At 43.7% G+C, this 60,948-nt stretch overlaps 1 protein-coding gene across 1 annotated transcript; it reads left to right on the forward strand.

Annotated features, from left to right (window-relative positions):
* Positions 1 to 5,321: 5,321 nt before the first annotated feature.
* On the forward strand, positions 5,322 to 57,330 carry STX12 (syntaxin 12; the record flags this gene model as incomplete). The annotated part of the gene is made up of 9 exons (XM_080691174.1): positions 5,322 to 5,439; positions 26,237 to 26,306; positions 29,479 to 29,578; positions 36,928 to 37,065; positions 43,233 to 43,276; positions 47,123 to 47,228; positions 52,339 to 52,411; positions 54,329 to 54,411; positions 57,238 to 57,330. The coding sequence occupies 9 exons, from the start codon at positions 5,322 to 5,324 to the stop codon at positions 57,328 to 57,330; spliced, it is 825 nt and encodes a 274-aa protein (XP_080547300.1).
* Between the last annotated feature and the right edge of the window lie 3,618 nt (positions 57,331 to 60,948).

The following is a 60,948-nucleotide window of genomic DNA, read 5'->3' on the forward strand; positions in this document are numbered from 1 at the left end:
CTTTCTACCCCCAGGCTATACTCCCAGACCTATTTTATATTTTATTTGGAAACAGGGTCTCACTAAGTTGCTGAGAGCCTCACTAAGTAGCTGAGGCTGGCTTCCAACCTGTGCGATCCTCCTGTCTCAGCCTCCCAAGCGTGGGGATTACAAATGTGCACCACCACGCCCGGCTGTGGTGCATGCTTTTATTTTTATTTATTTATTTATTTGCTTGTTTATTTATTAATTTATTTAGGTGGTACTGGGGGTGGAACCCAGAGGCTTTCTACCGCTGTACTCCCAGACCTATTTTTTTTATACTTTATTTGGAAACAGGGTCTCACTAAGTTGCTGAGAGCCTCACTAAGTAGCTGAGGCTGGCTTTGAACCTGTGGATCCTCCTGTCTCAGCCTCCCAAGCGCGGGGATTATAAGCGTGTGCCACCACGCCCGGCCAGGTGCATGCTTTTAATCTCAATACTTGAGAGGCTGAGACAGGAGGATCACAGATTCAAATCCAACCTAGGCAATGTAGTGAGACCCTGTTTCAAAAAGAAAAACAAAACTGGGCTGGGGGTGTAGCTCAGAGGTAGAATGCCCCTGGATTCAATCCCTAGTAACACACACACACACACACACACACACACACACACACACACACACACACACACACACTTAGAAACAGGGCATGGTGGCATACACTTGTAATCCCCGTACTTGGGAGGCTGAGACAGGAGGATTGTAGGTTCAAAGCCAGCCTCAGCTACTTAGTGAAGCACTCTACAACTTAGACCCTGTTTCAAAAATAAAAAATAAAAAAATAAGACTAGGGGTATATCTTGAAGGTAGAATGTCCCTGAGTTCTATTCCCAGTAATGCAAAAAAATAAAATAAAATAGGGCTGGAGGTATAGCTCAGAGGTAGAATGCCCCTAAGTTTCATCCACTGTACCATAATAGAAGGAGGAGAAGGAGAAGGAGAAGAAGGAGAAGGAGAAGAAGAAGATCTGGGTTTGGAGGGGCATTAGGGATTGAATCCAGGGACTACCCCCCTAGCCCTATTATATTTATAATATACAATATTATTATAATATTTATAAAATATATTGTAGGGTCTCAATATATTGCTTCCCAAGTGGTGTAATTACAGGGGTGTGCCACCTCACCTGACTTAGAATATTCTACTCATACCTAGAGGTTCTGATTTTTTTTTTTTTTTTTTTTTGCGGTACTGTGGATGGAGCCCAGAGGCATTCGACCTCTGAGCTATACCCCCGGCCCATTTTTTATTCTTTATTTTGAAAGAGGGTCTCACTGAGTCCAGAGGACCTCACTAAGTAGCTGAGGCTGTCTGTGAGCTGCAATCCTCCTGTCTCAGCCTCCCAAATGCTGGGATTAAAGCATGGGCCACCACACCCGGCTTCTGAATTATTTTGATACAGAGAAGAAGCAGCCTTGTGTTCTAACGCAGGTGCAGAGCTTTAGATAAGAGGTTTCCAAATACAACATTCCACATTTATCTTCACATTGTAGTTTCCAAGGAAACAAGGTCCTGAGTCGGCTTGTTAACTGCTCAGACATGCCAATAATCCTTTTACACTTAGCTCCGTGGACTCTGAGGCTATAAGATCTCTGCTTCTGAGCTGAGGAAGGGGCTTAGTGGTAGAGTGCTAGCCTAGCATGCTCTAGGCCTTGGGTTAGATCCCCAGTATCGTGGAAAGAACAAAAACTAAAACACTGCTCTTTTGAATTTTATCTATCCTTATCTTGCCCCCAAAACCTAGAATAAGTGTCCCTCTTCCTGTGTTTAGTGACAGCTTCCACAAATCTTCTGGTGTGCAGCTTATCTTTTGTGGTGGTGGTGGTGGTGGTACTGGAGATGGAACCCAGGGGCAATTTTATCTCCGAGTTACATTCCCAGCCCTATTTTTTTATTTAAATTTTCTTTATTTTCCCTTAGGTATTTGCAGTAGCTTGATGTGTAGAGGTTTCACACCTCTTTTATTTATTTTTTATTTAATTTTTTTATAAGTGGAACATATTGAGAGTGGTGTACATTTATATTGTGCTTCATGCCCCTCCCCCTCCCTTTCTCTCCCCTCCAATAGAGAGTGTCCAGGTTAACCATGTTGTATTTATGCTATTACACATATTTGTATGTAGCTCCTCCATTGAACAACCTCAGCTTTCTTCCTCTCCTATCCTTCCATTCAAGCTTTGCTGAGGTTTCCCCTCCATCATCTGGAGTCCCTCTGGTATTACCACTACTCCCTAGCTTGGGCATATTAGAGAAACATATGTCCCTTCTCTTTCTGTTCTTGACTAATCTCATTTAACATAATGTTCTCTAGTTCCTTCCATCTTCTTGCAAATGCTATTATTTTATTGTTCTTTATAGCTGAATAGAATTCCATTGTGTGTATTTCCCATAATTTTGTAATCCACTCCTCTGTTGATGGAGATCTAGGTTGGTTCCATATTTTGGCTATTACAAACTGTGCTGCTATGAACACGGGTATGCATATGTTAACGTAGTTCTCTGATTTCAACCCCTTTGGAAAGATACCCAGGAGTTAATAAGTGGGACCTCTTCAAACTAAAAAGTTTCTTCTTGTCAAAGAAAACCATCAAGAACCTAAAGAGGAAGCCTACAGAATGGGAGAAGATCTTTACCAGCCACCACTCTGATAGGGGGCTAATATCCAGAATATACAAAGAGCTCAAAAGACTCTACACTAGCAAAACAAACAACCCAATCAAGAAATGGGCAACTGAAATGAATAGACATTTCACAAAAGAAGAGATACAAATGGCCAATAGATACATGAAAAGATGTTCTTCATCACTGGCCATCAGGGAGATGAAAATCAAAACTACGCTGAGATTCCATCTAACCCCAATCAGAGTGGCAAACATAAAGAAATCAAACAACAACAATTGCTGGCGAGGATGTGGGGAAAGAGCAACTCTTGTTCACTGTTGGTGGGAGTGCAAAGTAGTTCAGCCACTATGGAGATCAGTATGGAGATTCCTTAGAAAACTGGGAATAGATCCACCATTTGACCTGGCTATACCACTCCTGGGTATCTTTCATTTTTTTAAATTTTGAAACAGGGTCTCACTAAGTTATAAAGGGCCTCACCAAATAGCCCAGGCTGTCCGTGAACAATGATCCTCCTGTCTCAGCCTCCCAATTGCTGGGATTACAAGTGTGCACCACCATGCCTGGCTAGCAATTTTTCTTTTTTTTTTTGTCTTACTTTTCCTTTTTTTTAATTTATTTTTTATTGGTGCAATGTATTCATACATCATAGTGGTATAAAGAAAATACTTTTGTAGACATACATGCACATCTCGCCCAGTTAGCCCCTACCACGATTCCCACCCCATTCCCTCCCCATCCCTCCTTCCCACGCTTGGCTTACTGGTTGACAGCAATTTTTCTTATAGTAGTAACAAGTTAATAAACCATGGCCAATAGATACATGAAAAGATGTTCAACATCACTAGCCATCAGGGAGATGCAAATAAAAACTACACTGAGATTCCATCTAACCCCAATCAGAGTGGCAAACATAAAGAAATCAAACATAAAGAAATCAAACTATGCCATAGTGATCATTATCAGATCAGATAGGATTTTTTTTTTGTTATGGTGCTGGGAATTAGACTCAGGGCATTCTATCTGCAAGCTACACTACTAGCCTACTTTATTTTTTTATTTTTATTTATTTATTTATTTATTTATTTATTTATTTATTTATTTATTTATTATTTTGCAGTACTGGGGATGAAACCCAGGGGCATTCTGCCTCTGAGCTACACCCCCAGCCCTATTTTTTATTCTTTATTTTGAAACAGAATTTCATTGAGTTGCAAAAGGCTAAGTAGCCTAGGCTGTCCACAAACTGATCCTCCTGTCTCAGCCTCCCAAATGCTGGGTTTACAAGCATGTACCACCACACAAGGCTATTTTTTAAAATTTGAAACAGAGTCTCACTAAGTTGCTAAGGGACTTGCCAAGTTGTTAAGACCTCAAACCTGTGATCCTTCTATCTCACCTTCCCAAGTACTGGGATTACAGGCATGCACCACCGTGCCCGGTGTTAGGTGGGCTTTAATTTGGAGATTACTAACAATATATGAAAAACATGTTCATAATATTTGGCACTTAATAGGAATTTAAGAAAGTTAAAGAATCGCAAAAGGGAAAAAAAAGGGCTGGGTATGTACTTCGGAGGTAAAATGTCCCTGGGTTCAATCTCCAATACCAAATATCTATCTATATATCTATCTACATATATAGATATAGACATATACAGGTAGAGTTGGGTGTAGTGGTGGACGCTTGTAATATATACATACATGCACACTACGTGTTATATATATGCAACTACGATATATATATATATATATATATATATATATATATATATACACACACATATATATATATAATCATTGCTGTAAACGTAGTTTTTGTTTGTTTGTTTGTTTGTTTTGCGGTACTGGGGATGGAATTCTACCTTCAAGCTACACTCCCAGCCCTACTTTTTATTCTTTATTTTGAAACAGGGTCTCACTGAGTTGCAAAGGGCTCAGTAAGTAGCTGAGGCTGTCCGCAAACCTGCAATCCTCTTTCAGCCTCCCAAATGCTGGGATTAGAAGCCCACCAAGCCCGGGTGAACGTTCTTAATAACAAGTGGATTGCAGTGAGGATTCACACACAGTATATGTTCAACAAATATGGCTATTTTATTGTTTAGATTAGAAAAGAAATGGAGGGAAAATGAAAGTGGTTTGGGAATCGTAAAAGTGCTCACAAATACTGCCAAAGCCGTAGAGAGTGGAAGTAAAGGAACTTCGGGTTTGGGTTTGGTTAAGTATCTGAGTCTCCAGTTTGTTTACTTCTCCCATATTTGGGTCTGCATTCTCAGAACAGAACAGAACAAAATAGGATGTAAGGGCTGAGATCATCTGGTACAACTTTATGCAAATCGAAAATTCTCGCCTCCTGTCACTAAGCTTGGGAGAGGAATAACACCGCCACCCAAGCTCAGCCAATTGGAGCTCCAGCTGTATGACGTCACCGACGCCCGCCCCCCCCCCCACCCGGAGTCCCGTCTCTAAGTTACCGTCTGGCTCCAGTTCCAGCGGCGCCTGCGCACTGCGGGGCGGGGCGGACGCGTGCGCACTGCGTGTGGGCGGGGCCAGTGCGCACGCAGCCTCAGCCCTGCCCCGCCCTTTCTCTTCCCGGTTTCGCTCTCAGCCTGTGGTTCCCTTCTGACGGCTGCTTCCGGTAGCAGAGCAGTACAGGGCCAGCCGGTTCCAGCTCCTCGTTATGTCCTACGGTCCCTTAGACATGTATCGGAACCCGGGACCCTCGGGCCCCCAGCTCCGGGACTTCAACAGCATCATCCAGACATGCAGCGGCAACATCCAGCGGATCAGCCAAGCCAGTGAGCCGGGGACCCAGCTGGGGGAAGGGGTCGTCTTGGGGGGACAGGCCGGGGCGAGGCTGCCAGGACGCGGAACCCAGCCGGGGCCAGGGCCGAGGCCACTCCTGAGGCCGCCTCGGGCTTCCACTCGGGAGGAGGCGGGCTGTCTTCCCCGCGTGTGTCAGGCCCGGCCCTCGACGGTCCCGACTCAGGCGAAGCTCCAGTTTCTTCTGTGGAGTTCTGCCCCGGCGGGGGGACCCCGCGGCCGACCTGACAGCCCGTGGGTGGGAAGGAGCGTGGGTCGTCTCGAGGGCAGTGAGCGCCTTACCTTGGTGCAGCGCTCAGCCGAGTCTTTCCTGTCCTTCGCCTCCCCCCCCCCCCACCTCGCCTTCCTCTTCGGCCAGATCAGATCGGGATCGGGGTTGTTTATTGATTGAGGCTTTAGGTTTACGCTCTACTCAGCCACTGGATCCTCGAAGTCAGCAGCTTTCAATTAAGGGAAGTGGAGGGTGCATGTGTTTGGGTGGCTTAATATACAAATTCTTCCTGTAACAAATTTGGAAGTCAGGCACAATGACTGGTTTGTGAGGGGTGTGGCGACTTCTGTTTCAATAAAAAGGATTCACTGGAAACATTTCGATTTACATTATTTTCTCTTTTGTAACAATTTGTTTATATTTTTGCATTCCAAACAGATGAAGAGTGGCCCTTTTGAGTTACTCTTTTGAACAAATTTGACACACAGAGAAGCTCAGGGACTTAGTGACAACTACAGAGCAAGTAAAAGATGGTAGAGTTGCTGGTAGAATTCAGAATGGCATTGTTTTAGTCCTCACCATTAGGATCTCAGTGAGACTGTAGCTCACTGAAATACAGGCTCTTTCTTGTGCTTGAAAAATCAGCTCAGAGCCTTATAAACAGGAAGTCAGCAGCTGCAACTTTACTTGAAAAGAATGGTGAACATCAGCCTTGTTTATTATTGTGTTTTTGTGAGTTTGGCTTATTCTGTTAATAGATAGGACTAGTTGATCCTGAATTACAATTATGTTCTGTATTTTAAAGACTATCACTTTGCATGTATTTATTTTGCAGTACTGGGGAAAAAACCCAGGGGCATTCTACCTTTGAGCTACACCCTTAGCTCTGGTTTTTATACTTTATTTTGAAACAGGATTCACTAAGTTGCCGAGGACCTCACTAAATAGCTGAGGCTGGCCATGGACCTGCGATCCTCCTGTCTTAGCCTCCCAAATACTGGTATTACAAGCATGGGCCACCATGCCTGGCCACTTTGCTTTTAAATTTAAAAGTAAACCTGGGCGTGGTGGCAGAAATAGGTGATTTGGGAATGAAAAGAACATGTGACTTTTTAAGTCCAGAAAATTAATATAACTGCTGGTTAGAAGCTTTAGTACTTTGTGTTCCAATTTCCTTATATGAGGAGTGTGATACAGATTTGATCAGAAAATTATGGTTCAAGGCTCAAATTTTCTTGAGGCTAAATCTTCGTGTCTGTTTTTGAAGTAGTCTGTATTTAAATATTGGGCTGCGTAGTAAATATAGGAACTGCTACAAATTCTTTCAACAGGAAGTCTATGGAGAACATAAAATATAAAGTTGAAAGGCTTAATGCTGCAGAAAAGGTATAAATAACATTATGTAGGTATTCGGGGGGGGCACTTTTAGTTGGGAGGGGTCAGGGAAAGAATTAAGGCATTTGAGTCAGGTCTGGAGAAACAGTGGAAAGGATTTAAACCTTTGAGGATAAAGAGAATATTCCAGGAGAGAATGCCATGAACAGGGGTGGTAGTGGAAAAGCATAGGGTGTATAGAGAAAATGAGCATCGTTTGACTGGAGCGATGAACTCCAGAAAGAGGTAGAAAGTAGGGCTGGAAAGGTAAGTCGGGGCCCAGACAGGAATGACGTTAAATGCTAAAATAAGCCGGGCGTGGATTTAATTCCTTAAGAATACATAAAGTGAACTGGAAGGGAGAGAGACTGGAATCAGAGACACCAGTTAGGGATTATGAAAATGGAAAGGAAGGAGAGGTTTCCTTGGTGACGATAGAATTGGTAAGATTTAGCTGTTGATTGGGAATCACTGGAGCTAACCATTAATAAACCTAGCGGCTCCCATTTGAGAACATATTGTGTGCCAGGCAGTATGAAAAATGCTTTACATGTAGTATTTTATTCCATCTCCTAACAGTCATCAATATTATTTCCATTTTATAGATTAGGAAACATTAAAAAAGTTTAAATAACTGCAAAGCTAACAAATAGCAATACCTGAATTTGAAACCATGTCTGTTTCTTATGACTAGCAGTTTGCCTTTTTATACTTTTTTTTTGTGTGTGTGGTGTTGGGAACGGAACCCAGGGGCATTCTACCTCTGAGCTACACCCCCAGCCCTATTTTTTTATTTTTTATTTTGATACAGGGTCTCACTGAGACCTTTGCGAAGGGCCTCACTAAGTAGTGTCTGAGGCTGTCCTTGAACCGCGATCCTCCTGTCTCACCCTCCCCTTTTTATACTTTTTAATAAATATTATCGTTCTTAGCAGTAATCACTTTAAATGTACAGTGACTTGCTTTTTTACTCTTTAAAGAAAAATCAGGGGAGGGAGGATGAACACCTGAAGTTGTGGTGGTATCTTGTAATGTGCCCATCTGCCCTCCAGATTGTCAACTTCTTTGAGACAAGGGACATGACTTATTATTATTATTATTTTTTTTGCTGGGGATTAAACCTAGAGGTATTCTACCTGTGAACCTCCAACCATATACATATATATGAGTGTGTGTGTGTGTGTGTGTGTGTGTGTGTAATTTTCGTGGGTCTGAGGATAGAACCCAGGGACATTCTACTTCCGAGCTACACTCTCAGCCCTATTTTTTATTCTTTATTTTGAAAGAGGGTCTCACTAAGTTGCAGAGGGCCTCACTAAGTAGCTGAGGCTGTCTGCAAACTGTGATCCTCTGGTCTCAGCTTCCCAAATGCTGGGATTACAAGCGTGTGCCATCATGCCCAGCTTGTATTTTTTTAAATTTGCAAACAGGATCTCATTAAGTTGCTGAGGACCTCATTAAATTGCTGAGGCTGGCCTTGAACCTACAATCCTCCTATCCCAGCCTTCCTTTATTTATTCACTATGCAACAAATTTGTGTGTGTATGAGAGAGAGAGAGAGAGAGAGAGAGAGAGAGAGAGAGAGAGCGCGAGCGAGATTGAGAGAGAGAGAGAAACAAAACTCAGGGCTTCATGCATACTAGATAAACTCTACCACTGAGCTATATCCCAGCCCTTTTGTATGTGTGTTTGTAGTACTGTGATTGAACCAGGGGCATTCTACCTGTGAGCTACACCTCCAGCCCTATTTTTTTTAAATTTGAAACAGGGTCTCACTAAGTTGCAGAGGCTGATCTTGAGCCTGTTTTCCTCCTGTCTCAACCTCCCAAGGACAGGGATTACAAGCCTGCACCACCATGCATCTCCGGCCCTTTTAATTTTTTTTTTTTTTTTTTTTGCGGGTCTGGAGATGGAACCCAGGGGCAGTCAACCTCTGAGCTACAACCCCTGCCCTATTTTTTATTCTTTATTTTGAAACCGGGTCTCACTGAGTTGCAGAGGACCTCACTAAGTAGCTGAGGCTGTCCGTGAACCGCGATCCTCCTATCTCAGCCTCCCGTATGCTGAGATTACAAGCGTGCGCCACCTCGCCCAGCTCCCTTTTTAAATTTGAAACAGGGTCTTAACACGTTGCTTAGGCTTACCTTTAACTTTTGATCCTCCTGCCTCAGCCTTCTGAGTAGCTGGGAGCAATTCTTTGAACACTTGCTATATGCTTGTAGGGACAGGGAAATGAACAAGAGACCAAAAACTGATGCCCTAAAATTGAATGTCAGGTGTGTGTCTTATATGCATATGTATATGCACATGTGGATAATTTCAAGTAATGATAAGTGATTTGAAGAAATATAAAGCAGATAAGTGGCTAGGGAATGAAGAGAGGGTGGGTGTGCTATTTTAGTAAGTTGGTCAAGGAACGCCTCTGGGGGACGGGGTTTAAAGGAGAAGACACCCAGACGAAGGGAGGGAGGAGCTGTGCAAGCAGCAGGGAAAGACATTCTAGGCGGAGGGCAAGAGCAGAGACTGTCCGAAGAAGAGCGAGGACATCAGCGTGGCTACTTCAGGTAGAGCAGGAGAGCCAAGAGGAAAGGGCTGGGAGAGCAGCCAGGAATCAGGTCGTGCGGTCTTGAGGCTTCGCCATTTTTTCAGTTGATTTGAGTGCATGAGATTTTCTGTACCATTTGGGAATCTTCCTGCCTTTTGTGTACCGTACGGTTTCCTACCACATCCCGGGACCCTAGACAGTGTGACCAGAAATCCTTCCCCGGGATTGTTTGGTGAGGGACTGGGAATTTGAAATTGGTAGGATGACACTGGGTCTACCCAGTTAGCAGAATAGCGCCCACCCCCCAACCCCTCGCACGGCCAGCTTGTGCGTGAGTAATGTAAGCAGGCACAGACACTTGCACCATACAGCGTGCAAGGACCGCGACTGTAGAAATTTGAGAGAAGTTACTTTTTTCTCTTTTCTTTTTCAGTGGTACTGGGGGTGGAACCCAGGGGCTTTTCTACCTCCGAACTATACTCCCAGACCTTTTTTTAATACTTTTTTTTGGAAACAGGGTCTCACTAAGTTGCTGAGAGCCTCCCCCTAAGTAGCTGAGGCTGGCTTCGAATCAATGCGATCCTCCTGCCTCAGCCTCCCAAGCGCGGGTATTCCAAGTGTGCGCCACCACGCCCGGCTCCTTTTTTCTTTTGTTTTTAAACTGTTCAACCATAGACATGGATTTGGACGAGCTGAGCACATCGGCCTGAGGTGGGGCCGCCTCCTGCGTGGGTCCGTACTGGTCTAGCTAAGGTTGACTGCCTGGCACAAAGGGTTATCAGTATGTGTGGGGTACAGAGGAAGAATGCTTGACTCTGCTTGTGGTGGAACAAGGCTCTGGACAGGTGTTGCTCAGACAGACTTAAGACAAAGCCTAATAGCCTCAAAGTTACTCTGAGATCAAAGAGTAGCATTTTTGTTCCTTATGTGGCTGATATATTGATGTGCTTTGTTTATTGATCAAATAAGAAATAAATATTTTCTTTCCTCTCTCTCATTTTGGTACTAGGGATTGATCCCAGTAGTCTTCTACATTTGAGTTCTACCCCCAGCCTGCCTTATTTTGAAACAGGTCTCACTAAATTGCTGAGGCTGGCCTTGAACCTGCCATCCTCCTGCCTCAGCCTCTCAAGAACTGGGATTACAGGTGTGGGGCCACCATGGCCGGCTGAGGTCATTGAACTTTTAAACATTCCTCTCCTGCATCAGATCTCAACATTCCAGCTGCTTCTCTTCTCTGTGGCCTTAAACCCACGTTGGCCAGATTTTCTGCTACTTTTCACTCTTTCCTGTAGGCAGGCAGGCAGGCTATTTTTGATCTTTCTTTCTTCTTGCTCTGTGTGTGTGTGTGTGTGTTACTGGGGATAGAACCCAGGGGCATTCTACCTCTGAACTATACTCCCAGCCCTTTATATATTTTTTTTATTTTTTATTTGCAGTACTGGGGATGGAACCCAGGGGCATTTTCCCTCTGAGCTACACCCCCAGCCCTATTGTTTATTTTTTTATTTTTATTTTTTTTGCGGGTCTGGGGATGGAACCCAGGGGCATTTGACCTCTAAGCTACACCCTCTGGCCTTTTTTTTTTTTTTTTTGGTGATACTGGGGTTCCTGAAAATCCTTTTTCCTCCGGGCTACACTCCCAGACCTATTTTTATACTTTTTAAAATTTGGAAACAGGGTTTTTTAAGCCAGCATGGCTGGCTTTGAACCTGAGCGATCCTCCTGTCTCCACCTCCCAAGCGCGGGAATTATAAGCGTGCACCACCACACCCAGCTCCTATTTTTTATTCTTTATTTTGAAACAGGGTCTCACTGAGTTGCCGAGGGCCTCACTAACTAGCTGAGGCTGTCTGCGAACCACGATCCTCCAGTCTCAGCTTCCCAAATGCTGGGATTACAAGCATGTGCCACTACGCCTGGCAAAGAGTCTCAATAGGGTCTCACTGAGTTGCAAAGGGCCTCACTAAGCAGCTGAGGCTGTGTGCAAACTGAGATCTTCCTGTCTCAGCCTCCCAAGTACTGGAATTACAAGTGTGTGCCACCACACCCAGCTTTATTTTTGTTTTGAAATAGGGTCTTGCTGGGTTGCTGACAGTCGCACTGTGTTGCTGAGGCTGTCCTCAAGCCTGCAGTCCTCCAGTCTCAGCCTGCCGAGTACTAGGATTACAGGCATGTGCCACTCTATCTGGCTTTCACCAGGCTCATTCCTTCTTTCTTTAATATCTTCCCTCTCCTTACCCCACCGGCTCTCTAGTTGATACAAGTCCTTTGAGTTGTTCTTAAGTCCTTTCCTCATAACCAAGCCATCCTTTGCTTTTCAAGGATAAAGTGAGATCACAAGGATAATGAGTTTAGGGTTAACAGGTCTATGAACAAGTCCCTTCTCTACTCACACTGTTACTCTTGAACGGCTTGCTCTCCTCTTTTGCCAGTTATTCTGTCCACTTGTTTGTATTTACTGAATCCCCTCTCCAACTATAGTGTAGTAGGTAGGCAGGCTCAGGGTGATACTGTCCTGGGTTTGAATTTTCCATCTGCTTCTTACCAACTGTGTAAACACTTTGATTTACCTGTTACTCAGGTTCCTCGTTTATTAAATGGAGTTAGCCAGGCGTGGTGGCGCACACTTGTAATCCCCGCGCTTGGGAGGCTGAGATAGGAGGATCGCGCAGGTTCGAAGCCAGCCTCAGCTACTTGGTGAGGCTCTCGGCAACTTAGTGAGACCCTGTTTCCAAATAAAGTATAAAATAGGTCTGGGAGTATACCCCAGAGGCAGAAAGCCTCTGGGTTCCACCCCCAGTACCACACACACAAAGAATAAAATAAAATGGAGTTAGTGATATCTACTTTGTGTGGTTGTGAGGACAAAATGAAGTACTGTACATAAAATGCTTAAAATAGTGCCTATGGATGCTGGGAGGCGGAAAGCCGGGCGTGGTGGCACACGCTTGTCATCCCAGCATTTGGAGGCTGAGACAGGGGGATCACGGTTTGCAGACAGCCTCAGCCACTTAGTGAGGCCCTCTGCAACTCAGACCCTGTTTCAAAATAAAGAATAAAAAATAGGGCTGGGTATGTAGCTGGGAGGTAGAATGCCTCAGTTCCATTCCCAGTACCGAAAAAACAAAAACCAAAAAAACCCCAAAAAAACCACCTGGGAGGCTGAGACAGGATCTGGGTTCGTAGACAGCCTCAGCTACTTAGTGAGACCCTGTTTCCAAATAAAGTATAAAATAGGTCTAGGAGTGTAGCCCGGAGGTAGAAAAGCCCCTGGGTTCTACCCCTAGTACCACACACAAAAATAAATAAATAAATGAATAAATAAATAAAATAAATAAATAAAATAAAGAATTAAAAATAGGGCTAGGGTTGTAGCTCAGAAGGAGAATGCCCCTGAGTCTTATCCTCAGTACCAAAAGAAAAAAGAAAAAAAAATAGTGCCTACTTCTTAGTGCTTATATTAACTATGAGGTTTTTTTTTTTTTTAATGTGAATTTGCGAGACATTTTCTCTCACGGATGAGCATTTACCTATGTTCTCTATTCTTTAATTAATTTAAACCTTTTGCTCTTGTCACTCCAGGTAGAACAATCACTATTAGTTTTGTGGGGATAGAGGGACCATGCCTTGCACATTCCTCTGTAGACACTTTGCCTGGCAGGGCAGTGGATGTGTGGTTGGCATTCAGTATGTACTTAATTGATTTTATCATTGCAGAATACATTTTTCTTGGTCTCGAGTTTGGTAGTGATAGCTATTCTTTATTGAGTGCTTTTATATGCCAGACATTGGTCTAAACTTAGCTTCTTATTATCTCATTTCATCCTCAAATAAAAAAAAAATGAAGGTTCTCTTGTTATTCCTATCCCCCCTCCCCCCTTTTTTCCCCTTGTGTGTGGTACTGGGGATTGAACCCAGGGCATTCTACCTCTGGGCTACACTCCAGCTCTGTGTGTGTGTGTGTGTGTGTGTGTGTGTGTGTGTGTGTGTAGTGGTACTGGGGATTGAACCCAGGGCATTCTACCTCTGGGCTACACTCCAGCTCTGTGTGTGTGTGTGTGTGTGTGTGTGTGTGTGTGTGTGTGTGTGTGTAGTGGTACTGGGGATTGAATCCAAAGGCATTTTACCTCTGAGCTACATCCCCAGCCAAATTTTATGTTTCAAAATGAAGAGTCTCACAAGATTGCTGAGGCTGGCCTTGAACCAGCCTGTCCTTCTGTCTCAGCTTCCCAAGTATTGGGACTGCAAGCATGAGCCACCATGCCTGGCTCCTTTTTATTTTGTATTTATTTTTGAAACAGGGTCTCACTAGGTTGCCGGGACTGGTCTCAGATCTGCAGTCCTTGTACTTATCCTCAGTGCCTGGCTTGTTATTTCCATTTCTTAGGTGAGGAAACAAGGCACAGAGGAGTGTCGCCTTTGCTCAGGGCCACTCAGCTAAACGGCGGAACGGGAGTCAGACACGCAGTCTTAGCTGAGAGCCGGTGCTCCTAACCACTGCACAGTCTGTGTGGTGTGAAATGGAGGCTTATATCTTTGCTATCTAGTACTCTTTTTCAATTTAGTTTAGAGTTTTACTATTGTACAATAGAGGTTATTTTTGAATAATCAGATAAGTTTTATGGTAGCTATCTAGCAAAAGAGTGTGAGCCTAATTTTTAGAATAAAACACTGACTTGGCTTCATTGTCATAACCTACACATAGGCTATCATTTTCTTATTTGATATAAGTAATGAGATTATAGGATTTTAGACTTTTGTTTTGTTGTAATTTTTTCATTGAGTTTGATTTTTGTTTATCTTCACAGAGCTGGAAGTCCATTCCTTTTTTTCCCCCCCCCCCCAGTACTGGGGATGGAACCTAGGGGCATTCTACCTCTGAGAGACACCCTCAGCCCTAATTTTTTATTTTTTATTTTTATTTTTTTGTGGTACTGGGGTTCCTGGAAATCCTTCTACCTCTGCGCTACACTCCCAGACCTATTTTTATACTTTTTTTATTTGGAAACAGGATCTTTTAAGCCAGCGCGTACGGCTGGCTTCAAACCTGCGCGATCCTCCTGTCTTCGCCTCCCAAGCGCCGGGATTACAAGCGTGCGCCAACACACCGGGCTCTGTATTTTTGAAACAGGGTCTCCCTGAGTTGCAAGGGGCCTCACTAAGTAGCTGAGGCCGTCTGTGAACTGCGATCCTCCTGTCTCAGCCTCCCGAATGCTGGGATGACAAGAGAGCACCGCACTGGGTGGAGATGCACAATTTCATCCAAAATGTTGCAACATGCTGGGCGTGGCGGCGCACGCTTGTAATCCCCGCGCTTGGGAGGCGGAGACAGGAGGATCGCGCAGGTTCGAGGCCAGCCTCAGCTACTTAGTGAGGCTCTCAGCAACTTAGCCTGTTTCCAAATAATATATAAAAATAGGTCTGAGCCGGGCGTGGTGGCGCACGCTTGTAATCCCAGCATTTGGGAGCTGAGACCTGGAGGATCATGGTTCGCGGACAGCCTCAGCTACTTAGTGAGGCCCTCTGCAACTCAGTGAGACCCGGTTTCAAAATAAAGAATAAAAAATAGGGCAGGGGGTGTAGCTCGGAGGCCAAATGCCCCTGGGTTCCATCCCCGGACCTGCAGAAAAATAAAAAATAAATAAAATAAACTTTCCCTAATTGGAGTAGCCACCAGCTCTCTAGTTTCTTGGGCCTGCCGATCACCTTAAACCTAGTACCACAGTAAATAAATAAGTAATTTAAAAGAATAGGTCTGGAGGTAGAAGACCCCTGGGTGTTCCATCCCAGGCTCGCTCCCTCCCTCCCTCCCTCCCCCCCCTCACACACACACACACACACACACACACACACGTTACAACGTTTCAACCAAATTAAAACATTTTATTAGAAAATGTATAAAAGGAGTTTTCTCACTAACCAGTTTGACCAGAAAAGACTCTTGGAGACAACTCATTTTGATAAAAGTATTTCCAAAAAGTATTACTGTACTTTTTTATATTTTAAGTACACTCAAGTGAAAATATATGTGTAAACATTTTATTCCTTTTGTTCTTTAGGTTTATTGAAGGATATAATTCTTAGATGTAAAAACTAGGGGTCAATGATGCCGGGCGTGGTGGCGCATGCTTGTAACCCCGCGCTTGGGAGGCGGAGACAGGAGGATCGCACAGGTTCGAAATCAGCCGCGCTGGCTTAAGAGACCCTGTTTCTAAATTTAAAAAGTATAACAACAGATCTGGGAGTGTAGCCCGGAGGTAGAAGGGTTTCCAGGAATCCCAGTACCACCAAAAAAAAAAAAAAAAAAAAAAAAGTCAATGAATCACTGTTTTTGAATAAATATCTGATAAAATAGCTACAGAGGGCTATATGCAAAAGTTCTTTGGGTTCCTGTAAACTAAGACGGTACTGTACTTATGATTTGAGTTTTAGGGAATCTAATACCCGAGTCTTGCTGGAAACTTTTAGAATATCTTTTTGTGTGTATGTGTGCTATTGGGCATTCTACCTCTAAGCTACATCCTTAGCCCTATCTATTCTTTATTTTGAAACAGGGTCTCACTAAGTTGTAGAGGGCCTCACTAAGTAGCTGAGGCTGGCTGTGAACTGCAGTCCTTCTCCAGCCTCCCAAGTACTGGGATTACAAGCATGTGCCACCACACTTGGCAGGTGGAGCTTCTGGAAACCAGCTTTGGGTGGTAAAACTTGGCTGCTGCCAGGCGTGTGCTTAGTAATTGCAAGGGTGAGACAAGAGGATTGCAGGTTTGAGGCCCGTCTCTGCAACTTAGACTCTCAGCAACCTAGCGAGACCCTGCTTTTTTTTTTGGGGGGGGGTGATTACTGAGGATTGAACCCAGCGGCATTCTACTCTGAACTACACCCTCATCCCTGTTTTATTTTTATCTTGAAACAGGGTCTCACTAGGCTGATAAAAATCTCACTCCTTAGCCTGGCATCGTGGCGCACACTTTTTATCGCTTGGGAGGCTGAGACTGGAGGATCGCACAAGTTCGAAGCCAGCCTCAGCTACTTAGGCTCTCAGCAACTCAATGAGACCCTGTTTCCAAATAAAATATAAAATAGGTCTGGGAGTATAGCCCAGAGTTAGAAAGCCCCTGGATTCCATTCCTGGTACCACACACTCAAAAAAGAAAAAGCAAAACTCACTCCTTGCTGAGGCTGTCCTTGAACCTGTGATCCTCCTCTCTCAGCCTCCCAAGTACTGAGATTACAAGCATACACCACCATGTCCAGCTACAGACTCTGCTTTAAAAAAAAAAAAAAAAAAAAAAAGCTGGGCGTGGTGGCACACACTTCTATTCTCTGGGCTTGAGAGGCTGAGACAGGAGGATCATACAGGTTCGAAACCAGCCTCAGCTACTTAGTGAGGCTCTCAGCAACTTAGTGAGACCCTGTTTCCAAATAATATATAAAAATAGGTCTGGGAGTGTAGCCTGGAAGTAGAAGGCCCCTGGGTTCCACCCCTAGTACCACTAAATAAATAAATAAATAAATAAATATAAAAAGCGCTAGGGTGTATCTTGGAGGTAGAATGCCTCTGAGTTCAATCTCTAGACACACACACACACACACACACACACACACACACACATCTTGGTTGCATGACATCATTCTGGAACAAGAGCTATTTCATTTTATTGAATATTAGAATTAGGTAGTGTGGGGATACGTAGAGATTATTTAGTCTTCACGTGGTTATAAAGATTTAATGAGAACAAATAAAAGCCCCACACAAATAGGAGATTCTGTTAAATGTTAGTTAAATCTGAATATAATGTATGATTGGTTACAAGAGACCTAGCAAAAGAGACCTGGTATTGTACATCTAGTTCATGGTCAGTCTGCTTAGGTGTTGGGTCTCATGGTGCCTTCATTCACCTCTTCTGTCTTAAAGAGCACGCAGTAGCGTCAAGGGAGGAGGCTAACTCAATTAAGCAGCCATTATTTACATACCTGCTGGGTGCCTGGTACTCTGCTGGACTCAGCTGAGTATGAGGGCTGTTCTAAGTGGGAGGGAGTCCGGGAAGGGAAAGGTCTTAGCAAGGACATCAGCCTGGCTGGAGCAAAGCCATTAGGTTAGGGAGGTATCAGATAAGTAGTGCGGGGCAGAGTCAGACACCCGGAAGTTCAGGCCTGCCCTGCGTGACTACATTCTATTTCCTTTAAGAGTCAGCCCTTGGAGACAACAGAGTGTGACGCAGAGAACAGCCATTGGAACTAGCCCTGGATTTGAATTCTCATTATTACGACACTCTGCTCAAAGCCCATCAGTGACATGCCAAAATTAAAGTTCAAATACTGCTGGGTGCAGTGGCACATGCCTGTAATCCTAGTACTTGGGATTGCAGGTTTGAGGACAGCCTCAGCAACTTACTGAGACCCTCTTTCAAAATAAATAATAAAAAAGGTCTAGGAGGGTAGCTTGTAGCTTGGAGGTAGGCTGCCCCTCGGTTCAGTCCCAGTCCATTGTCTCCAAGCTCCCGTGTGATCTGTCTCCACCACTCCTTGGCCACCTCCTTGCCCCTGCTCTAGCCAGCCTGGCCCCTTGCTGGCCGCCCATCACACCGCGCACTCTTGTATGGGACTTTGTACTACTTACTTTCTTTGCCTGGACCGCTTTTCCCCTAGAGAGCGCAGAGCTGGAGCTTTAATTTTCTTTAGCTCTCTGCTCCACTGCACCTTATCAGAGAGGATTCTGCCCTGGGCAAACCGGTAACCTATCATTTCAACCCTCACCTGAATTTAGTTTTCCTTATACAACTTATCACTACCTGATGTACATTTACTATCAACCTCTGAGAATGCCGCTTTTAGAAGTCAAGTGTCTTCTTTTTTTCTTTCTTCCTTTTTTTTTTTTGTGGCATTGGGGATGGAACCCAGTGGCATTCTACCTCAGGGCTACACCCCCCAGCCCTATTTTTATTTTGAAACAGGGTCTCACTGAGTTGCAGAGGGCCTCACTAAGTAGCTGAGGCTGGCCTCAAACCGCGACCTTCCTGTCTCAGCCTCTCAAATCCTGGGATTACAAGCGTGCGCCACCACGCCCGGCAGCAAGTGTCTTCTAGGGCACAGAACAGTGTCGAGCAGGTACTCTGAGTGAATAAATGCGTGAGTTCTGTCACTTCCGGGAGCCTCAGGGAGCCCTTCTGATGCTGCAGTGTCAGGGTACTCATGCTTCCTTACAGCATTATCAGGGTCAAATACAATGACATTATCACCACCTAGCCCAGTGTCTGCTGGGTAATGAATGCTCAGTAAATGGTAATGCCCGCCCTCTTTCATTAATTGTTTTATGACTGTCAAGTTAATGGTCTACCACTTCCCAATTAAATTAGATAAGAAGGGCATTCCACATTGAGCCATGAAGAAAAAGGGTTATTTATATCTCACATAATGCCGTCTTAGCAGAAGGCAGTATAGACCTTGTGTTTTCCTCTGGGACCATTACTCTATAAGTAACCCCACTTAATAGAATAGATATATTCTGTTGAAGTCTTTTCAAAAGGCTGTTTATTTATTTGCAGTACTGGGGATTGAACCCAGGGGCATTCTACCTCTGAGTTACATCCTCAGCCCTATTTTTTATTCTTTATTTTGAAACAGGGTCTTACCAAGTTGCAGAGGGCCTCACTAAGAATCTGAGGCTGGCTACTGAACCTTCAGTCCTCCTGTCTTGGCCTCCCAAGTACTAGGTTTACAAGTGTGCATCATGCCTGCACACACACACACACACACACACACACACACACACACACACACATTTGTGTGTGTGTGTGTGTGGTACTAGGGATTGAACCCAGGAACATTCTACCTCTGAGCTACACTCCTGGCTCTGTTTTATTTTTTATTTGGAAACAGTCTTGCTAAGTTGCTGAGTACCTCAGTAAGTTGTTGAGGCTATCCTCGAACTTGAGATCCTCTTGTCTCAGCCTCCCAAGTGCTGGGATTACAGATGTTTACCACCACACCTGGAAAAAAAGCAATTTTTCAATCAAGCAAATCTTATTTATTTTATTTTTTTGGTGGTACTGGGGTTCCTGGAAACCCTTCTACCTCCGGGCTACACTCCCAGACCTTTTTTTTTTATATTTTTATTTGGAAACGGTCTCTTAAGCCAGCGCAGCTGGCTTCGAACCTGCGTGATCCTCCTGTCTCCGCCTCCCAAGCGCGGGGATTACAAGCGTGCGCCACTACGCCAGGCATCAAATCTTATATTTTTACTATAAAATTGGAGTTAGAATTTTACTAGAGAAATATGATCTCAAAATAAGATGAAATCATAGAATGAAATGCTACAGACTTACATACTTTGCACTCTTTGGAGATTTTTGCTTTGTAACACCCACACCCACAATACAGTGATTTTTGGCTTGGGAGGGCTGTGTTGTTCCGTTTCTACTTAGGAGGAAGGTCACTCAGCCATGAATTGGAAAATTTTTGTCATTGCTCTGTGTGTGTGTGTGTGTGTGTGTGTGTGTGTGTGCACATGCTTACTGGGGATTGAAACCAGGGGTGTTCTATCTCCAAGATATACCTCCAGTTCTCTTATTTTTAATTATTATCATTTTGGTACTGGGAATTCAACCCAGGGGCATTCTGCCTCTAAGATAGACTGCCCCAGCTCTATTTTATTTTGAAACAGATCTCATTAAGTAGCTGAGGCCGGCCTTGAACCTGAGGTCGTTCTGTCTCAGGTTCCTATGTACTGGAATTACAAGCATGTACCGCCACATCTGGTTTTATTTTATTTTATTAATTAATTAATTTTTTGCAGTACTGGGGATGGAACCCAGGGACATTTTACCTCCAAGCTGCATCTCCAAGCCCTATTTTTATTCCTTATTTTGAAACCAAGTTGCAGAGGGCCTTACTAAGTAGCTGAGGCTATTCGAGAACCTGGATCCTCCTGTCTCAGCCTCCCCCAAATACTGAGATCACAGGTGTGCATCACCATACCTGGCCCAGTCATTGCTTCTTATCAGAGTTATGGGTGATTAGCATGTTGGTATTATTGTAAAGTAATTTTACTTAGTAAACTTGAATTTGCTTTTTATTTTTGGTGGTAGTACTGGAAATTGAGCCCAGGGGCATTTTACCTCTGAACCACTCTCCAAGCCCTATTTTGTTTTAAAACAGAATCTCACTAAATTTCCCAGGCTGCTCTCCAATCTGCAGTCTTCTCCTGTCTCAGCCTCCCAAGTACTGGGATTATGGGTGTCACTGTATCCAACTAGTTTTTTGTTTGTTGTTGTTGTTTTTGGTGGTACTATCCTAGTAGGGGATTGAACCAGGGACATTCTACCTTTGATCTATACCTTCCTCCCCCAGCCCTATTTTACTGTGTGTTTTACTGTGTGTGTGTGTGTCGGGGGGGAACTGGGGATTGAATCCAGGGGCATTCTACCTCTGAGCTATACTCCCAACACAACTTATTTACTTTTGTGTGTGTGTGGTACTGGAGCTGGAACCCTGGGCCTTCTATCTCCAGGCTATACTCCCAGACCTAATAAAATTTCACATTTTATTTGGAAACTGTGTGTCTCACTAAATTGCAGAGTGCCTCACTAAGCTGCTAAGGCTGGCTTCAAACCTTTGTGATCTTCCTGTCTCAGCCTCCCAGGTACTGGTATTGTAAGTGTGGGCCACCACACCAGGCTCCAGTTTTATTTATTTGGAAATGGTCTCGCTAAGTTGCAGACAGGCTCTCTAACTTAAGCCGATGCTGTCCTTGAACCAGGATCCTTTGGTCTCAGCTTCCCGAATGCTGGGATTACAAGCGTGCGCCACCATGCCTGACTTTTTTTTTTTTTTTTTATTCTTTATTTAGAAACAGGATCTTACTAGGTTGTAGAGGGCCTCACTAAGTAGCTGAGGCTGGCTGCGAACCTGTGATCCTCCTGTCTCAGTCTCCCAAGTGCTGGGATTATAAGCATATGCCACCACGCACGGCGAGACCCTGTTTCAACATAAAAAGAGCTGAAGGTGTAGTTTGGAGGTAGAATGCCCCTGGGTTCAATTCTCAGTATTCCCCCCCCCCCAAATAAATTCTAATATGTTTTTAGGCTGGACATAGAAGTATTATAGAAGTGAGTAATTATATAAATGTTCATAAAATCTTCACAGATTATACAATATACATTGGTTTCCTCATTCTCCTCCTCTAAGCTAATCATTTAGCAGTCTGGTAGTTCAGAAGTTAAACTTTGATATTAATCCAGACAAGATAGGAAAGGCCCTCACACTGGAGACTGTCTTTAAGCTGGAAAAGCCATGAACCTATTGTGTTATGTTATCTCTTGAAGTTCTATTGACACTTGAAAGATAAGTATGTTTCCTCTGGGCAAAGAATACTCAGCTAAAGTATTCTGTGCCTCTGCGACTTGTACTAGAAGGCGGTGGATGCTCTTAGAAGCCAGCCAGTGTCAGGGTGACACATACCTGTTATCCCAGCGATTGCTGAGGTGGGCAGGGGGCTGAGTCAGGAAGATGGAAAGTTTGAGGCCAGCCTGGGCAACTTAGTGAGACTTTGCTTCAAAATAACAAAGTAATAGTAATTTTAAAAAAAGTGGTAGGCATGTGGTAGAGCACTTGCCTAGCATGGGTGAGGCCCTGGGCTCCATTTCCAGTAGTGCAAAAAAGAAAAAACACAAGCAAGCAAACGAGAAATCACACAACTGGTTAGGAGGTCAGTCTCCAGCACTGAAAAATAAGAAAAGCATACAGTTAACTTCCAACCTCTACAAATGAATACATTTTTCCCACTCTTCTCACCTACCAGAAAAAGAAAAGGGAAAGCAAGGAACAGAAAAAATAACAAATCATGAACTTGCCCCAGGGGTGGTGGTGCACACCTGAGGATCGCAGGTTTTTGGCTGGCCTCAGCTACTTTGGCCCTCCACAATTTAGTGAGACCCTATTTCAAAATAAAGAATAAAAAATAGGGCTGGAGGTGTAGCTTGGAGGTAGGATGCCTCTGGGTTCAATTTCCAGTTCTGCCAAAAATAAAATAAGGAATTAAAAATAGGGGTGGGAGCTGGGCATGGTGGCACACACTTGTAATCCCAGCATTTGGGAGGCTGAGACAGGAGGATCACGGTTCGAGAATAGCCTCAGCTACTTAGTGAGGCCCTTTGCAACTTAGTGAAACCTGGTTTCAAATTAAAGAATAAAAAATAGGGCTGGGGATGTAGCTCAGAGGTAGAATGCCCCTGGGTTCCATAAAAAAAAAAAAAAGGGTGGGGACAAGCCGGGTGTCCCCACATTACAAGCATGGCGCATGCTTGTAATCCTCCTACTTGGGAGACTGAGAGAGGAGGATCACGCAGGTTCAAAGCCAGCCTCAGCTACTTAGTGAGGCTCTCAGCAATTTAGTGATATCCTGTTTCCAAATATAAAAATATATAAAATACGTCTGGGAGTATAGCCCAGAGGTAGAAGGCCCCTGGGTTCCATCCCCAATACCACAAAAACAAAACAAAAAATAGGGGTAGGGGTATAGCTTGGAGGTACAATTTCTCTGTGTTAAATCCCCAGTGCCAGCCGGGCGTGGTGGCGCACGCTTGTAATCCCAGCATTTGGGAGGCTGAGACCAGAGGATCGCGGTTCACGGACAGCCTCAGCTACTTAGTGAGGCCCTCTGCAACTCAGTGAGACCCGGTTTCAAAATAAAGAATAAAAAAATGGGCAGGGGGTGTAGCTCGGAGGTCAAATGCCTCTGGGTTCCATCCCCAGACCCGCAAAAAAAAAAAAAAAAAAATCACCAGTGCCAAACCGAGTGTGGTGGCAGACACTTGTAATCTCAGCATTTGGGAGGCTGAGGCGTAGGATCGCAGTTTGCGGACAGCCTCAGCTACTTAGTGAGGCCCTTTGCAACTCAGTGAGACCCTGTTTCAAAATAAAGAATAAAAGATAGGGCTGGGGTGTAGCTCAGAGGTAAAATGACCCTGAGTTTAATCCCCAGTACCACACACACACACACACACACACACACACACACACACACAGACACACACACACAAAAACCCAAGAGCTGGGTGTCATGGCACATGCCTGTAATCCCAGTACTTGGAAGGCCGAGACAGGAGGATCTGGGTTCACAGCCAGCCTCACTTAGCTGCTTAGTGAGGCCCTGTTTCAGAATAAAGAATAAAAAATAGGGCTGGGGTTGTAGCTCTGGAGTAGATTACCTCTGGATGAAAGAGAGAGAGAGAGAAGGAAAGAAAGAGATTTCTAGTCTTTTATTTGGGGGGAGGGGTGCTGAGGATTAAACCCAAGGGTGTTCTACCTCCAAGCTCTACCCCCAGCCCTATTTTATTTTGTTATGTAGAAACAGGATCTTGCTAAGTTGCTGAAAGCCTTGCTGAGTTACTGGGCTGCCCTTGATCCTGAGATCCTCCTGTCTCAGCCTCTCAAGTACTGGGATTATAGGTATACACCACTACTCCCGGCTGAACATTCCTTTTTTTTTTTTTTTTTTTTTTTTTTGTGGTACTGGAGATGGAACCCAGGGGCTTTCTTTCTCCAGGCTACACTCCCAGACCTATTTTTTATATTTTATTTGGAAACAAGAGTTTCACTAAGTTGCTGAGAGCCTCACTAAATAGCTGAGGCTGGCATGGAACCTGCATGATCCTCCTGTCTCAGCCTCCCATGTACTGGGATTACAAGCGTGCGCCACCACGCCCGGCTTCATTCCTAGTCTTAACAGAAAATCTAGTAAAGGGTAGAAAGTGTTGCTGACCATTTCTAGTCTTAACAGAAAATCTAGTAAAGGGTAGAAAGGGCTGAACAAAACCACTTATTTGACTGTATCATGGCATAAACAGCATCATTCAAAGATCATTCCATTGCAATCTATTATGCCTGGGGATGAAAATGTGCCCTGCGAGACACTTAACCTCTCTAATATATTTTCTTATTTGTAAAAGGTTTATCTACTTTAAACTGTCACTGTGAAAATTAATAAAAATATATACAAAGAACATAGCAGTGCTCATTCAGTGGAGTCTATTCTTGTCATCATCATCACCTTTTTTTTTTTTTTTTTTTTTGCGGGTCTGGGGATGGAGCCCAGGGGCATTTGACCTCCGAGCTACACCCCCTGCCCAATTTTTTATTCTTTATTTTGAAACCGGGTCTCACTGAGTTGCGGAGGGCCTCACTAAGTAGCTGAGGCTGTCCGCGAACTGCGATCCTCCGGTCTCAGCCTCCCAAATGCTGGGATTACAAGCGTGCACCACCACGCCTGGCTGTCGTCATTATTATTGCTGGAAATTGAATCCAGAGCATTCTACCTCCACGATATACCTCAGCTCTTTTTTATTTTGAAATAGGGGACTCATTAAGTTGTTGAGAGTCTCACTAAATTGCTGAGGCTGGCCTCAAACCAGCAAAATCCTCTTGTCTCAGCTTCGCAAATTCTGGGATTACAGGTTGGCACCACCATACCTGACTTGTGAGAATCCATTAATAATAATAATGATAAATGTGTGTCATCTTTCCAAAAATATTTGCTATAGAAAAATTACAGTATAGCCAGGCATGGTGGAATATGCTGTAATCTTAGCACTTGAAAGGCTGAGACAGGAGGATTGTAGATTCAAGGCCAGTGTATAGTAATTTAGCGAGGTCCTGTTTCAAAATAAAAAGTAAAAAAAGGTCTGGATATGTAGCTCAGAGGTAGAACACCCCTGGGTTCAATCCCCAGTATTAGAAAACAAAGAAAGAAAGGAAGGAGGAAGGGAAGAAAAATGATCAAATGTTAACGTGTTTTGTCCCCCATCACAGTAGTGAGGTTTGAACCCAGGGCCTCACACATGCGAGGCAAGTGCTCTATCCCTGAGCTACATCTCTAGTCTTTTCTTTTTCTTAATTTTGAGATAGGGACTGGCTGAGTTGCCAGGCTGCCTTCAAACTCGTGCTCATTGTGCCTCAGCCTCCAGAGTAGCTGGGATTATAGGCATGTGCCATTGCTCCCAGCTGAATTTTCCTTTTCCTTTTTTATACTGGAGATTGAACACAGAGACATTCTGCCTTTGAGCTCTTTTATATTTTATTGTGAAACAAGGTCTCACTAAATTGCCGAGACTGTCTTTGAACCTACACTCCTCCTCTCTTAGCCTTCCAAGTACTGGAATTACAGGTATGCGCCACCACGCTTGGCAGATGTTTTACTGTTGGGGATTGATATTTGGTATTGAGACCCTTCCCAAAGTGATGTGTATGGGTTCTGCTTTATTGCTTTATTTTATTTTATTTATTTTTGGTGCCAAGGATTGAACCCAGGGGCTTTGGTCTAAGCACCTGCTGTATCATTGAGCTGCTGCCTCAGTTGTAAAGGTGATAACCAGTGCCATGGGAGATCTGGAAAAATTAGTATATCTTTGGAAACGGTAAACAAAAGCATATCTTCCTGCTTAGTGACAGCATTGCTCCACTGGAAAAAGGTGAACCTTGTCATTAGTTTTTGGAGGAATGTGTATGCCACGTTTTTGGTTATAGCATGGTGTCTGTTAGTTGCATATCCTTATGCAGGATGTGTAGAGACCAGTGATCTGAGAAGTAGAGTGTTCAGGATAAATTTGTTTTTCTTTTTAATCTTTTTTTTCCCTTTCCCCAGCTGCTCAAATGAAGAATTTGATGAGTCAACTAGGAACCAAGCAGGACTCAAGCAAACTACAGGAAAACCTGTGAGTAGCATCCTGATAAGGTTGGGTTTGGTGAGGGCCCTCTGAGGTTGTGCCTAGTGTCCTCACTGTGGTGCAGCTTAGGTTCTGAGTCTTGAAGTCAGAGAGAGGCAGCGGATCAAGAGGAAGCAGCAGGGTTTAGAGGGCAGTACCGTGTATTATTGGATCCAGCCGTCCACTGCCTCTCAAGGGCCTTGAACTGTTTCCTTCTTCCCTGCTTTTTCAAGGTGATGCTTCTCGCCGTCACTTGGGGGAGGCGAGCAGTTCTCTGGGGCCTCTGTGAGGGCACTAGTCCATTCACGAGGGCTCACCTCATCATGTACTCACCTCCCAGGACCCCTCCCAAGACTGTGGCCTTGGGGGTTAGGGTTTCAACATGTGGAATTGGATGGTGAGGAGGAGACACAAATATTTAAATCATAGCATGTGGTTTCTCTGTCCTTTAAAACCATTGCAAAAATGGCCAGACAGTAAATTATGAATGAAAGGAGCTCTTTTTGTATATATCCACTACTTTCTAATCCCACTTAATATACATTCTTGCCTCTTTAATTTCCTCTCTTTCCTCATATACCTCGTGCTTCTTCGGATGTTTTTGGTTTTATGTTTGTGGTCTGGGGCTCACTGTATTGCTTAGGCTGCCTTGAATTTTTGGCTCAACCAGTCCTCCTGCCTCAGTCTCCCAGGATGCTGTGACTACAGGTGTGTGGCACTGTGCCACCAACCAGCTTCCTTATGTAAATTTGTTGGTTTGTTTTGTGTGTGTGTGTGTGTGTGTGTGTGTTGATGGGAATCAAACCCAGAGCCTCATGCATGCTAGGCAAGCACTCTACCAATGAGCTATACCTTAATCCCTTTCTTTTTTTTTATTTTTTGTGGGTCTGGGGATGGAACCCAGGGGCATTTGACCTCCAAGCCACACCCCCTGTCCTATTTTTATTATTTATTTTGAAACAGGGTCTCACTAAGTTGCGGAGGGCCTCACTAAGTAGCTGAGACTGTCTGTGAACCTCAATCCTTCACTTTCAGCCTCCCAAATGCTGGGATTACAAGCATGCGCCACCACGCCCGGCTTTATTCTTTATTTTTTGAAACAGGGTCTCACCAAGTTGCAGAGATTCTCACTGAGTAGCTGAGGCTGTCTGCGAACCTCGATTCTCCAGTCTCAGCCTCCCGAATGCTGGGATTACAAGCGTGCGCCACCACGCCCGGCTCCCTTTCTTATTATTTATAAACAGTACAGAGCACCTTTGCTTTGAATAGAAGAGCCAGATTGTCAAACATAAAGAGCAAATAGGAATCCAAGGATAAATATAAAAAAGAATCAACTTTTAAGCAAGAATGCGGGACTAGATCTTTGGAGGTTTTTCCCTAGTGTGGATAAAAAGCTATGCTTTTAACACATTTTGTTCAGATCCCTGTGCCTTGGTTCTAGTCAGTGGACTGTGGCAGATACTAACTGTTCAGAACTTCTGGGCAGTTCAGTGTGAGGATTTTATGAGAGTTCAGTGCGTTGAAATCATGAGATTTAGGTATGGGTTGCAGTTGTTCCTCCTCTTTTTCCTTTGGTACTGAGGATGAAACCCAGGGCCATTCTACCTCTGAGCTGCACCCCCAGCTCTATTTTTATTCTTTATTTTGAAACAGGGTCTCACTGATTTGAAAAGGGCTCAGTAAGTAGCTGAGGCTGTCCATGAACCGTGATCTTCCTGTCTCAGCCTCCCAAATGCTGGGATTACAAGCATGCATCACCATGCCCTGCTGCTCTTCCTCTTTTTCCTTCCTTCCTTCCTTCCTTCCTTCCTTCCTTCCTTCCTTCCTTCCTTCCTTCCTTCTGTCCTTCCTCCCTCTCTCTCTTTCTTTCTTTCTTTCTTTCTTTCTTTCTTTCTTTCTTTCTTTCTTTCTTTCTTTCTTTCTTTCTTTCTTTGCAGTACTGGGGATGGAACCCAGGGGCATTCTACCTCCAGCTATGCCCCCATTCCTGTTTCTTATTCTGAATTTTTAAATAGGGTCTCACTAAGTTGCAGAGGCCTCACTAAGTAATTGAGGCTGTCCGCATACCGCAATCCTCCCATCTCAGCCTCCCAAGTACTGAGATTATAAGTGTGGGCCATGCAGGCATGGTGGCACACACTTGTAATCCCAGCATTTGGGAGGCTGAGACCGGATGATTGGAGGAGGATTGTGGTTCACCAGACAGCCCTAGCTACTCAGTGAGGCCTGTCACAACTTAGTGAGACCCTGTTTCAAAATAAAGAATAAAGCCGGGCGTGGTGGCACACACTTGTAATCCCCGTGCTTGGGAGGCTGAGACAGGAGGATCGTACAGGTTCGAAGCCAGCTACTTAGTGAGGCTCTCGGCAACTTAGTGAGACCCTGTTTCCAAATTAAAAAATTTATTTTTTTATTTTTATTTTTTTTTGGTGGTACTGGGGTTCCTGGAAGCCCTTCTACCTCCGGGCTACACTCCCAGACCTATTTTTACATTTTTATTTGGAAACAGGGTCTCCTAAGCCAGCGCGCGCGGCTGGCTTCGAACCTGCGCGATCCTCCTGTCTCTGCCTCCCAAGCGCGGGGATTACAAGCGTGCGCCACCACGCCCGGCCAAATTAAAAAATTTAAAAAATAGGTCTGGGAGTATAGCTCGGAGATAGAAAGCCTCTGGATTCCAGTACCAAAAAAAAAAAAAAAAATATATATATATATATATATATATATATATATATATATATATATATATATATATATGAAGGAAGGAAGGAAGAGTAAAAAACAGGCAGGGGTATATATAGCTCGAAGGTCGAATGCCCCTGGGTTCCATCCCCATACCCAAAAATAAAAGTGTGGGCCACCATGCCCAGCTTCCTCCTCTTTTTCTATCAGAATTGCTAATATGCTTTTCTCCCCAAAGAGTTAAAGGTCTTGATCCGCGCTTCCTTCAGAGGGTGTCTCTGAGGTTCTCTCTGCTTACCATGACTGCTTCAGTAATGTGGGGATGCCTTGAAGTGGGTTTGCCTGGATAATATTTCTGCAAATTTTTTTGTGAACATGGGCATGAAGGTGCCCATTTCTTCAAATGGTCTTTCATTCTCTGCATTGTGAGACACTTTGAAAACTCAGTGTGAAAGGTCTCAAGAGGTAACAGCATTCAGAAACATCTCTTTTTTTTTCTTAGGCAACAGTTACAGCACTCTACAAATCAACTTGCCAAGGAAACAAATGAACTGCTAAAGGAATTAGGGTCCTTGCCCCTTCCTTTATCTACTTCAGAACAGGTTGGTATTTTCTGTTTTGCTTTTTTTAATGTGTGTATGTATGTATGTGGTACTGGGGATTGAACCCAGGGGCATTCTGAGCTACACCCCCAGTTCTATTCTTTTTCTTTTTTTGTGGTATTAGGGATTAAGCCCATGGGGCATTCTACCTTTGAGCTACATCCCCAGCCCAATTTTTTATTCCTTATTTTGAAACAGGGTTTCACTGAGTTGCAAAGGGCCTCACTAAGACAATCCTCCTGTCTCAGCCTCCCACATGCTGGGATTACAAGCGTGCACCACCATGCCTAGCTTTATTCTTTATTTTTGAAAGAGTCTAGCTGTGTTGCAAAGGGCCTCACTAAGTAGCTGAGGCTGGCCACGAACCTGGATCCTTCTGTCTCAGCCTCCTAAGTATTGGGATTACAAGTGTGCACCACCACGCCTGGCTAATATTGAACTTTTAAAATTATGATATCCTATCTCAGATGGCTCTGAAGACACGCCTTCAACTTCCCTATTCCTGGGTTGTTTTTCAAACTGTAGCTTATGCCAATTGGAACATGCAATCATGTAAACATCTTGTGAATAGCATTTTCAAAAACTGAAACAAGCCAGGCGTGGTGGCACACTCTTGTAATCCCAGTACTTGAGAGGCTGAGACAGGAGGATCACTGGTTCACAGCCAGCCTTATCTACTTAGTGAGGCCCTCCACAACTTAGTGAGACCCTGTTTCAAAATAAAGCATTAAAAATAGGGCTGGGAGTCGGGCGTGGTGGCTCATGCTTGTAATCCCAGCATTTGGGAGGCTGAGACCAGAAGATCGCGGTTCATGGACAGCCTCGGCTACTTAATGAAGCACTCTGCAACTCAGTGAGACCCGGTTTCAAAATAAAGAATAAAAGACAGGCAGGGTGTGGTGGCGCACACTTGTAATCCCCGAGCTTAGGAAGCGGAGACAGGAGGATCGCGCTGGTTCGAAGCCAGCCTTGCTGGCTTAAGCGACTGTGTATCCAAATAAAAATATAAAATGGGTCTGGGAGTGTAGCCTGAAGGTAGAAGGGTTTCCAGGAACCTCAGTACCACCAAAAAAAAAAAAAAAAAAAAAAAAAAAAAAATAGGGCTGGGAGTATAGCTCAGAAGTAGAATGCCTCTGCCTTCATTCCCCAATACTGAAAAAACAAAAAACTGAAGCAAAGTTGGAATATTAGAGTGTGTTCCATTTCATAAGGGTAAGTTTCATTACCTGAAACCTTTGCTTCATGCGTGTGTGTGTATATGGCACTCGGTCAGGATTTCAAATTCTTATTGTGGTCTCCGTCACAAAAGTTTGAACTGCAGCAGTTTAACTTGGCAAGCTGTCAGATGTAGCGAATGCTCAGTCAGCCCTTTGCACAAAAAGGGAGCAAAGACGAGATGCTTTGTCTCCTGCTACAAAGTACTTCGGTCAGAAGTAATACTGGTGTTATTACCGGCTGGTTGTACACATGCCGGTCGTTTGTTTTAGTGCTTCCTCATGCTGATGCTTAGTTAGGGCCAGTCCCTCACTGCACAGCACTCCACTGTGCTCCCACATTAGCCCTGTCTTCCCAGCTCTGCACTTACGGAGTACACATTTGTAGACAGTTTTCATAGTAATAAAAAAGGAGTCTAAGGGTCTGATCCAGACAGAGTATTGTACATCCTTAGGGTTTAAATAGTGGCCTAAGCAAAACATAAATAGAAAGTTAAGTCTGCCGTGCCCAAAAATTCATCTAATGTATTCCAAAACCACAAAGAATTTATTTTTAGATTATGCATGCTGTTGTTCCCTTCCATTAGCTTGGATCATTAACAACACAAAATAGCTCCACAGACATACTCTTTCTGTTGAAATATGATTCCTTGATTCCCTTTCTGCTTTTGTGCTGAGTACTCTTTTTATTTCTATTCTTTCCTGATTTATTCTCTTAGCCTCACCATGCATCTTTTTGCTACTGTCCCATGCATCAAACCATACACCCTACTTTCAGTTTTTTTCCACACCTCAATACTGTTCTTATCAGTGATGTTCTAGTTGCCAAATCCAGTGGCTTTTTGAGTTTGTATTTAATTCTCTGTTGTCTTTGATCATCTTGTCCATTCTGTCTCCACTGAAACTTTCTTTTTGCAATGATTTTCTTTCTTTCTGTCCCCCCAACTGTGGTGACCCCAGGTTGAGTCTCAGTCCCCTTCTCCAACTCTGTAGGGAAGTAGAAGTAGGCATGCACCACGTCTCTGCCATACACCCTCTGCTTTTCTCTATACTTTCTCCTTCAGAAGTCTTCCTGCATTGGTTGATTGATTGATGGGTACTGGGGATGTAACCCAGGGGCTCCATATCACCGACCTATACCCCATTCCTATGTTTTTCTCTTTTTTTGCGGGTCTGGGGGTGGAATCCAGAAGCATTCGACCTCCGAGCTACACCCCCAGCCCTATTTTTTATTCTTTATTTTGAAACAGGGTCTCACTAAGTTACAGAGGACCTCACTAAGTGGCTGAGGCTGTCCGCAAACCACAATCCTCCTGTCTCAGCTTCCCAACTACTAGGATCACAAGCATGTGTCACCATGCCTGGCTTTTTAAAATTCTTTTTATTATTTATTTATTTATTTATTTTATTTATTTATTTATTTTTTATTTTTTTTTTTTTTAAGAACATAGGTCTTGGAATGGAAACCAGGGGCATTCTACCTTCAGGCTATACCCACTGCCCTATTTTTTATTCTTTATTTATTTTTGTTTGTTTGGTTGGTTTTGGTGGTACTGGGGTTCCTGGAAACCCTTCTATCTCTGGGCTATACTCCCAGACCTATTTTATGTATTTTTTTAACTATTTTTTTATTGAACATAAATAGTATACATTTAAACTATATTTGATGCCCTCTCCCCCCGCCCCTGTTTTCCCTTCCCCCCTCCCACCAATGGTTGTCCAGGTTAACCATGTCTTATTCATAATTTTACACATGTTCAGATGTAGACCCTCATTAATCAAGATCAGCCTTCCTCCTCTCCTATCTTTCCATTCAAACTTTGCTGGTATTTCCCCTCCATTATCTGGAGTCCCACTGGTATCCTCTGTGTTTCCTAGTTTGGGTATATTAGAGGAAATATATGTATCTTCTCCTTCTGTGCTTGGCTGATCTCACTTAACATAATGTTCTCCAGGGCTTTCCATCTTCTTGCAAATGATATAATTTTGTTCTTCTTTATGGCTGAATAGAATTCCATTGTGTGTATTTCCCACAGTTTTGCTATCCATTCATCTGTTGATGGTGATCTGGGTTGGTTCCATATTTTGGCTATTACAAATTGTGCTGCTATGAACATAGGTATGCATATGTTGCTGTATTTCTCTGAATTCAACCCCTTTGGAAAGATACCCAGGAGTGGTATAGCTGGATCATATGGTGGATCTATTCCCACCTTTCTTAGGAATCTCCACACAGATCTCCATAGTGGTTGAACTACTTTGCACTCCCACCAACAGTGTAAAAGAGTTCCTCTTTCCCCACATCCTCGCCAGCATTTGTTGTTTTTTGATTTCTTTATGCTTGCCACTCTGACTGGGGTTAGATGGAATCTCAGTGTAGTTTTGATTTGCATCTCCCTGATGGCCAGTGATAAAGAACATCTTTTCATGTATCTATTGGCCCTTTGTATCTCTTCTTTTGTGAAGTGTCTACTTAGTTCATTTGCCCATTTCTTGATTGGGTGAAACAGGGTCTCTTAAGCCAGAGACTGGCTTCCTACCTGCGCCATCCTCCTGTCTCCGCCTCCCAAGCACGGGGATTACAAGCGTGTGCCACCATGCTCGGCTTATTCTTTTTTTTCTTTTTTTTTTTTTTTTTGGTGGTACTGGGGTTCCTGGAAGCCGGTCTATCTCCGGGCTACACTCCCAGACCTATTTTATTTTTGGAAACAGGGTCTCCTAAGCCAGCGCGGCTGGCTTCAAACCTGCGCGATCCTCCTGTTTCCGCCTCCCAAGCACGGGGATTACAAGCGTGCGCCACCACGCCCGGCTTATTCTTTATTTTGAAACAGGTTCTCACTAAGTTATGGAGGCCTCAGAAGCTGAGGCTGTCTACAAACCCAGATCTTCCTCTCAGCCTTCCAAATGCTGGGATTACAAGCATGTGCCACCATGCCTGGCTCCACTGAGTTGTGGAGGGCCTCATTAAGTAGTTGAGGCTGGCTGCAAACCGGGATCCTTCTGTCTCAGCCTCCCAAATGCTGGGATTACAAGCGTGCGTCACCACGCCCAGCTATTTTAAAAGATTTTAAATCTCACTTAAAAAAAAAAAAGCCAGCCAGGTATGGTGGAGCAAACTTGTAATCTCAGTACTTGGTACTGGGGAGGCTGACACAAGAGGATTGCAGGTTCACAGCCAGCCTCAGCGACTTAGTGAGGCCCCCCCCTGCAATTTAGTTGAGACCCTGTTTCAAAATAAAGAATAAAAAATAGGGCTAGAGGTGTAGCTTGGAAGTAGAATGCCCCTGGGTTCAATCCCCAGTTTGAAACAAACAAACAGCCAATAAAAGTAAATGATGAGACCAGGTGTGGTGATGCATGCATGTAATCCCAGTACTTGGGAGGTTGAGACAGGAAGATTGAAGGTTCAAGGACAGCTTCAGCAATTTAGTGAACCTCTCAGAAACCTAGCGAGACCCTTTATCAAATAAAACAAATAAAAAGGGATAGGGATGTAACTCAGAAGTAGAATGCCCCTGGATTCCAGTATTACAAAAAAAGAGAGGGAAAGGGAGAGGGAGGGAAGAAAGGAAATGATAATGGCTTTTAGGGATACTGTGAATTCAATATAGATGAATATAGTTTTTAACATTTTAGCAAAAATCAATCTCTGTTTGGTAAAGTATGAATCCAGACTTTTAGATTCTCTAGAGAACAAAAATTCTGAATTCCAGTTCCTTCAGAGTCTACAAAGTAAATGATACCAGGGCTTGTCAAAATAAAAGAAGAAAGGTTCAAACATGGTCTGAATTAACCAGGGATTTGAGCTATCAAAGTGCAAACTTGTTAATTTAAGGATAAGTCTATTTTGTATTAATTTTCTTAGAAATCTCAGTGGGCAGTTGGTGTGGTGGTGTACTTTTGTAATCCTAGTAATTGGGAGGCTGAGACAGAAGGATCACAGGTTTGAGACTAGCCTTGGCAATTTAACAAGACCTCTTTCAACATAAAAACAAAATTAGAGCCAGGTGTGGTGGTGCACGCTTGTAATCCCAGTACTTGAGAGGCTGAGACAGGAGAGCCTTGGCTACTTAGGAAAAGGCCCTCCACAACTTAGTGAGACCTTGTTTAAGAATAAAAAATAGGGCTAAGATGAGCGTGGTGGCACATGCTTGTAATCCCCGCGCTTGGGAGACTGAGACAAGAGGATTACACAGGTCGAAACCAGCCTCAGCTACTTAGTGAGGCTCTCAGCAACTTAGTGAGACCCTGTTTCCAAATAAAGTATAAATAGGTCTGGGAGTATAGCCCAGAAGTAGAAAGCCCCTGGTTCCCCCCCACCACCACCGGTACCACCAAATAAATAAATAGGACTAAGGGTGTAGCTCAGAGATACAGTGCCCCTGGGTTCACTCCCAAGTAATACACACACACACACACACACACACACACACACACAGAAAAAAAATCTCATGGTGGCCCACATCTGTAATTCCAGTACAGTGGAGGCTGAAGCAGGAGGATTGCAAGTTTGAGGACAGCCTCAGCAGGTAGTGAGATTTTCATCAACCTAGTGAGACCATGTTTCAAACTAAAATATAAAATAGGAGGAGCTGGGCACATGCTTGTAATGCTAGTACTTGGGAGGCTATGACAGGAGGATCTCAGGTTTGTGGCCAGCATCAGCTACTTAGTGAGGCCCTATTTCAAAAATAAAGAATAAAAAATAGGGCTGGAGGGAGCTGGGCATGGTGATGCATGCTTGTGATCTCAGTACTTGGGAGGCTGAGACAGGAGGATCGCACAGGTTCAAAGCCTCAGCTACTTAGTGAGGCTCTCAGCAACGTAGTGAGACCCTATTTCCAAATAAAATACAAAATGGGCCTGGGAATGTAGCCCAGAGGTAGATAGCCCTTGGGTTCTATCCCCGGTAACACACACACACACACACACACACACACACACACACACAAGATAGGGCTGGGGGTATATCTTGGAGATGGAATGCCCCTGGGTTCAACCCTCAATACTGCAAAATAAAATAAAATAAATATAGGACTGGGGATGGCACTCAGAGGTAGAATGCCCCTGGGTTCAAAGAAGAAGGAGGAGGAGGAGAAGGAGAAAAAGGAGAAAGACAAAGAAGGAAGGAAGGGAGGAAGGAAGAAAGGATGGAAGGAAGGAATCTCAAGGGGGTATAACTTTTTTTTTTTTTTGTGGTACTGGGGTTCCTGGAAGCCCTTCTACCTCTGGGCTACACTCCCAGACCTATTTTATACTTTTCATTGGGAAACAGGGTCTCTTAAGCCAGCATGGCTGGCTACAAACCTGCGTGATCCTCCTGTCTCCGCCTCCCAAGCACAGGGATTACAAGCTTGTGCCACCACGCCCGGCTAATTTGTTTTGTTTGTTTGTGGTGGTGGTACTGGGGGTGGAACCCTTCTACCTCCAGGCTATACTCCCAGACTATTTTATACTTTTTTATTTGGAAACAGGGTCTCTTAAGCCAGTGTGACTGGCTTCGAACCTGCGCGATCCTCCTGTCTCAGTCTCCCAAGCACAGGGATTACAAGCGTGTGCCACCACGCCCAACTAATTTGATTTTAATGGGAATTAAAACCAAATAATTCAGGCGGGCATGGTGGTGCACACTTGTAATCCCAGCATTTGGGAGGCTGAGACAGGAGGATCTCTGTTCACAGACAGCCTAAGCTACTTAGTGAGGCCCTTTGCAACTTAGACCCTGTTTCAAAATAAAGAATCAAAAATAGGGCAGGGGGTGTAGCTCGGAGGTCGAATGCCTCTGAGTTCCATCCAGGTACTGCCAAAATAAATAAGTAAAAAAATAAAAACATAGTCGGGCGTGGTGGTGCACGCTTGTAATCCCCGTGCTTGGGAGACTGAGACAGGAGGATCAAAGCTAGCCTCAGCTACTTAGTGAGGCTCTCAGCAACGTATTGAGACCCTGTTTCCAAATAAAATATAAAAAATAGGTCTGGGAGTATAGCCCAGAGGTAGAAAGCCTCTGGGTTCCACCCCCAGTACCACAAAAAAAAAATAATAATAAAATAAAATAAAAATAAATAAAAACAAATAAATAAAAACAAATAATTTTGAGTTTATGTGAAATTTCAAGTTTTTGCTTAATTTTCTTAGCGCCAGCAAAAACTTCAGAAGGAACGTCTCATGAATGACTTCTCTGCAGCCTTAAACAACTTCCAGGCCGTACAGAGAAGGGTATCTGAGAAGGAAAAAGAGAGTATTGCCAGAGCAAGAGCTGGATCTCGTCTTTCTGTAAGTTAATTTCCAAAAGTAGACCTTTTTAATGTGTTTGTTCTTTCCCAGGTTTTTTTTTTCTCTTTATCATTCTCCTTGTTTACTATCACCTCCAATAATAAACACATCAACTGCTATGGAAATGTCAAATTGGTATAACCTACGTAAACATTATGAATGTAGCTGGGCGTGGTGGTGCACGCATGTAATCCCCACACTTGGGAGGCGAGACAGGAGGATCATGTTGGTTCAAAGCCAGCTGCAGTGGCTTAAGAGACCCTGTTTCCAAATAAAAATATAAAATGTGTCTGGGAGCTGGGAGTGTAGCCCAGAGAAAGAAGGGTTTCCAGGAACCCCAGTACCACCCAAAAAAAAAAAAAAAAAAAAAAATATATATATATATATATATATATATATATATATATATATATATATATGAATGAATGTAAAACGGGCATGGTGGCACACTCTTGAAGTCTCAGTACTTGGGAGGCCAAGATCGGAGGATCAGAGGTTCAAGACCAGCCTCAGCTACTTAGTGAGCCCTTTTGCAACTTAGAGACTCTTTTCTAAATAAAGAATTTAAAGAAAAAGAAAAGAAAAATATAATATGGAACTAAGAACATTAGTAGGTGGGTGGCTTAACTACAAAACTGGTTGGCAGCTGTTTTGCCAGCATATAGCGTGGAAGGGGGAGTGTGAGGAATGGAGAAGGTGGTGAAAAGCCCGAGCACTGTAATGCGTTGCAGTAGAGCAGATGCAGACAGGTGACTTGGGAGTGAGAACCGCTGCTCAGGACGGGCCAGCCCCATCATTTCTGTGGGTTCTTGGCCTCCGTGGTGGAAAGAACTTCAAAATGAGCCAGAGACAAAGGCAGAGGTTTAATTCAGGAAAAACAAAGGTGCCGGGCGTGGTGGCGCACACTTGTAATCCCCGCACTTGGGAGGCGGAGACGAGGATCGATCGCGCAGGTTTGAAGCCAGCCTTGCTGGCTTAGGAGACCCAGTTTCCAAATAAAAAAATATAAAAAATAGGTCTGGGAGTGTAGCCTGGAGGTAGAAGGGTTTCCAGGAACCCCAGTACCACCAAAAAAAGCAAAGCAAAGGTGTACTTTCAGGTGAAACACGGGCCGCCTCGGAGTGCAGAGAGAGGGGGGGGGGCTTGGGCTCTTCCACCGTCCTGTTTTAGAGGAGGCTACCTGGGGGCAGGGTGGGGAATGGAGCAACATGGGATGGGGGCCTATTTCTCTGAAGCTTTAGGCTGACAAGAGGTGTCAGTTCCCTTTGCATAGGACTCAGCCTCCCAAGTACTAGGATTAAAAGTGTGTGGGCCCGGATCAAAATTCTGTTTTTGAAAGTTACATTTTTGTCATTGGCAACACTGTCCATTGTTTTCTTTGAAGTGACAGGCTCATACTGTTTATTCTCAAGAAGTTGTCTGCAGCACTTGGGAGGCTGAGACAGGAGGATCGCAGGTTCACGGCCAGCCTCAGCTAATTCGTGAGGACTTCAGCAACTTAGTGAGACCCTGTTTCAAAATAAAGATTAAAAAGCCAGGCGTGGTGGCACACGCTTGTAACCCTGGTATTTGGGAGGCCAAGACAGGAGGATCCGGGTTTGAGGCCAGCCTCAGCTACTTAGTGAGGCCCTTTGCAACTCAGTGAGACCCTGTTTCAAAATAAAGGAAAAAAAAAAAATAGGGCTGGGTGTGTACCTTAGAGGTAGAATGCCCCTGAGTTCAATTCCCAGTACCACAAAATAAAATAAAACAAAATAAAATATAAAAAATAGGGCTTGGAGTGTAGCTCAGAGTTAGAATGCCATTGTCTCCAAATATTCACCTAAAAAGTTTTTTGTTGTTGTTTTTTTTTTTTTTTGTACTGGGGATGGAACCCAGGGGCACCTGGGTTACACCCCCAGCCCTATTTTTTATTCCTTATTTTGAAACCGGGTCTCACTGAGTTGCAGAGGGCCTCACTAAGTAGCTGAGGCTGTCCGTGAACTGCGATTCTCCTGTCTCAGCCTCCCAAATGCTGGGATTACAAGCGTGCGCCATCACGCCTGGTTCTAAAAAGTTTTTATGAATGTGTGTGTGTGTGTGTGTGTGTGTGTGTGTGTGTGTGTGTGTGTTTATAAAAGTTTTATAAACTTTTTGGTAAGTTTTTTAAAAAAAATCATACTGAATTCAGGTATGATGGTGCAGGCTTGTAATCCCAATACTTGAGAAGCTGAGACAGGAGGATTACTAGTTCAAGGACAGCCTCAGCTACTTAGAGAGACTCTCCAAAACTTACTGAAACCCGTTTACTTTATTTTCTCCTTCTTTCCTTCCTTCCCTCCTTCCCTCCCTCCCTCCCTCCCTCCTTCCCTTCTTTCTTTCTTTCTCTCTCTCTCTCTCTCTCTCTCTCTCTCTCTCTCTCTCTTTCTTTCTTTCTTTCTTTCTTTCTTTCTTTCTTTCTTTCTTTCTTTCTTTCTTTCTTGGTGGTACTGGGGTTTCTGGAATCCCTTCTACCTCTGGGCTGCACTCCCAGACCTATTTTATACTTTTATTTGGAAACAGGGTCTCTTAAACCAGCGTGCGTGGCTGGCTTCAAACCTGCGCAATCCTCCTGTCTCCACCTCCCAAGCGCAGGGATTACAAGTGTGCGCAGGGATTTACCCTGTAAAACCCTTTTTCAAATTAAAAAAATAATAATAATGCTGGGAGTGTAGCTCAGAGGTAGAATGCCCCTGGTTCAATTTCTGTTACCACAGACACAAAAAGAAATAAATTGGGCGTGTTGGCACATCCCTGTAATCTCAGTGCATAGGAGGCTGAGACACAAGAAAGATCAAGGGTTGAGATCCTGTCTGTGAGGCCCTGGGTTCCATCCCCGCAACTAGAAAAACGAAAAGAGCCAAATGTGGCGGCTCACGCTTGTAATCCCAGGTTTCAGGGTTGCAGACAGCCTCAGCTACTTAGTGAGGCCCTTTGCAACTCAGTGAGACCCTGTTTCAAAATAAAGAATAGGGCTGGGGATATCACTCGAAGGTAGAATGCCCTAGGGTACCATCCTCAATAACACCAAAAATAAAAATAAATAAATAAAAGAAAAGGAAAGGGGGAAAAAAAAACATACAGATGTCCTTCACCTGTAGAATGGATAACATTATGATATATTCATACACTATAATTATTCAGGAAATAAAATGAAAGAATTTTGGTTATATTCAGCATCAGGCTTGGATCTGGCATAATCTGGAGTGATTCAAACAAAGCATGAAAGAATGGAAACAGTATAGTTTCATTCTTATAAAGTTGAGAAATGCCGGGCGTGGTGGCGCACGCTTGTAATCCCAGCATTTGGGAGGCTGAGACCTGGAGGATCGCGGTTCGCGGACAGCCTCAGCTACTTAGTGAGGCCCTCTGCAACTCAGTGAGACCTGGTTTCAAAATAAAGAATAAAAAGCCGGGCGTGGTGGCGCACGCTTGTAATCCCCGCGCTTGGGAGGCAGAGACAGGAGGATCGCGCAGGTTCGAAGCCAGCCACGCACGCTGGCTTAGGAGACCCTGTTTCCAAATAAAAATGTAAAAATAGGTCTGGGAGTGTAGCCCGGAGGTAGAAGGGCTTCCAGGAACCCCAGTACCACCAAAAAAAAAAAAAAAAAAAAAAAAAAAAGAATTAAAAATAGGGCAGGGGGTGTAGCTTGGAGGTCAAATTCCCCTGGGTTCCATCCCCAGACCCGCAAAAAATAAATAAATAAATAAATAAATAAATAAATAAATAAAGTTCAGAAACAAGCAAAGCAGTATTGAAAGCTGGATGTGGCAGTCCCCGTTTGTAATCCTAGTACGTGAGAGACTGAGACAGGAGGATCATGCAGGCTGGAAGCCAGCCTCTGCAACTTAGTGATACCCTGTTTCTAAATAAGATATAAAATAGGTCTGGGGGTGTAGCCTGGAGGTAGAAGGCCCCTGGGTCTGTCCCTAGTAACACACACACACACACACACACACACACACACACACACACACACACACAAAATATTGAATAAGGATGTACATCAGTATTTTTAAAACGCAAGAAAATAGTTTTCACCAAGTGCATAATGGGTAAGGGGTAGATGGGAGGTATAATCGGAGTAGAAGGGGGCTTTTAGGGTACTAACATCGTTCCATCTCTTGACCTGTGAAAAAAGTAAAAGGTAAAAGCCCGATTCAGTGACATGCACCTGTAGTGCCAGCTACTGAGAGGCTAAGACATCCCCAGTCCTATTTTTATTTATTTATTTGTTTGTTTATTTGTTTATCTATTTTTGTGGTACTGGGGATTGAACCCAAGGGCATTCTCTTTTGAGCTACATCCCCAAACAGAGACTCAGTAGCTAAGCCTGAGCCAGGCGTGATGGCCCGCACTTGCAATCCTAGCACTTGGGAGGCTGAGAGAAGGTTCGCGGTTTGTGAACAGCCTCAGCTACTTAGTGAGGCCCTTTACAACTCAGTGAGACCCTGTTTCAAAGTAAAGAATAAAAGATAGAGCTGGGGGTGTAGCTCAGAGGTAGAATGTCCCTGGATTCAATCCCTTAGTACCACAAAATAAGTAAATAAATAGAGTGAATGAACATATATTTACATGTTTTAAGCTGTTTATTGCAGCCAGGCGTGGTGGCACACACTTGTAATCCCAGTACTTGGGAGGCTGAGACAAGAGAATCACAGGTTCACAGCCAGCCCACAACTTAATGAGGCCCTCCACAACTGAGTAGGACTACCCTGTCACAGCCTCCCAAGTACTGAGATTAAAGCCATACGCCATCATGCCCAGCTCACAAATGACTATTTATTATTTATTTATTTATTTATTTATTTATTTATTTATTTATTTATTGGTACTGGGGGTGGAACCCAGGGGCCTTCTTCCTCTGGGCTACACTCCGAGACCTATTTTTTTAAATATATTTTTAAATTTGGAAAACAGGGTCTCTTAAGCCAGTGGAGGCTGGCTTCGAACCTGCACAATCCTCCTGTCTCAGCCTTCCAAGTGCGGGGATTACAAGCGTGCGCCACCACGCCCAGCTATAAATGGCTTAAAAAAAAAAAAAGACCTTAACTGGGCATGGTGGCTCACACTTATAATCCCAGTATTTATTTAGGAAGCTGAGACAGGAGAATCCCAGGTTTGTGGCCAGCATCAATAACTTAGTGAGGCCCTCCACAACTTAGTTTCTAAATAAGAAATAAAATCGGAGCTGGGTGTGATGGCGCACGCTTGTAATCCCAGCATTTGGGAAGCTGAGACCGGAGGATCGTGGTTCGCGGACAGCCTCAGCTACCTAGTGAGACCCTCTGCAACCTAGTGAGACCCGGTTTCAAAATAAAGAATAAAAAATAGGGCAGGGGGTGTAGCTCAAAAGTCGAATGCCCCTGGGTTCCATCCCCACACTTGGAAGGAAGGAAAGAAAGGAAGGAAGGAAGGAAGGAAGGAAGGAAGGAAGGAAAGAAAGATGGTTTGGGGGTATAGCTTAGAGGTAGAATACCCCTGAGTTCAGCCCCTAGTACCACAAAAAAGAAAAAAATATTTTTTTATAGGTTCAGTTATTTTTGTTTTACCAGTTTTCTCTTTCTTTCTCTTTCTTTCTTTCTTTCTTCCTTTTTTTTTTTTTTTTTTTTTGGTGTGTACTGGGGATTAAACCCAGGAGCATTCTATCTCTAAGCTATTCCCCCAGCCTGATTTTATTTCTTATTTAGAAACAGAGTTTCACTAAGTTGTGGAGGGCCTCACTAAGTTACTAAGGCTGGCCGAGAACCTGCGATCCTTCCATCTCAGCCCCTCAAGTACTGGGATTGCAGGCATGCACCACTGTGCCCAGCGGTTTCTTACAAGTTTTCAATCCTTGCCCTTGATCAACCTTCCCTAAATATTAAAATTATTATTGTTGTTATTATCATTACTTATTCCTCTTTCCTACCCATGTTCTTCTCAGTATGCTTTCAGTTCTGGACCCAGGTTGAAATGGAGATTTGCTTTCAACTTCTTCACACGCATTTCCTAGTCAGGGCAAATTGCCAGAGTGCTGTGTTGTCTCACAGATCCTGTTGGAGCCATCATTGTCACTTTTTACACTGTAGCTAAGGAAACTCATTTTTTGTTTCTATCTGTGACATGTTTTTGGATAACAGCAGTAATAATGCCATCTGCTTTCTAGGCAGAAGACAGGCAACGAGAGGAGCAGCTCGTCTCATTTGACAGGTAAGGAATTACTCATGCAGCCTGCTAGTAGGTGAGGGGACTCTGCATGTGTCTGTCTGTCTTGTGTGTGTCTCTGCACTCCTCTCTCCCTCTGTCTGTGCATAGATACATATTTATTTATTCATTTATTTTTACAGTACTGAGGATGGAACCCAGGGGCATTCTACCTCCAAGCTATACCCCCCAGCCCTATTTTTTATTCTTTATTTTGAAACAGGGTCTTACTGAGTTGCAGAGGGCCTCACCAAGTAGCTGAGGCTTTCTGTGAACCCAGATCCTCCTGTCTCAGCCTCCCAAATGCTGGGATTACCAGTGTGTGCCACCACACCCAGCTTATTTATTTATTTTTGTGGTGCTAGGGATTGAACCCAGAAGCATTCTACCTCCATGCTACACACCCAACACTTTCATTTTTTTTTAAAACCAGGTCTTGCTAAATTGCTTGAGGCTGGCTTTGAACCTGTGGCCTTCCTGTCTCAGCCTCCCAAGTATTGGGATTACAGTTTACCACCATGCCCAGCCTTACATACTTATTATTCAGTTATTTATTTTGTAGTGAAGATTGAACCCAGAGATGAGTGCGAGCTCTACTGCTGAGCCACATCTCCATAACCTTCTTTGTTGTTGTTTTTTTAAGCCAAGGTCTCACTAAATTACCTAGTCTGGACTTAAATTTGTGATTCTCTTGTCTTTGCCTCTTGAGTAGTTGGGATTACAGGCATGTGGCACCATACCTGGCTATATTTATTTTATTTATTTAATTCTTAAAAAGTCAATGCAGGGAAGCCAGGCATGGTGGCGCACGCTTGTAATCCCAGAATTCAGGAGGCCAAGACAGGAGGATCGAGGTTTGCGGACAGCTTCAGCTACTACTTGGTGAGGCCCTTTGCAACTCATTGAGACCCTGTTTCAAAATAAAGAATTTTAAAAATAGGGCTGGGGGTGTAGCTCGAAGGTAGAATGCCCCTGGGTTCCATCCTTAGTACTGCAAAAAAAAAAAAAAAAAAAAAAAAAATCAATGCAGGTAGCCAAGTGTGGTGGTGCAATTTTGTAATCCCTATATGTGGGAGGCCGAGACTGGAGGATTGCAGGTTTGTAGCCAGCCTCAGCTACTTAGTTTTCCACAATTGAGTGAGATCCTGTTTCAAAATAAAGAATAAAAAATAGGACTGACTGGGGGTGTAGCTCGGAGGTAGAATGCCGCTGGGATGAACCCCAGTTCCACCGTAAAAAAAAAAACCAAAATGAAAAAAATCAGAGGACAAAATAAAGAGGAGCCATGGACCTTTTTTTTCAGGTCTTTGAATTATAGAAGGGATAACTTCAGGGTGAAATTATCTGTTTTTGGGTGGGGAGGAAGTCTGAGTCACAGGAACAAGTAGAAACCCACAAATGAATAGATTGGGAGGTTGGGAGGTCTCAGTTATCTTACTCCTACTTCAGATTGTTTATTTATTTATTTTTGTAATACTGAGGATTAAACCCAGGGGTATTGTACCTCCAAGCTACATCCCGAGCCCTATTTTTTTTTTCATGGTACTGGGGATGGAACCCAGGGGCATTCTACCTCCAAGCTATACCCCAGACCTATTTTTTATTCTTTATTTTGAAACAGGGTCTCACTGAGTTGCAAAGAGCCTCACAAAGTAGCTGAGGCTGTCAGTGAACCCGGATCCTCCTGTTTCAGCCTCCCAAATGCTAGCCCAGCCCTATTTTTTATTATTTATTTTCAAACAGGTCTCATTAAGTTGTAGAGGGCCTACTAAGTAGCTGAGTCTGGTTGTAAACTTGCGATCCTCCTGTCTCAGCCTCCCAAGCACTGGGATTACAAGCGTGCGCCACCCCTGGCTTCTAGCTCAGATTTCAGTTCTTTCACTTTATTTTTTGGTGGTACTGGGATGAAACCCAGGGGCCTTCTACCTCTGGGCTACACTCCCAGACCTATTTTATATTTTATTTGGACACAGGGAATCACTAAGTTGCTAATAGCATAAGTAGCTGAGGCTGGCTTCAAACGATCCTCCTGTTTCAGCCTCCCAAGTGCTGAGATTGCAAACATGCGCCACCACGCCCGGCTCTTCAACATTCTTGGGTCGTGGTCTGCTGATCTCTAAAATGGGGGCAGCTTGGCTGGGCGTGGTGGCGCACACTTTTAATACCAGTACTTGGGTGGCTGACACAGGAGGATCATCACTTCACGGGCAGCTTTAGCAAGTAGTGAGACTCTCGCCAACCTAGCAAGACCCTGTTTCAAAATAAAAATAAAATAGGGCTGGGGATATAGCTTGGAGATAGACTGTCTCTGAGTTCAATTCCCACTACCATAAAAATAAACAAACAAATAGATAAATGGGGACAACACATCATTCTAGGAATATTAAGAAAAGCAGACAATTTGTACCTAAATGGTGTCTTAACTTCTCCTAGCTAATCTTGTAAAGGTATGGATTTATGGTATTAGTTTGGAACTGAAAGTATTTTATCATAAGCCAGGTGTGGTGGCTCACACCTGTAATCCTGGGAGGCTGAGATAGGAGGACTGGAGACTGAGACCAGCCTCAGCAATTTAGCAAGACTTTCAGCAACTTCATGAGATGCTGTTTGAAAACAAAAAATAAAATAAGCCTGAGGTTGTAGTTTGAGGCAGAATGCCCCTGGGTTCAATATCCAGTACCAAAAAAAAGTTTGACATGGGTATATCCATCTCCCCACATTATGCTATGAACACCTCAGAGGCCCAGGCCACCTACTTTTATATCTCCAGGACATGGAGGGATTTTTTTTTTTTTTTTTTGGTGGGGGGATCATGGGGATTGAGCCCAGGGGCATTCTTCCTCTGAGCTAACCTCCAGTATTGTTTTTTCTTCTTTCTTTTTCTTTTTTATTTGTTTATTTATTTATTTTTGTACTAGGGATTGAGCCTAAGGGCATTCTAACTCTGAGCTACATCCCAGCCCTATTTTTTACTATTTATTTATTTATTTATTGGTGGTACTGGGGGTGGAACCCAGGCACTTTTCTACCTCCGGGCTATGCTTCCAGACCTGTTTTATACCTTATTTGGAAACAGGGTCTCACTAAATTGCTGACTCTCACTAAGTAGCTGAGGCTGGCTTCGAACCTGTGTGATCCTCCTGTCTCAGCCTCCCAAGCGCTGGGATTACAAGTGTGGGCCACCACGCCCGGCTCTTATTCTTTATTTTTAAACAGGGTCTCATCTAAGTTACTGAGGCTGGCCATGAACCTACGATCCTCCTGTCTCAGCCTCCCAAGTACCGGGATTACAAGTGCACACCACCATACCCAGCTTTACTAGCTTTTACTAACATAAAGCATAACCTAAAGGCAATAACCTAAAGGCAATGTAATTCTATTAAATGATTTGGCAAGGCACTGGCACATCACTTACCTGCTTTCTTCCACCTTCCTAATACCCAGTGTGCCAACACAGCTTGCCCTTTGCTAGTGCCCTGGGAGAGGGTGGTCAGCACAGTGCACTGAGTTCAATTCTCCTGGCTTTTTTTTTTTTTTTTGTCTAGCAAGTCCTAGCAAGTTTACAGAGTTTACCTATAAGTGGAAAAAGCAAGGAGCCAGAGCTCCCCGCCCCATAAATTCAGCTTCATCTCAGTTTTGCCCATGGAGGGAGGCTGAGACTTTTTCTTGGTGCTATCAGCTCTTTGCCTCCGGATGTGAAACATGTGGCCTTCAGGGACTCTGTTGACAGCAGAGGAGCTGCAGGCCTGGTCACGTCTGTGGGTAGGTAGGTTCTCCTGGCAGCAGAGATATAGGTGGGCCTCATCGCAGCTTAGAGAGGAGGGATCAGCTGGAGTGCTTGTCTCCCTGCAGCCATGAGGAATGGAACCAGATGCAGAGCCAGGAGGAAGAGGCGGCCATCACGGAGCAGGATCTGGAACTCATTAAAGAAAGGGAGACAGCGATTCGGCAGCTGGAGGTGAGAGCTGAGTCATGTGTTTTATTTTTTATTTTCTATTTTATTATGGTATTGAGGATTAAACATAGGTGCATTCTACCTCTGAGCTACACCCCCAGCTCTATTTGTTTGTTTGTGGTACTCGGGGTGGAACCCAGGGCCTTTCTACCTCCGGGCTATACTCCTAGACCTATTTCTTATATTTTATTTGGAAACAGGGTCTCACTAAGTTGCTGAGAGCCTCACTAAGTAGCTGAGGCTGGCTTTGAACCTATGTGATCCTCCTGTCTCAGCCTCCCAAGCGTGGGGATTACAAGTGTGCACCACCACGCCCAGCTTTTTTTTTTTTTTTTTTTTTTTTTTTTGGTGGTACTGGGGGTGGAACCCAGAGGCTTTCTACCTCCGGGCTATACTCTCGGACCTTTTTTATATTTTATTGGGAAACAGGGTCTCAGTAGGTTGCTGAAAACCTCACTAAGTAGCTGAGGCTGGCTTCGAACCTGTGCGATCCTCCTGTCTCAGCCTCCCAAGCGCGGGGATTACAAGCATGCGCCACCACGCCCGGCTGTTTATTTTTTAATTATTTATTTTGAAATCAGGGCCTCCCTAAGTAGCTGAGGCTGGCTGTGAACCTGCAATCCTCCTGTCTCAGCCTCCCAAGTTTTGGGATTACAAGCGTGCACCACCACGCCGTGGCTGATGTGTTTTGTCTTATTTAGTGTGTCTGCATGTTTCTTATTTACTGTATCTGGCATGTTTCACCTAAATTTTCTCTCAATTATGAAAAAGCATGAAATGAGTCATTGGGTGGTTTGCACACTGTTTATCTCAATTTAGTCATGGTGGATTTGAACCCATTTAGTCATGTGGATCTGGGCCTTGGAGCCCAGGAGTACCCCAACCTTTTCTTCAGTCACCAAGTCTTATATAGTCATCTTGGGAAATACACACGGAGAACACATCAAGGCAGACAAATATTACTTATTAGTACTTTGCCCCCAAATCTCAATGGTAACCTATAGTTTAGACAGGTTGCTCTGGAGAGCCCTCTTGCTTAGTCTGAGTAGCCCAGTACACAAGCAGACCAAAAGCCTTGTTCCATTTTTGTGCATTCTAAAACCCACTCCATTACTTACCTGGCAGGAGAGATACCATGATCACAAAGGAAGTTTTCCCAGGATGAGGCTTATCCATTGTACTTTAGATGTGCTGACCCCTAAGATTTCCCCAAATGTGGGAAACTTGACTGCATAATTTGTGGTAGTGGGGGACTGTGTTCGTGCTCTCCCCTGAATAAAAAATAAAAATAAATAAAAAAATTAAACCCATGCCAGTTGGGCATGGTGGTTGCATACTTGTAATCCCAGTCCTTAGGAAGCTGAGACAGGAGGATTGCAGGTTCGCAGCCAGCCTCATCTACTTAATGAGGCCGCCTACAACTTAGCAAGACCCTGCTTGAAAATAAACAATAAGCTGGGTGTGGTGGCTCACACTTGTAATCCCAGCATTTGGGAGGCTGAAACCAGAGGATCACGGTTTGTGGACAGCCTCAGCTACTTAGTGAGGCCCTTTGCAACTCAGTGAGACCCTGTTTCAAAATAAAGAATCAAAAATAGGGCAGGGAGTATAGCTCAGAGGTAGAATGCCCCTGGGTTTCATCCCAAGACCTCACCCCCCCCAAAAAAAAAGAATAAAAAATAGGACTGGGATGTAACTCAGATGTAGAATGCCCCTGGGGTTCAATACCCAGTACCACAAAAATACATACATACATACATACATACATACATACAGTAAAATCCAGTTCCAATTTGTAGATTTTCTCACTTCAGCAGGGAAATGGAAATAGCTTTTAAGATGGGGGGTGAGGGAGAGGTCTATAGAGTTTCATAACTAACTGAGCCTTACCTTTAACGTTGCAGTTACTAGTAAAATATTCTTAACCTGAGTAGTTTCTCCCCCATGGAGGAGGAGGACTGCCATCCCCAGGGCAGGAAAGGGGAGAGTAGAGACATACGGAGCTCCTCCTTCACCTTTGACAGCAGTGGTTCTGAACTCTGACTGAATATTAGAATCACCTTAGAGAGAAAATTTAAAATGCCTCCGTTCTCTCTACCTCCTTGAGACCGATGATTGGATTGTGCTGTGTGAAATGCCTGAAGCTTTTTGTTGTTATTGTTGCTTTTGTTTTGTTTTGTTTTACAGGTCTGGGGATGGAACCCAGGGGCATTTGACCTCTGAGCTACACCCCCTGCCCTATTTTTGATTCTTTATTGTGAAACAGGTCTCACTAAGTTGCGGAGGGCCTCACTAAATAGCTGAGGCTGTCTGTGAACCGCTGGTCACAGACTCCCGAATGCTGGGATTAAAAGTGTGCACCACCACACCTGGCTTAAGTTTTTTCTTTTCTTTTCTTTTTTTTATATATAGATCAAAAAATGGGCAAATACCTCCAGTTTTATATAGCTTAACCTAATGAATCATAATTTCTATGGTCCTAGGTGTGAGGCCCTGCATGGCTTTTTTTTTTTTTAAAGTTTCCCAGTGATTATGATGTGTAACCAGAAGTGAATCCACCTAGGGGCCATTAGTCTCTGTATTTGTTTATTTATTTATTTATTTATTTATTTATTTATTTTTATTTTGGGTGGTACTGGAGTCCCTGGAAACCCTTCTACCTCCGGGCTACACTCCCAGACACCTAATTTTTAGATTTTTATTTGGAAACAGGGTGTCGTAAGCCAGCTGAGGCTGGCTTCGAACCTGCGCCATCCTCCTGTCTCCGCCTCCCAAGCACAGGGATTACAAGCCTGCGCCACCTCGCCCGGCTCAGTCTCTATGTTTAGATGAGACCTTTTGTCCTCAAGTTTTACCTATATTCTTGCCGTAGAAGATGTCACCACTTTTACTTTTTTTCACCTGCTAATCGTTGGCTTGGTTCTCTAATAGGAATGCTGTTGTCGCCAGGGGTGGTGGAGTATGCTTATAATCCAGTACTTGGGAGGCTGAGACAGGAGGATCACAAATTTGCAGCCAGCCTCAGCCATTTAGTGAGGCCTTCCAAATTTAGTGAGACCCTGTTTCAAAGTAAAGAATAAAAAAATAGGGTTGGGGGTGTAGCTCAGAGGTAGAATGTCCCTGGGTTCCATCCCCAGTACTGAAAAAAAAAATAAGGAAGAAAAAAGAAATGCTGTTATACAAGCCATTCCCGGCTTTGCCTCTGTTTAACTCAGCTGCCTTTCTGTTTACATGGCCTCTCCTTTGCTTTAAGGCACAACTCAAAGCCTATGTCTTCGCAGTCTTCCTCTCCTGCACACCTTTCTATATCACTCATTCGTCATTTCTGCTTTACCACCGTTTCTTCTTACGTATTTTAATGTGTACTTATTTCTCTCACCCACCCCAGTTGTAGGCCTACACCCCATGCGAACACACTTTTCACAGGCCAAGGCTCCATTGCCCTCTGCCTGACCATGTGGCTAGGCGATTGGCCACGCCTGTGACTCAGTTAAAACCCGCACAGGAGCCGGGCGTGGTGGCGCACGCTCGTAATCCCCGCACTTGGGAGGCGGAGACAGGAGGATCGCGCAGGTTCAAAGCCAGCCTCAGCTGGCTTAAGAGACCCTGTTTCCAAATAAAATATAAAATAGGCCTGGGAGTGTAGCCCGGAGGTAGAAGGCCCCTGAATTCCATCCCCAGCACAACCAAAAGAAGAAAAGAAAGGAAAAAAAAAACCCACATGTTGGATTGTACTTCCATAACAACTGGAAAAACAGCATGGAGTTCAGCCTACCAAGCTGATTTGTTTTTCACCATCTTTAATCAGAGTAGCAGCCTCCCAGATTGGGTGTTGTCCTTTCCCACAAACCAAGGAGCTCGTTGTTGGACATTGAGAACTGTTTATAGGGTACTGCCTAAATCAGCAGAATCCAGTAGAGTCCATCCTGGGGGAAAAGAGGCTTCCCGCTTGTATTTCCTTGCATTCCCCAGATAGCACGATCCTCTATATACCATTTAAATTCTCCAGTCCAAAGACACTCACAGAGCCAGGTGAGGTGGCGCTTGCTTGTAATCCCAGTACTTGGGAGGCTGAGACAGGAGGATCATAGGTTTGCGGACAGCTTCAGCTACTTAATGAGGCCCTCTGAAATTAATAAAACCCTGTTTCAAAATAAAGAATAAAAAATAGGGCTGGGGATGGAGCTCAGAGGTAAAGTGCCCCTGAGTTCAATCCCCAGTACCAAATAAATAAGTAGATATGCCGAGCTGGTTGTGGTGGCATATACCTGTAATTCCAGTTCTTGGAAGGCTTAGAAGGGAAGATCATAGATTCAAGGCCAATTTCAACAATTTAATGAGACCCTTAGCAATTTAGTGAGACCCTGTTTCAAAATTAAAAAGGCAGCCGATGCCGGGCGTAGTGGTGCACGCTTGTAATCCCTGCGCTTGGGAGGTGGAGACAGGAGGATCGCGCAGGTTCGAAGCCAGCCTTGCTGTCTTAAGAGACCCTGTTTCCAAATAAAAATATAAAATAGGTCTGGGAGTGTAGCCCGGAAGTAGAAGGGCTTCCAGGAACTCCAGTACCACTCCCCCCAAAAAAAGGCAGCCAAGTGTGGTGACACACACTTGTAATCCCAGCATTTGGGAGGCTGAGACAGGAGGATCATGGTTTACGGACAGCCTTAGCTATGTAGTGAGGCCCTCTCCAGCTCAGTGAGACCCTGTTTCAAAATAAAGAATAAAAAATAGGGCTGGGAGTGTAGCTCAGAGGTAGAATGCCCCTGGTTTCCATCCCCAGTACCACACACAAAAAAAAAAAATACAAAAGAAGAATAAATAAATAAATAAATAAATAATAAAAAAGGCTAAGGGGTATAGTTCAGAAGTAGAACATCCCTGGATTCAATACCCAGCACCAAAACAAAACAAAACACATGGTGTAGTTAAGTGGCAGAGCCCTTTCCTACCATACAGGAGGCCCTGGATTCAATCTCTAGTACCACAAAACAAACAAACAACAACAACATCAAGCTACAGGTGAAAGTTAATAGCCAAAGCTTGAGGTAAGTACTGGAAAGGACTCTTCTAACAGGCTGTTTAATGTTAGCTAATTGTTTTTTGTCTTCCTTAGGCTGATATATTGGATGTCAATCAGATATTTAAAGATTTGGCCATGATGATCCATGACCAAGGAGATCTGATTGGTACGTATTATCGATAACTTTAACATCAAGGTGAGTTGATAGTATTTGTATACCAAGAAGTCAGTAAAAAGCCGGGCGTGCTGGCGCACGCTTGTAATCCCAGCATTCAGGAGGCTAAGACCAGAGGATTGAGGTTCAAGGACAGCCTCAGCTACTTAGTGAGGCCCTCTGCAACTTAGCGAGACCTTGTTTCAAAAATAATCAAAAATAGGGCAGGGAATGTAGCTCGGAGGTTGAATGCCCCTGGCTTCCAAACTCTCACACACATACACACACACACACACACACACACACACACACACACATCAGTAAAACATATCAGGTATAGAATTAAGGTTTAGGAGCCAGCGTGCTGGCGTAAGCTTGTAATCCCAGTACCTGGGAGGCTGACACAGGAGGATCACAGGTTTGCAGCCAGCCTTACAACTTAATGAGACCCTGTTTCAAAATGAAGAATAAAATATAGGGTTAGGTGTGTAGCTCGGAGGTAGAAGACCCCTGGGTTCAATCCCCAGTACCACACACACAAAAAAAGAAGTTTAGGAATACAATTTTCTATGTAGAGGTTAAAGCAAGGCTTCTGTGGATACTTAGCCCTATTCGTTAGCCATAACCTCTTGGTAAGTCTTTGTTTAGAAAAATAGTTGCTAGCTTCCTACCTTTTATCTTCAGAAACTTACATAATTATGGGGTTAGTAACTTTTTTTTTTTTTTTGCAGTAATGGGGATGAAACCCAGGGGTATTATACCTCTGAGCTATATCCCTAGCCCTATTTTTTATTCTATATTTTGAAACTGGGTCTCACTGAGTTGCAAGGGGCCTAAGTAGCTGAGGCTGTCTATGAACCACGATCCTCCTGTCTCAGCCTCCCAATGCTGGGATTACAAGTGTGCGCCACCACGCCCGGCTTGTGGTTAGTCTTAAAAATCTTTTGTGTGTGTGGTAGTAGAGGGGGTGGAACCCAGGGGCTTTCAAACCTATTTTTTTTAATATTTCACTTGGAAACAGGGTCTCACTAAGTTGCTGAGAGCCTCACTAAGTAGCTGAGGCTGGCTTTGAACCTTTGTGATCCTCCTATCTCAGCCTCCCAAGTGCGGGGATTACAAGGGTGTGCCACCACGCCTGGCTTCCAGCTGTGGTTAGTAACTTCTTTTTTTTTTTTTTTTTTGGTGGTACTGGGGTTCCTGGAAGCCCTTCTACCTCCGGGATACACTCCCACGGGATACACTCCCAGACCTATTTTATATTTTTTATTTGGAAACAGGGTCTCTTAAGCCAGCGGGGCTGGCTCCGAACCAGCGCCATCCTCCTGTCTCCGCCTCCCAAGCGCGGGGATTACAAGCGTGCGCCACCACGCCCGGCTGTTAGTAACTTCTTAAAAGCTTCTTGTGGATGGGCTCGGTGGTGCATGCTTGTAATCCCAGTACTTGGGAGGTTGAGAAAGGAGAATCACAGGTTGAAGACCACCTAAGCTACTTAGTGAGGGAGGCCCTCCACAACATAGTGAGACCCTGTTTCAAAAAAAATGGGGCTGGGGATGTAGCTCGGAGGTAGAATACCCCTGGGTTCAATACCTGGTACCACAAAAAAAAAAAAAAAAAGACAAGGAGTTCCTTTATACCCTTTACCCAGATACCTCATTAAAACATTCTGCCCCATTTGCTATGTGATGAATTCTCACTCTTTCACACACTCTTTTTCTGAATTAATTATAGGTGAACTGCATACTGCGTAACTCCTTACCCCTAAATACTTTTGTTAATTTCCAAGGAATAGGAAAATTCTCTATTGAGGCAGTAACTTTTGATTTCATGGCCAGTAATAATGAAACTAGGACCCATAACATCAGAAATCTTTTCAGTTTGCAATCTTGAAACATCTACGGTGTGCTAAAACATCCACTGTCTTTTTTGCAGATAGCATAGAAGCCAATGTGGAAAGCTCGGAGGTGCATGTTGAAAGAGCCACTGATCAGTTACAGCGAGCTGCTTACTATCAGGTAAAGGCGGGTATTAAAGAAAGGCACTCTGTGCTGCGCTTTATAGGCCATCAGGGTGCTGAACACTGAGAACAGCTGCAGCCTCTTGCTTAGGCCCTAGCTGGAGGCGAGTAGTCATAATTACAGTGCCAGTCCTGTTTTTAGTATTTCCCTTTGCAGAGAGAGATCTACAAAATCACCAAATCATGATTTGTAGCTAAGAAACCTCTTAGCTACAAAGCTAACACTATAAGCTAGCATGATATCTAAATCTAATATAAGACTAATCTTAGCCGGGTGTGATGGCGCATGCTTATAATCCCAGTACTTGGGAGGCTGAGACAGGAGGATCATGGATTGGCAGTCAGCCTCAGCTACTTAGTGAGGCCCTTTGAAACTCAATGAGACTCTATTTCAAAATAAGAATAAAAAATAGGGCTGGGGGTGGAGCTTGGAGGTAAAATACCCCTGGGTTCAACCCTCAGTACTGCAGGGGGAAAAAATAAAACAAATCTTATGTGCTAAACAGCTGAAATGTATTTGAGTTTGAGTAGATAGTAAGAAGTACAGGTAAGGTAGGATGTCACGAGTATGTTGATTACAGAGGATATTTGTAGAATCAACTATTCAACTATTTATATATGAATAAGTAAGGCTCAAATCATTATAGAGCTGCCTATGAAGTTAAATTAATTTACATAGTAGTTAAAACTCTGGTTTTATGGCTTTTCTGGATCTTATTTCAGTGTACAAATATTGCAAGTGAGGGCCTTCTCATTTCTCAATATGATGTTGCATGGCTTTTTAGAAATAGCATTTAGGTCATTTTCCATGTTTCTAGGGTATATTTTACCTGGGAATATGTTAAGGAAATTTGTGTTTAATAATTTCCTATAAAAGCTAGGTGATGACTTTAGTGTCCAACAATAAGAAAGTAATTAAAAGCCAGGCGTGGTGGCACACTCTTGTCATCCCAGTGCTTGGGAGGCTGAGACAAGAGGATCGCACAGGTTCAAAGCCAGCTTCAGCCACTTAGTGAGGCTCTCAGCAATTTAGTGAGACCCTATTTCCAAATAAAGTAAAAAAAAGATCTGGGAGTATAGCCCGGAGGGAGAAAAGCCCCTGGGTTCCATCCCCAGCACCACAAAAAAAAAGCAATTACAGTACATGCATTCACTCAGTGTTGTATAATGTATAAGTGAGATGTTTATGAAGAATTTGTGATAACTTTATAAAATGTTTATGCTAAGCATTAATTGAGAAAAATAAACATAATTATACAATTTGATGCTAATTATGCCAGACAACAATATGTGTAGATAAGAGATCAGAAGGACAACCGGGCGTGGTGGCTCATGCTTGTAATCCCAGCATTTGGGAGGCTGAGACAGGAGGGTCGCGGTTTGTCACAGTCTCAGCTACTTAGTGAGGCCCTCTGCAACTCACTGAGACCCTGTTTCAAGATAAAGAATAAAAAATAGGGCTGGAGGTGTAGCTCAGAGGTAGAATGCTCCTCCTAGGTGGATGGGTCCCATCCCCTGTACCACAAAAAAAAAAAAAAAAAAAAAGGATCGAGACCCTGTTTCTAAATAAAGTATAAAATAGGTCTGGGACTATAGCCCGGAGGTAGAAAAGCCCCTGGGTTCCACCCCCAGTACCACAAAAAACAAAAAAAAATAAAAAGGAAATATAATCAAAACGTTATGAGTTTTATCAATGGATAAAACTCTCTGCTTATTTTCTTTTTACAATGAACATAAAATTTTATAATAGGTATAAAACTGCTCCTAAAATATATATGTACAACCAGTAATTGGGGCTCATGCCTATCTAGTACTTGGGAAGCTGAGACAAGAGGATTGCAGGTTGGAGAACAGCTTCAGCAAGTAGTGAGACTCTCATCAACCCAGTGAGAGCCTTTTTCAAAATTAAAAAAATAAAACCAGGCATGGTGCACACACTTGTAATCCCAGTAATTGGGAGGCTGAGCCAGGCTTGGTGGTGCACGATTGTATTCCCTGTAATTGGGAGGCTGAAACAGGAGGATCGTAGGTTCTCAGCCAGCCTCAGCTACTTAGTGAGACCCTTGCAACGTAGTGACACCCTGTTTCCAAATAAAGAATAAAAAATGGGGCTGGGGGTGTAGCTTAGAGATAGAATGCTCCTGGGTTCAGTTCCTAGTATCACAAAAAAATAAGTAAGTAAAGTAATGGGAGGCTGAGACAGGAGGATTGCAGGTTTGTAGCCAGCCTCAGCAATTTAGCGAAAGCCTATTTCAAAATAAAAATTAAAATAGGGCTGGGGGTGTAGCTTGGAGGTAGAGTACCCCTGGGTTCAATCCCCAGTAGCACACACAAAAAATTTTTTTAATAAAATAAAACATAATGTCTAGCAGCATAAAGCTCCTTTACAAAACTGTATTTGGCAACAATTAAAATTTTCACTGTTGCCTGGCGTGGTGGCTTGTAATCCCAGCATCCAGGAGGCTGAGACCTGAGGATCATGGTTTCAGACAGCCTCAGCTACTTAGTGACGTCTTCCACAACTCAGTGAGACCCTGTTTCAAAATAAAGAATAAAAAAATAGTGCAGGAGGCGTAGCTTGGAGGTCGAATGTCCCCAGGGTTCCATCCCAAAACCTGTAAAAATAAAATAAAATAAAATTTGCGCTGCTGCCTAGTGCTGCTGACTGTCAGGATTTGGGGAAGGTCTCTTCCTCTCTTATCTGTTGTGCATGGATAGAGTTAGCTTTGACTTACAAGGAGGTAGATTTGTGAAGCACTCTTGGAGTCTTAGATATAAGAATTTTTTTGTTTCATGAGTCTTCTTTATGTATTTCTTTCCTCAGAAAAAATCTCGCAAGAAGATGTGTATCCTGATCCTTGTCCTGACAGTGATCCTTGCGGTCTTGGCATTTATTATCTGGCAGGTTTCTAAGTGAAGCGGGACTGCCTTGGGCCTTCTCCTGCTGAGTTGTTGTCAAGGGCAAGTGCTTGTTGGAGTCTTGCCAGAACAGACTGATCATAAGAAGAGAGCAAACGCCAGAATGTCCTGTAATAATTTAGTTAGAAACTAACTATTACTAACTAGTCCTTGGAATTAGTGACCTATGGAGTCAGTATTTATCAATTTCTGTATACATTTTCTTGATTTCTCAAATTAGGAATTAACTTATATGGATTTTGCTTTCTCTTATATTCTAGTTTCCCTTTGTCCCAAATGTTTACAGAAAATTCCACTCTACATACTCTTTTTGACAGGTGACACTACAGCCTCGTAATGTTGTCTTTTTACGTGTATACCTAAAAACTTACCTTACTAGCAACTGAGATGAATTACTTTCTGGCACCCACCATATTGGAGTCTGTCAGAAACTACAGTAAGCCAGCAATTTTTATTTAGCATTTTAATTTGAATTTCTGAGTCTTTCCTCTGTTTTGCAAGGTTTTAGCACTATATTTGAACTAGAAAGTAAAGAATTATACCTTTGATGCTTGTGATTCCAGTACTTGGGAGGCTGAGACAGGAGGATCGTGCAGGTTGGAAGCCAACCTCAGCTACTTAGTGAGACCCTGTTTCCAAACAAAATACAAAATAAGCCTGGGACTGTAGCCGGGAGGTAGAAGCCCCCTGGGTTTGATCCCCAGGGCCACAAAATAAATAATAAATAAATATAATGGAAAAAACAAAACAGTTTTTTTGAGCTGGCCAGTTGCTGGAGTATGTGTAATAATCTTTTTTTTTTTTTTTTTTTTTTGTGGTACTGGGGTGGAAGCCAGGGGCTTTCTACCTCCGGGCTATACTCCCAGACCTTTTTTATATTTTATTTGGAAACAGGGTCTCACTAAGTTGCTGAGAACCTCACTAAGTAGCTGAGGCTGGCTTAGAACCCATGTGATCCTCCTGTTTCAGCCTCCCAAACTCGGGGATTACAAGTGTGCGCCACCACACCTGGCAATAATCTGGGTTTAAAGTTTACTTATCTGCTGGTATGGGCTACAAACAGTTCATTCTCATACACACTAAGCCATCCTGTTCCCTTTTTAGAGGTTAATTAACATTACTATACCCTATGGGGGCCTTCCCCCACCTGTCTGCAGAGAAGGGGAATTAGACAAGCATGCTCTTGGAAAGCAAATAGGAATTGTTTGGAATGATCGACTCTTTTTCTTATTGTTCGCTCGTGGCTCCACATTCCTGGTGAATGATGAATGTTGCTGTCAGAAGGCTGCCCCTACCCTGTAAAGGTTTCTGGGCATTTGATGGCAGGAAGATTTTTTTTTTTTTTTTTTTTTTTGGTGGTACTGGGGTTCCTTGAAGCCCTTCTACCTCCGGGCTACACTCCCAGACCTATTTTATATTTTTGAAACAGGGTCTCTTACGCCAGCGCGGCTGGCTTCGAACCTGCGCGATCCTCCTGTCTCTGCCTCCCAAGCGCGGGGATTACAAGCGTGCGCCACCACGCCCGGCAGCAGGAAGATTTTTAACGTTAGACTGAAGTTAGGTTTGAGACTTAGTCCCTTGAACCTGGTGGTAAAGCAAAGGTTCATTTTTGTAAATAATACTGGTTTGGAATAGTGATGTTAGACTCATCCTAATTTATGAACAAGAGATTAATCTCTCCATGCATAGTTTTAGACACAAAAGTTCAAATAAAAGATTGCTGTCTTGTAATATAAATGTTGTCCACTTCCCTTTTTCTCAGCCTGGAACAGTTAAAGGGAACGTTTGTTTAGGTTCGTATATAAATGTGAATTGGGCCAACAGTTTTAGTTCATCCTTTAGTGAACTGGAGGATTTGGCCACTCTGGGTATATTTATATTCATTTCTTCCATTCCCCTCAATGTTGCTGAATCTTCTTGTACTGAACTAATGTGAACAATAGGGAAATAGGGCCCAAATGCTTAAGTTTCTTTGCACTTTTGCACCATTCTACCTACTTAATACAAATAAACATTTGAAAAGCTTTTGTAGTAAGTTTTTATGAATTAACATCCTCTAATGAGATAGGTATTAAAGAATGTGCTGTCATGAGAAAAATTGAGACTTGCAAGAAGAATGGAGACCAGATGAGCTGGGCGATGGCTGAGCAGTTCCTGCTGGGCTGGGCGAGGTGGCACATGCCTCGAATCCCGGCACACGTCTCCACGCACCGTCACCATGGATCTAAACGATCTTATTCACCACCTCTCCCATGGATCTTTCCCTAAAAATCTGAGAGTGGCAATTTCCACCCGGCTTTTCATGAGCATCCTTTCTTCATCAGCACTGTGTATGCTTTTCATTACTACCCTGATAAATGAAGCTGCCTGCTTATATTGTCTGTATAAACAAAATTTTTCAGTATCTCTGATCATTCACAATGATATCAAAGATATTTTAAGAAGGTTTTTGAGCTTGGCTTGGTTAGGCACACCTGTTATCCCAGTACTTGGGAGACTGGAGGAACGCAAGTTAGAAGTCAGCCTCAGCAATTTAGTGAGATGCTCAGCAACTTAGAGACACTATTTCAAAACAAAACAAAACAAAAAAGAGTTGGGGATGTAGCTTTGCAGACAGAATGCCCCTGGGTTCAACAGCCAGTATAAGTAAGTAAACAAATAAATAGAAAAAAGTTTTTGGACATTGATATGTTCCTAATGTCTTTAGATTCTTATTCTAAGGAAATTATAAAAGATTAAGAAATTATCCTCTTTGTTGAGATACCAAAATCCAAAGGCAGCTAATCCAACAGTCTCCACTTTAAAAGGTGAAGGGCTGCTTGGCATGGTGGCGCACGCTTGTAATCCCTGCGCTTGGGAGGCAGAGACAGGAGGATCGCGCAGGTTCGAAGCCAGCCGCGCGCGCTGGCTTAGGAGACCCTGTTTCCGAATAAAAATGTAAAAATTGGTCTGGGAGTGTAGCCCGGAGGTAGAAGGGCTTCCAGGAAAAAAAAAAAAAGGTGAAGGGCTGCCAGGTATGGTGGCACATGCTTGTAATCCCAGCATTTGGGAGGCTGAGACAGGAGGATCACGGTTCGAGGACAGCCTCAGCTACTTAGTGAGGCCTGTTGCAACTCAGTGAGACCTGTTTCCAAATAAAGAATAAGGGAGGCTGAGACAGGAGGATCTCACAGGTTCGAATCCAGCCTCAGAAGTATAAAATAGGTCTGGGAGTATATCCTGGAGGTAGAAAAGCCTCTGGGTTCCACCCCCAGTACCACTAAATAAACAAACAAACAAATAAATAAATAGGGCTGGAAGTGTACTTGGAAGTAGAATGCCCCTGGGTTCCATCCTCAGTACTGCAAAAAAAAAAAAAAAGGTGAAGGCACTACCTTGCTGCCCTCCAGTTTGCCAATCTGTACTGACATCAATGGCGCCCACAAAGAACATTTTGCTTTAAAAGGGCCTAGAAAAGTGTAAGGGGCCAGTGTGGAGATCAGCTGTGCTGGAAATAGGAAACATGGCCAAGGATTTAGAGAATCATAAGGGTAAGAATATACAGCTTTTAAGGTTTTTTGGTATATAGACAATGCTGGAAGAACTACACCCACAAGCTGAGAAATTGAAAGACAAA

Source organism: Muscardinus avellanarius (genome assembly GCF_963383645.1).
Source record: "Muscardinus avellanarius genome assembly, chromosome: 3".
Lineage (NCBI taxonomy): Eukaryota > Metazoa > Chordata > Mammalia > Rodentia > Gliridae > Muscardinus > Muscardinus avellanarius.